Here is a 72,089-nt window from a genome sequence, read left to right on the forward strand (position 1 = left end):
ACGATGGTAGTGTGCTTGACATTCATTCCTATTTCTTGCATGGGACGTAAGCGTGCAACCAAGGAAACATATTTGAATTTTCAACCAATTTATATGCAATAGATCATGTGCATGTAGTTCAAATTTGAATTATGCACATAAATGCATTGAAAACTAAATTAATGCATAAGAACGTGCTAACGAACCCCGAACAATTCCAAAATTTAAAAGAACACTCATGTTGTCCTATGTTGACACTAAAGAAAAAAATTGAAATCAAGACGAGGCAACGGCTATCATTTTGTCCAGAAAGGCGAAACATTCCCTACCGAAACCATCAGGCTTGTTGTGAGCAGCTTTAGTTTGTGAGAGGCTTATACCAAAACCTGCCCCAAATGGGACAAAAAATTGACGACAGCATGTTGATGCCGCTCCATGATAGCATGCCATGTTTCATGAATTATAGACAAGTTTTGGATTTACTAGAATCTAAAAATCAGGTATCTCAATGTTTGTGGCCGAGTGACGGTGGCAAGGTGGTTGACATTCATTCCGATTTCTTGCATGGGACCTAAGCATGCAACCAATTAGACAACTTTGAATTTTCAACCAATTTATATGCATTAGAGCAGGTGCATGTAGTTCAAATTTGAATTATGCACATAAATGCATTGAAAGGTTAATTAATGCATAAAAATGTCCAAACGTACCCCGAAAAATTCCAAAATTTAACACAACACTCCTGTTGTTCTATGTTGACACTAGAGCTAAAATTGACATCAAGAAGAGGCCATAGATATCATTTCGTCGAGAAAGGTGAAATGTTCCCTACTGTAACCATGAGGCTTGTTGCGAGAAGCTCTGATTTACCCCGCAAAAAAAGAAGCTCTGGTTTATGAGAAGCTTATACCCCAACCTGCCCAAATGGGACAATATTTTTACCATTGCATGTTGCTGCAGTTCCATGATAGCATGTCAAGTTTCATGAATTTCAACGAGTTTTCGATTTACTAGAATTTTAAAACCATGTATCTCAATGTTAGCGGCCGAGCTGCGGTGGCAAAGGTGTTTGACATTCATTCCCATTTCTTGCATGGGACCAATGGTTGCAACCAAGGACACAAATTTGAGTTTTCAACCAGTTTATATGGACTGGAGAATGTGCATGTAGTTCAAATTTGAATTATGCACATGAATGCATAGAAATCTTAGTTAATGTATAAAACTGTCCATGCAAATCCCAAGATATCCCAAAAAATTGCACAATACTCCTGTTGTTCTATGTTGACACGAGAAAAATTTTGAAAGGAAGAAAACGCAACAAATATCATTTCGTCCCCCAAGGTGGCACGTTCCCTACTGAAACCATCATGCTTGTTGTGAGAGAAGCTCTGGTTTGTGAGAAGCTTATACCATAACATGGCCCAAATGGGACAATGTTTTTCACCCCAACATCTTGATGGCGTTCCATGATAGCATGCCAAGGTTCATGAATTTCAGACGAGTTTTGTATTTACTAGAATTACAAAAGCAAGCAACTCAACGTTTGAACTTCATGCCCATTTCTTGAATGGGACATAAGCATCAACCCATGGACACATATATCATTTTACCACCCATTTTGGTGCACCAAAGCATGTGCATGTGGTTTAATTTTGAATTGTGCACGTGAAATGCCTAGAAAACCAAGTTGCCATATAAAAATGTCCAAACGAACCCTGAATAATTCCAAATTTTTTGACGACACACCTATAGTTGCATGTTCACTACAGATAGAAGTTCCAGCAATTCAAACACCATCCTTTGCAGCTGTGACCCCATTATGTAATTCAAATCAAGATGAAAAATCAAGTAGATCCCACATAGTTTATTATCACCAACCGTGTGAGATGCAGTACAAAATATCTTGTAGCACCGTCGGTGTATAGTACGCCTATGGCTTACGCGAGAAGGTGCATCGGCTACAGTCCATAGCCGGCATGTCAAGCACACTAGCTCGCTCCCCAAATATCATTTCACTCTTCAATCCTCGCCGGTGAAAGATGGGGATGTGGACCCGCGTCCTGAGGGCAACTTCGGCGGCCCACACCGGCGAGAGTGCAGCCACAGCCACCAGGCGCATGCTAACAAGCTTCGTGAGGGCGATTACAATCCGCCATCGGGCGGCCAAGGCACCCCAAACGGCCGTTGTTGCTTCTCAGGTGGCGGCAGCAACACCTGCCTCGGGGATAGCAACTGGCGAGAGCGGCACAACATCTATCCGTTCCGCAGCGGCGACCATAGCCTTGATGGAGGCTGCCCACAACCATGTCGAGGCCGCCCACGCCCAGCTCGTGGCGGTCACTGCAGAAATCGACGAAGCTTCTCCGACAACGGTCAGAAACCCACGGCCGAAGAGTTGGCAATCGCTGAGAGTGTTCGAGCAGCCCTCCGTTCCTCCGCCGCATACCTTGCAACGATGGAGCCCGTCCAAGCCTAGATCGCGGCCACCCACGCCCAGCTCGTGGCGGGCTTTTCCAAAGAGATGGCGGACACGGATGGCGAGATGCTTGCCGAATATGGTGCGATGGATGCCATGGAGATCCTTTTCAGGAGACCGTCGGGCGCGAGCTGGACATGGAGGAGGTGGCGGAGATTGAAGAGCACTAGCCGTAGTAGTACTGTTTGTTTTGTTTAATTAAGAGCGCCGGTCTTTAATTTTTTAGAGTAATGTTTACGCCAGCTAGCTCTGTTTAATTGCTGAACTTGCCCGATTAAGAAGTGTGGGTGTGTTGTAGTCTCCTTTGTGTACCCAAATTACGCAATGACGTGGATGAGCACTGTAACCATGGAAATTGGAACCAAATTTTTTGACATTCAAACCCATCACACACGAGTTAAGTTATCTGAATTGTTTGTGATGTTCACATATCATACATAGTTTTGAATAAGGGACGTGTCTGATGACACTTTGCGCGCCAGTTTTTTCGCTGAAGCGATTCCAAATTTTCGGCTTCGATAGAAATATCTACCTCCCCGCCCCCTCCCCCTTACCAAACGCCACATTTCCCCTATTTTTGCCTTCATTTTCAATTTGAAACCTTCAGTACTTGCTTGCAGCAACGCCTCCTCGCCGGCGACCCTCCTTCACGTTACTCGGCCTCGCCTATCCAGGCAGGTAATCCAAACCCGACCCCCCACCTCCTCCTCCTTCCACATCCCACATGCCCCGATCGCCGGCGCGAGCGCGACATCATCCACCCAAATCACCGACCCCTCCACCAAATAATCGCCACCCTAAGCCATGGTGCATGCAGTATAGGCAGGATCTCAAAGAGCATTTGGCAGCGAAGAAGCAAATTGTGGCCGCATGCGCGCATGAAGTCGCGATGGCTGCCATTCGTGCCGACCCCAGATCTTGGATGAGCACCTTGCCATTTCCTAGCTATGCTGGTTAACCATGCTCGGTTTACCCGTCGCGTGTGCTTCTCCTGCCTTTCCTTAACAAATTCTAGTGAATTGTGCTATCTAGATTTTGGACACTTATCGGGCCTGGCATCTTCAGCATGTTGTATGCATAGTGAGAGGCTGCCATGAATTTGGCGAGTGCTGGACGGCCGAGTATCCCATTGTAAGGCAATGGAAAGTCAGCTACGTCAAAAGTGACCCTCTCAGTCCTGAAGTTCAACTCGCTGCCAAATGTCACCGGCAACGTGATCTTTCCCTTCGGCTTGCTCCTTCCCGGATTGATTCCTTGGAATGTGCCGGTCTCTTCGAGCTCGCTGTCAGGGATCTGGAGCTTCTGGAGTACCGCGGAGGAGATCAGGTTCAAGCCGGCCCTGCCGTCAACTAGCATCTTAGTAACCTTGAGGTTGCGGATAGTTGGTGAAACCAACATCGGCAAGCACCCGACCGCAGTTATGCGATCAGGGTGGTCCTCAATATCAAAGATGATAGGCGTGCTGGACCATTTCAGAGGCTTGCGTGACTCGATGGGTGGTTCTGCCGCATTAACTTCCCGCACCCACTGCTTGAGCTGGCGGTGTGAAGTATGCAGAGAAGCACCGCCGTCAACGCACAGGACCTCTGTGGCTTTCTGGAACTCCTGCTCATCGGTCTCGTCATCATCCATATCTTCGTCGTCGTCGTCATCTTCATCCTTGTCGTGGCCGCGGGGAGGTCTGTCTCCTTGCCGCTGCTTGGCCTTGCCGCGGCGTCCTCCTCGGCCGGGGCGTTTCTTGCTAGCTCCTCCAGCACCTTCCTGAGCCTTCTCCTTGTCGTGTCGCTCGTACTCAGCCTTTTGCTGCTCGACAAGCTGCTCGACCTTCTTGCAGCTCTGGAGGTCATGGCCCTTGGTGCGGTGGATCTTGCAGTACTGCTTGTTGGTGTCGTCCTGCTTGTTGGCGACCGCTGCAGCCTGCTCGCCGGAGGTACCAGCTTTGGCTTTCTTGGTGCCACCTCCGTTGCCGGACTGCTCGATGACTAGCACCTCTTTGCCTTTCTTCTTCCTGTGATTCCGCCACCGGTTTTTCTTTGCCGGGGCAGCATCCTCACTATCAGATCCTCCTGCTACTGTATTCTCTCCGGGGAGTTTCCTCCCTTCCTCAGCACGTGCACACTTGTCGGCCAGGGCATATAGCTCACTGACGTCTCTGATTTTGCACATCGCCATCTCCTCCCGCATCCTGCGGTTTCGCATGTTCTGATGGAACGCGCTGATTACCGCGGCAGGGTGGACATCTGGGATGTTGTGCTGTACACGGCTGAATCTCTGAATGTACTTGCGCAGGGGCTCTCCTTCCTTCTGGGCGAGCAGATGAAGGTCGCACTCTTGTCCATGAGGCTTGTGGCCGCCTGTAAAGGCGCCGACAAACTGATGGCATAGGTCTGCCCAGGAAGATATGGAGTTGTCCGGCAAGTGCATGAGCCAGGATCTGACATTAGGCTTGAGCACCAGCGGGAAGTAGTTGGCAAGGATCTTGTCGTCCCGCCCCCCGGCAGCTTGCACCGCAATGGTGTAGATGCTGAGGAACTCCGACGGATGCGACTTGCCGTCGTACTTCTCTGGTACATCTGGCTTGAAATTCTTCTTGCTGGGCCACTGGACTTGCCGCAGCTCACGAGTGAATTGAGGGCAACCTACCGCATACGGCAAGTCGCCTGGTTCCCCTGGCGCATGCATGTCGACAGAGGGCCCAGCGCGCTGGTCGGATTGACGCCGCGCTTCTCTTCGGCGCTCGATGCGAGTACGAGCGTCTTCTTGCTGTCGTTCATGGAGAACTTGGCGCTGATCGCGACGAGCTCATGGATCCGATGACGCGGTGGAGTCGATGTCGAGGTGGATCCGGCGAGTCGGCGATCTTGGCCTTCGGGGTGGAGAGTGCATGGAGGTTGCACCCCCACCGGTTTTGTCGCCATCGGCTCGCGCCTGGCAGTCCTGCCGCGATAGCGATGTACTCGGCTACCGGGGAGTGTTGCCGTTGGCGAAGCCGATGAGGCTCTGAATGGTGGCCCTCCATTCGTCGATCTTGTCTGTTGTTGGAGGGTAATCCAGGAGCAGTTGAGATCGCGCCAAAGCTTCTGCTGGAGTGGTGGGCGGCAGTGGCGAACGGTGCGAGGAGCGGGATATGCTCGGACTTCTAACTATGTTAGAAGGAGCAGTATCTCGTCCAGGCGACCGTGCCTCGCTCGCGCCAGCATGTTGGCGTGCATGCTGGTCTTGAGCACCGCGAGATCCACCAGCTTGATCTTGATCCAACGAACGTATGGTACTATGAATACCATGACGATGTGGGTCCTGCGCCTCCTGAGATGGGCGCGGTGCGTGTACGGATGCCGAGGTTTGCGCAGCCTTGTCCTTGGACCTGGCAGCACCGTGAGTTCCCTTGTCGATGCCCGTTCTTCCGCCGGCGTCTACCCCACCACCCGTTTGCTCCGGTGGTGGTGGGATCGACGTGGCCGAAACAGCTGCCTCCAAAGCCTTCTACTTCGGTGGCATGTCGATGAAGAAAATGAAGATCTAGCTCGTGTGAACGCCGGATTAGGTTCACACAATCTCGACGCCCCCTACCTGGCGCGCCAAAGATGTCGGGGAAGCTGATCCACGAACACCTATGGGGCTGGCGGACCGAGCCCCTTTCGGTTCGGCGGGGGGCGGAGATCGCACGAAGAGCAGATCGAGGCGAAGCACACGAGCAGTTTACCCAGCTTCGGAGCTCTCCGGAGAGATAATACTCCTACTGCTACTTGTCTGATTGTATTGTGTTCTTGCCCGGGAGCGCTGAGTGCTACAGTACACTCGAGCCGCTAACGAGACCGAGCGTGAGTGTTTTCTGGTTTCCAACCCCCCTCTACGTTGCGCATGGGCCTCCTTTTATATGCTCAAGGGGTCACCGACAGGTGGCAATGCATGCAAGGGTAAAAATGGAAAAGTGTTGCGGTTGGTACAACTACCTGCACAGTGTATCCTACCTAACCCTGACGGCAGGGGACAAAGGCATTAAAGGCCCGTCTGCGTCGCCCAAACAGTGTAGAAAGGGACCATCAGGGACGCCACCGCTTGCCACGATGGCTATCTTGTCAGCGCTGCTTGCCACTGCGCACCGCTGGCTGCACAGCCTCTCGCCACGCGCGCCTGGACAGGCCCCAGGGCAACACGTTGGTGGATGTGTTGGAGCGCGGGTGCAGAGTGTTGGCTTGCCACGGCAAGCGCCTTGCCGCGGTCGTTGTCTTGTCGAGTCCGGAAGCTTATCGCTCACCGGGCCTTGCCGGGACGCGTGGCGCGTCGCCGCAAGTTCCTTGAGATGCCTTTGTCGGCCTTCCCGGCAAGCTCCTCTTGCCGGGGCCTTGTCTCCTTGGCTTGAATACTTTGTTCTTGAATGGCTCCAAAGGAACCACGGGGGACCTTGGCGGTCACCCGGCAAGCCTTGCCGCGGGGTGCTGCGACTGCCCGTGCACAAGTTCGGGATACTAGGGTACCCCTATTCTAGTACACCGACAGGTTTGGAAGAGTGTCAACCTTATTTAGTGATTCCACTGTCTTGGGAGAGGTTTCAATCGACTATGATGAGGACGAAGTTGCTACTTATGATGATTATTGTGATGAAACTTATGCTATAAAAAGTAGTGATGATTATAGTTGTCATGATTATGACTACCCTTTTTCTGAACATTACTCTTTTAATGTGGAAACAATTTTTAGTGTTCAAGTCTCTTATGATACGCTCACTATTCCGAATGAGAAGAATTTTGCTTATGTGGAGAGTAGTAAATTTTCTATGCTTATAGATCATGAAAAGAATGCTTTAGGTGCTGGTTATATTGTTGAATTTATTCATGATGCTACTGAAAATTATTATGAGGTAGGAACATATGCTTGTAAGAATTGTAATAATATCAAGTTTCCTCTCTATGTGCTTAAATTCTTGAAGCTATGCTTGTGTTACCTTCCTATGCTTGTTGATTATTGTTCCCATAAGTTGTTTGCTCACAAAATCCCTATGCATAGGAAGTGGGTTAGACTTAAAAGTGCTAGTCATATGCTTCATGATGCTCCCGTTATGTTTCAATTCTTATCTTTTTTGTGAGCATCCTTGTCACCATCATGCCTAGCTTGAAAAGGCATTAAAGAAAAGCACTAGTTGGGAGACAACCCAATACTTATCCTTACTGTTTTTGTGTGTCCACATGATGATGTTACTGTAATAATCATTTTTATAGCTTTTGTTTCAATAAAGTGCCAAGTAAGACCTTTAGGATGGCTTACGGTGATAGTTGTGTTGATCCTGCTGAAAATCAGAAACTTTTGCACCAGTAAATTAGTTTTTTTAATTCACAGAAACGTGCTTCTGATCTGATTCTTTTTGCTCTGGATTGGTAAACAAATTTCTTAGTAATTCCTAATTTGGTAGAATTTTTGGAGTTCCATAAGTATACGTTTGATACACATTACTACAGACTGTTCTGTTTTTGACAGATTCTGTTTTCATTGTGTTGTTTGCTTATTTTGATGAATCTATGAGTAGTATCGGAGGGTATGAACCATAGATAAGTTGAAGTACAGTAGATATTAAACCAATATGAATTTAGAATGATTTCATTACAGTACCTAAGTGGTGGTTTGATTTTCTTATACTAACGGAGCTTACGAGTTTTCTGTTGAGTTTTGTGTTGTGGAGTTTTCAAGTTTGGGGTAAGGATTCGATGGACTATGGAATAAGGAGTGGCAAGAGCCTAAGCTTGGGTATGCCAAAGGCACCCCAAGGTAATATTCAAGGACAACCAAGAGCCTAAGCTTGGGGATGCCCCGGATGGCATCCCCTCTTTCGTCTTCGTTCATCGGTAACTTTACTTGGAGCTATATTTTTATTCACCACATGATATGTGTTTTGCTTGGAGCGTCATTTTCTTTTGTTAGTTTTTTCTTGATGTTAGTTAGATTAATGTTTTGCATCTTTAGTTTCAATAAATAAGTCAAGGATAGCCTTTGCCATGCTTATTTTACTAGTATACATGTTGCTGTTTGAAAAACAGAAAGTTTACCGCTGTTGCAAAAATTCCCTAGAAAAGTCAGAGAGTGGTATAATGTTGAATATTTTTCCATATTGATCTCTGATAAATTTATTACAGTGGGAATTTTAATTAATAATTTTTGGAGTTAGGGAAGTATTGATACTCTTGCATTCTTTACAGACTATACTGTTTTGGCAGATTGCTGTTATGGTTGCATTGTTTGCATATGTTTGCTTGATTAATGATTCTATTTGAGGATAGGAGTATTAAATATGCAGAGGCATTTAGTATTCAATGTTGAATAATAATTTTAGTGATTTGTTAAAGTAGAAAATGATAAGGTTTTGCATTGGTTTATACTAACCTATCTCACGAGTTCTTGTTGAGTTTGTTGTGAATGAAGCTTTTGATAAAAAGAGAAACCATGATATGAGAGGAATTAAGGAGACACAAAAGCTCAATATTGGGGATGCCCAAGGCACCCCAAGATAATATTTCAAGAAGTCTCAAGCATCTAAGCTTGGGGATGCCCCGGTAGGCATCCCACCTTTCTTCTTCAACAACTATCGGTTAGTATCGGTTGAGCCTAAGTTTTTGCTTCTTCACATGAGTTGTGCTATCCTTGCAATGTAGTTTTCTTTAGCTTTGCTTGCTGTTTGAATAAAGTATCATGATCTGAAATTATTAAATGAGAGAGAGCCATAGATGAATCGGAATTTGCTAGAATACTCTATGTGCTTCCCTTATATCTTTTGAGCATGATAATTTTTGCTCTAGTACTTCACTTAGATCTTTTAGAGCATGGTGATGGATTTGTTTTAAAGAAACTATTTGATCTCTCATGCTTCACTTAGATTATTTTGAGAGTCCTTAATAGCATGGTAATTTTCTTAATGTTAATATACTTGGTATTCAAGATATGTGAAACGTTCTTTTGAGTGAATTGGATACTAAGATAAGTTTGATGCTTGATAATTGTTTTGAGATATGGAGGTGATAATATCAAAGTCATGCTAGTTGGGTGATTATGAATTTGAGAAATACTTGTGTTGAAGTATGCAAGTCCCGTAGCATGCACGTATGGTTAAAGTTGTGTAACAAATTTGAAACATGAAGTGTACCTGGCTTGTGCATCCTTATGAGTGGCGGTCGGGGACGAGCGATGGTATTTTCCTATCAATCTACCCCCCTAGGAGCATGCGCGTAGTACTTGATTTTTGATGACTTCTAAATTTTTGCAATAAGTATATGAGTTCTTTTGACTAATGTTGAGTCCATGGATTATATGCACTCTCACCTTTCCGCCTTTGCTAGCCTCTTCGGTACCATGCATTGCCCTTTCTCACCTTGAGAGTTGGTGCAAACTTCGCCGGTGCATCCAAACCCCATGATACGATACGCTCTATCACACATAAACCACCTTATATCTTCCTCAAAACAGCCACCATACCTACCTATCATGGCATTTCCATAGCCATTCCGAGATATATTGCCATGCAACTTCCATCATCATCATCATGACATACATTACTTTTGTCATATTGTGTAACGCCCCGGATACAACTTTCCATATTCGTAACTCCAACTCTTGCCTTTTCCAGAGATCCGATATGTTATTTCCTCCGTGGTTGGGTTTTTGTCGTTTGTTTTGCATTTTGTTCATGTCTTGGATTTCATCTCATAGCATCATGCGCATTGCATCTGCATGTTTTCATAAACCGTGCATCCCTTGTTAGATGTCGGTTCTTCCTCGTCTCTGTTGACCTTTCTCAGACCAACCATTCTGTTGTTGCCCGACCGTTTGACCCTCTTTGCACAATACTCAAACCCCTCGCGCGCGTCCGAAAGTTGCCCCGAACCAGACCTGCTCAGTCATCATCGTTGGATTCAGTTCATCCCCAAACATCTATAAAACATCTTCATTTTCGTATTTGGACTCCCTACCTTTTATTTTCTCCACCGCCCGATTACGATCGGAGGGACGAGGTAGACCCTAACCTATCCCACCGCTATATATATTAGGACCAAACCCTAAAATCTAGGAGATGTCCCATCCATTCCATCGCTGCGCCGCCACTCCACCGGGTCTCTCCTTCCACCTCGGGATCTTCCCAGATCCATCTCGCAGACACCCACAGGCCAGCCGTCTCCCCTCGATCCCCATCCCACCAGTCTCCTCCTGATCCAAAACCCACCAACATGCACCTCCCTTCTTCCTCATTGTCCCCAGCCGGCCAATCCCCGAGCTCCTCTGCTCGAGCACCAGCGCCTGGATCCCAGCCTCCTCGCGCCCGACCGTCCAGGAAGCAGCACCGCCGCTCGACATCGTCACCAGGCCACGGTTGCGCATCTCCTCCCATTCCTCGGAGCCCGAGGCCTCCCCGTACTCCTCCACCTCGCCTCGTCATCCCGTGACCGGCCTCGCTGCCGGCGACCACGGCAAGGACCGGCCTCGTCCCGCTCCTCTCCTCCCCTGTCTCTCCCCTCCTCCCCGTGCTTCCCTCTGTTCCTCACATCTCTCTCTCTCTCTGTGCGTTGCAGCAGCATCCCCGTGTCATGGAGCTCCAAGTCTGCTGGCCCGCCTCTGCTTCGATCCGGCAAGGAACGGGACACCGGCGACCTCCCGCGACCGGATCCAGCCTCGTAGACGCCCTGCTTCCCCTGCTTTGAGCGCGTTGACCACGCCCTCCCCATCGTGCACCTGGTCTACCTCCGCGCCAAGCCGCCGCCTGCCTCCACATCGACCGAGCGGCCTCCCCTGCTCGCTCGCGTTGTCCACGCCGTAGCTCACCGGACCACATCCCTGACGCCACCGGCCACCTCTGCCCTCTCCTTGAGCCGGCCGCAAGCAGCGCCGCAGCAGGACCTTGCGCCCCTGCTATCTCCCCTTCTTCTTTCTTCCTTCTCCCTCTACTGCTATCTCACTCTAATTTTTCCCTTTCTCTCTCTCCTGTACCTCGAGCAGGAGACCGATCGGCCGCTGGATCGACACCGCGCCCGTTCTTGACCATCTTCACTCCGGATCCGCCATCTCCGCCTCGTCATCGCTGGAGTCCAAGCCGCATTGTTGCATCCTCTGCTTCCCCTGCTCGCTGCGACCTCAGTCGCGCGCCTGCATCGATGCGGGTCACCGCTCCCGAGCGCGTTGACCGCGCCTCTGGTTCAATTGCTCCAAGGCCCAGCGCCCCAAGCTGGCAGCTCCTCCACCGAAGCGGGCCGAAGCCCATGGGTGAGGCCACACCCTAGTGCCCCTTCCTCTGTTTTTCCTCCTGATGGGCCGGCCAGTTTAAGCCCGTGGACCTTTTTTTTTCTGGACGATTTTGCTAAATAACCTGTGCATGCATAATTACAGAAAAATGCCATCATATTAAAGTGTTAATAAGTAATTATCCATGCATCCAAATTAAACATGTCATATATGTCAAATGATTAGAATTGCATCTAGTTTCACAATCTGCTATTTTCATCCATGTAAAAAATGTTTAAATTGCTATTTGATTAAATTTGCCCAAATGCCATGTTAAAATGATTTATTTCATAACTAAATTACCGTAGCTCCATTTTAAATAAACTTTATATGTAAATGGGGTGGAAAAATGCATAGATTAACATGGTGAACTTTATTTTCCTGTTTAACAACTTTCAAATATGTTTTAGGGCAGAATAGTAGCTAATTCAAAATATGCATATGGGGATTTTCCGGAATTGTTGTTTGTTGTTCCGGCCTCATTTAAACTTGTCTAAATAGTTAGTTTACTTTTGCTTCACCCCTTGCCATGTTTAACAACATTTAATATTGATGAGTAGCATAACCGAGAGAGAACTAAATAATTGATGTGGTGTTTTGTGAATATGCAACTCGTTGCATATTGAGCTCCACTTAATTTGCAGGGTTGTTTGTTGCACTTTGCCATGCCATGCCTCATTAAACCGGACATGCATCATACTTTTTGTGCATCATGCCATGATTATGCTTGTGTGTTTACCATGTTGTTTGTTTCTCTCCGGTGTTGCTTCTTAGTTCTGGTAATGTTGCGATTGTGAGGATTCGTTCGACTACTCCCGTCCGTCTTCTTCATGGACTCGTTCTTCTTCCTTGCGGGATTTCAGGCAAGATGACCGCTACCCTGGATCTCACTACTATCATTGCTATGCTAGTTGCTTCGCTCTATCGCTTTGCTGCGCTACCTATCATTTTGTTCCAAGCCTCCCAAATTGCCATGAACCTCTAACCTTTGACACCCTTCCTAGCAAACCGTTGTTTGGCTACGTTACCGCTTTGCTCAGCCCCTCTTATTGCATTGTTAGTTGCAGGTGAAGTTGAAGATTGCTCCAAGGTGGCCAGGATTATGTTGGGATATCACAATATCTCTTATATTATTAGTGCATCTATATATTCGGTAAAGGGTGGAAGGCTCAGCCTTATGCCTGGTGTTTTGTTCCACTCTTTCCGCCCTAGTTTCCGTCATACCGGTGTTATGCTCCCGGATTTTGCGTTCCTTACGCGGTCGGGTGATTTATGGGACCCCCTTGACAGTTCGCTTTGAATAAAACTCCTCCAGCAAGGCCCAACCTTGGTTTTACCATTTGCCTCACCTAGCCCTTTTTCCCTTGGGTTTCCGGAGCCCGAGGGTCATCTTTATTTTAGCCCCCCCGGGCCAGTGCTCCTTCGAGTGTTGGTCCGAACTGAGCTGCCTGCGGGGCCACCTCGGGGAAACTCGAAGTATGGTTTTACTCATAGCTAGTCTTATCCACCTCGGAGAACGAGATATGTGCAGCTCCTATCGGGATTTGTCGGCACATCGGGCGGCTTTGCTGGTCTTGTTTTACCATTGTTGAAATGTCTTGTAAACCGGGATTCCGAGACTGATCGGGTCTTCCTGGGAGAAGGTATATCCTTCGTTGATCACGAGAGCTTATCATGGGCTAAGTTGGGACACCCCTGCAGGGTATAAACTTTCGAGAGCCGTGCCCGCGGTTATGTGGCAGATGGGAATTTGTTAATGTCCGGTTGTAGATAACTTTACACCAGATCCGAATTAAAACACATCAACCATGTGTGTAGCCGTGATGGTCTCTTTTCGGTGGAGTCCGGGAAGTGAACACGGTTTCTGTGTTATGTTTGACGTAAGTAGGAGTTCAGGATCACCTCTTGATCATTGCTAGTTGACGACCATTCCTTTTCTTCTCTTCTCACTCTTATTTGCGTATGTTAGCCACCATATATGCTTAGTCTCTACTGCAACCTCACCACTTTACCCCTTCCTTTCCCATTAAGCTTTGCTAGTCTTGATACCCATGGTAATGGGATTGCTGAGTCCTCGTGGCTCACAGATTACTACGACAACAGTTGCAGGTACAGGTTTTGCGATGATCATGACGCGAGAGTGATGTTTACTTGTTTTGGAGTTCTTCTTCTACTTCTACTTCGATCAGGGGATAGGTTCCAGGTCGGCAGCCTGGGCTAGCAGGGTGGATGTCGTTTGAGTTTCTGTTTGTGTTTCATCCATAGTCGGATGGTGATCTTATGTAAGATGATGTTGTATTCATGTGGCATTGTATGCCTTTTGTATGTATCCCCATCTATTATGTAATGTTGATGTAATGATATCCAACTTGCAAAAGCGTCTTCAAGATGCGCTTCTATCCTTGGTGGGACCTTCGAGTTCCTTTAGGATAGGGTCGCATCTTGGGCATGGCAAGTTGGTATCAGAGCCTCGATCGACCATAGGAGCCCCCTTGATTGTTGGCCGTTGTTGAGTCTAGAAGAAAACTATTTTGAGTCTTAGGATTATATATATCGGAGAGTAGGATTCTTTTTACTCCTCAGCCCCCTTCCTCGCTCTGGTGAGGACTCCTGACGTAGATGTTTTGTCTTTCCTGTCCTCAAATTTCACTAAATTTTTTTAGGATCACGCGGGTATCTTGGAATCGTTCCGATATTCTTGTGACGAGAACATTGTTCTTGGTGCCTCCTGACATTTAGGGGTTGTGGCAGTGTCCCGGGGAGTTGAGCTCCGAGGTGTTGTCGTCACAATTTATCGTTGCAGTTCTGGAATACCTGAGTTTTGCCAACATCGAAAATCTCTTTTATGCAGTTGTTGGTGAGATAACTTCGACGCCACCTAGTACTGGGGAGTTCGGCAGTATTGCCATAACTCGTATAACAGATGCTTTTCTAAGGTTGAGGTACACGATTTCCGGAGTTTTCTTGGTTATGTGTTGACGGATGGATACAGTTGGATGTAGGGATTGTAAGTTTGGGTGAGATATATTGCTTCCCCTATATCCCCAACACCAGATTGCATAACCAGAAAGTTTCGGGAGTTTATAGGTGGGAATTCAAGTAGCTCCTAGAATATCTTTCCGACAGATGCATGATATGGGATTGGGTAAATCTCTGTCATATGTTTGTTCCGGCTTATTCTGCAAGCCAAATCCTTTGTTTTGTTTTATTTGTGGTATTCGAGTTGCTTCGAAGTCAAATGTTGAATCCATACCTTTCCTAAACGGTGTTCTCATATTGCTATGTGAATACTAATCCTTTTGATCATCGAGATTGCATTGTCAAGTCTTTCCCACTGGTGTGCTTCTCTTCAAGTGGATCCGATCATTTCAACATGTGTGAGATCAATTCTAAGTTTTCTCAACGGTATCCGTTTCATCCATCCCCAAGTCGCCTTTTTTTCCCGCCCTCCCACCCTTTTCTTTAAGGACTCAGATATCTTAATCAAGTATCCATCTTATGGATGTGAAGTTTCTCCATTTTTTCCCGTCAATGTTCTTATCTGGTGATTCTCAGGAAGATACTAATGGAGCTTCAAGTTCATCATTCTTCATTCTCGTATTCTTTTCCGGTGGATTTAACTCAAGCTTTCAGTGTTGATCATATTCCTTTCCTCGTGTCAAATGCTTTCTCATGCCGGTGCACCTCTCATTCACTCACCTCTTTGTCGGGGAAGCTGATCCACGGACACCTATGGGGACTGAGCCCCTTTCGGTTCGGCAGAGGGCGGAGGCCGCACGAAGAGCGCATCGAGGCAGTGCACGCAAGCAGTTTACCCAGCTTCGGAGCTCTCCGGAGAGATAAAACTCCTACTGCTGCTTGGTTGTCTATTATGTGTTCTTGTTGGGGAGCGAGATGAGCTACAAGACCGAGTGTGGGAGTGTGCTAGCTTCGAATGAGTCGAACCCTTTCTACGTTGCGCATGGGCCTCCTTTTATATGCTCAAGGGGTCACCAACAGGTGGCAACGCAGACTGGAGGGGGTAAAAATGGAAAAAGAGATAGGTAGGTACATCTACCTCTACTGTAGCTACAGCGTATCCTACCTAACCCTGACGGCAGGGGACAAGGGCATTCAATGCCCGTCTGAGTCGCCTAAACAGTGCAAAAAGCGACCGTTAGGAGCGCCACCGTTCGCCACGATGGCTTCTTCGTGTCAGTGCCGCTTGCCACCACGCTCCGCTGGCTGCACAGCCTCCCGCCACGCGTGCCTGGAAGGGTCCTAGAGCGACACGTTGGTGGGTGTGCTGGAGCCTGGGCGCGCAGCGACCGCTTACCGCAGCAAGTATCTTGCCGCGGGCGCTACCTTGTCGGGCCCGGTAGCTTGTCGCTCGCCGAGCCTTTCCAGGACGCGTGGTGCGTCGCGGCAAGTGTTTCTTGAGGTGCCATGGTTGGCCTTCCCGGCAAGCTCCTCTTGCCGGGGTCTTGCCTCTTCCCGGCAAGCTCCTCTTGCCGGGGCCTTGTCTTCTCATCTTGAATACTTTGTTCTTGAATGGCTTCCCGGCAAGCTCCTCTTGCCGGGGTCTTGTTTTCTGAAGAGCCACAGAGGGTCTTGGCGGTGACCAGACGGGCCCTGCCGCGGGGTGCTGCAACTGCCCGTGCACAAGTTTGGGATACTAGGGTACCCCTATTCTAGTACACTGACAGGAGCCCCCGGGCCTGGGCCACACACGGTGCCGAGCGCTGTTGGGCCAGGCCCAAAACAGGGCACAGGCACACGCGGCCTGGTCGTGCCGTTTCCTACTCCGCATCCACCACACCTCCCCCCGAACGGCACGCGTTGATTGCGGCGTCGTGGGAGAGATCGTGGGGTATTCTTTATTCTGACAATGCGTAACGTCCGTCCCCTCCCTCTTTATAAGCAGAGGGGACAGAGGCAGTTACCCACCTTGGCTTGCCGTTACCTTCTCAGAAATCTCCGCCGCTCCCCTCCGCTTCCAAAGCCGAAAGAGAGCAGTGCTCCGCCCCCGTCGCCGCTGCCACCACCTGCGCCGTCGATCTCCCCCACCGCCTCCGCCATGGCTCTGAAAGCCGCGAAGGGGAAGGCCGTGAAGACCGCGGCTGCGAAGGCCGTGAAGTCGACCGAAGCGCAGCGGCTCGAAGCGCTGCGGAAGGAGCGAGCTACCTTCTCCCCCGAGCTCTCCGCAAAGGATCTGAGGGACTGGTACTACCTCTTTTGGGCAACGGCGACGCGTGCGCATCCGCGCACGAAGGTACTTTCCGCCATTACCTCGCAAGAAGCTCCGGCTGGCGGGTACCCCTTCTTTGCCGTTTTCTTCTACTGCGGGCTCTGCCCGCCCTTCTCTGATTTCTTCTGCGATGTCATGAACACTTATGGCCTCCACCTCCTTGACTTCACCCCCAATGCTGTCTTGACCATGGCAGTTTTCGCCCACCTATGCGAAAACTTTGTCGGAATCCACCCCAACGTAGCTCTCTTCCGCTATTTTTTTATGCCTCGGGTCGAGAGAGGAGAGACTCTTGCCGGAGGGATCGCCTGGATCTCGCGGGCCGGCAAGAAGGAGACCTATCTGGAGGGGGAACTCCGCAACAAATGGGACGAGTGGAGAGCCGATTGGTGCTCGGTTGTAGAGGAGAACCCGCAGCCATTCACCGCCCTGCGCCAAGCCCCAGCAGTGCGCGGCAATGACTGGAGCGCTCTGTCCGCGGACGACGACAAGCTGAAGATCGCCACCACCCGGATCCTGCGTCTTAGACTTGCCGGGCTGACCGTAGGAGCTGTAGACGCAGATTACCTTCGCCGCCGTATCGCCCCCCTGCAGGTGAGGGGGAGACCGGCCTGGGAATTCGGAGGCCCGGCAGATATCATGAGGTTGCGCCCGGGCCTCAACTACAACTTCACCATGCTTGAGCTTGACGGGATTCTCAAGGAGACATTCAAGCACGACCCTCAGCACCCCGAGTGGTTTAGGTTGCCGGCAGGCGTCATTCCTCTGTGCAACAACTCCTCGTGCGACCACATCTGCGCGATGATGCCACCGTGCGATTCGCACGGGATCATCCCCACTTGGCAAGAACCTGCCGACGAGGTCGTGCAGCAGTTCTTCGACGGCCTAGTGGAAGTGGCAGTCAACGCCGACGAGAAGATGCTCCTCACCCGTGACACCACCGACCAGGAAATGGAGCGCATAGCCACCAAGGCGGAGGAGGCGGCGGCAGCCACAGCCGCGGGTGAATTTGGGTTCACAGTGGAGGAAGCAGCCGCAGTGCTGGCGACGAGTCTTGCCGAACGGGAGTGGCCCGAAGACGAAGAAGAGCTCGCTACGCCCTACGCCGAATCGAGCGAGCCCGCCGAGGGTGCGAGCGGCCCGCCCTCTCCGAGAAGCTTGCTACGAGCGCAGCCCCCAGCGCAGCCGACAAGGCGCCTCCGCAGGACCGGGGACGCAGCAGGGCGGCAAGCGGGCCAACAGCCGCAGCGCCGTGCGACGCGCTCCGCCGAGGCAGCAACTGGATCAGGGTCGTCTCAGGCCGCCGCCGCAGTCCCCGCCAAGCGGCCAAGGGATCCCACTCCTCCACCTCGTCGCGCCGGGGGTGGGCCGAACTTCGACCTCTCCGCGCTCAGCTTCGACGAGGAGGAAGAAGAAGAGTAAGATTCCCTTGTTATCCTTGCAGTTCTTCAATTAGCTATTCTTGTCTTGCATCTGATCTGATCCACTCTGGATTCTCCCTTTTCAGGACTCTGGCCCAGAGGGTGGTGAAGAGGGCCAAGGCTCCGGTGGTCACCATCAAGGATGAGCCTACTCCGGCAGCAGGAGGCGCACCCGAGGTTACCTTGCCGGATCCGGCCACTACTTTGCAGAGCAGCCCCCAGCGTAAGTACTTGGTCTACTTTCTGGTTCTGGATGCGCGTGGTCACTCTTTTCCTTTGTTGATGTCTGATTGCTGGTTTGTTTGTGCAGGAGCAGAACAGCTTCATCAGGAGGGCGTGGTGATCACCTCCGATTCGTCGTCTGCTTCGACTACGCCGCCAAGGGCGGATTCTCCGGCAAGGAAGCGTTCCCCGGCAAGGGAACAATCTCCGGCAAGAGAGGAATCTCCGGCGAGGGGCAGCACCAACGAGCCTCCGGTAGTGGAGCCCATGGTCACTGAACCCAGTGCAGGTAACTCCTTGCTTGAAATATCTCTTATGTTCTTCTGCTGATTTTTCTTCTTGAGTGCTTATTTGATTTCTCCTTCTTCTCCGGTCATCAGATCCACCCTCCGCGGACCCGATGGAGACCGAGCCCATCGGCGAGGAGGACGCGCGTGGTGACGCCACCGCCACTGAAGAAGAGGCCGGCGCTGAAGATCCCGCCGACGACGAGGCCGCCAAGGCTGCTGGCGCGGGAGCTGGCGGGGGTTCCCGCGATCGCACTGACGGCCCTGAGGCCGCAGGAGCGCCAGGCGCTGCACCGACCGCCGATCCCTCTGCCACCGCCGCAGCGCCAGACTCCGAGGAGTCCCAGCCCGGCGCCTATCTGAAGGCCGGCGAGGGCATCTTCATCAAGCTCCCCTGGGCGCCGGTGGAAGGAGAAGCTCTAGATGGGGAAGTGCTCACCTCTGCAGGGTTGTCGGTCGTCGACGTGCCGGGAAGCAGTGACGAGCCTGAGGAGGAATGGTTGCTGCGGAGGCTGCTGGCGCTCTACCGCGCCCGCCAAGCCAAGTTGGAGTCCCGGGAGGCGCTCGTTGCGAAGGCGAGCGCGGACATAGAGAAGCGCGCGGAGGAGCTCCGGGGTCTTCGCCAGGAAACTATCCGGGCTTCGGCGGAGGAGCGGGAGCAGCTTGCAGAGGAGAGGAAGGCCGAAGCCGAAGAGCAGCAGCGGCTCACCGGAGAGACGCTGTACGTGCGAGAAGGCGAGCTGGCTCAACAGAAGGTGAACCTCGACAGCCACGAGGAGGAGCTGGCCGCGCGCGAACAGGCACTTGGCGGGACACTCCAAGAAGCAAGGGATGCGGCTGCGGCTGCCGAGACTGCCAAGAAGGATTTGGAGGTAAGGGTAGCGCAGCTGGAGGCAGATCTGAAGGCGGGCGGCGAAGAGCTTGCCGTGCTCAAGCAGGAGCGCGAGAAGGATGCGCTTGCCCACGGTGATCTGCAGGTCCAACTTGCCGAGAAGGGCAAGGAGCTGAGCGCCGCCAAGGACTCCAACACCGACTTGGAGTTGAAGCTGTCCACCTTGACGGAGACACTGGACGCCGCCAAGAAACGGGAGGTAGACTTGAATAAGGACATCAAGGCCAACGAGGCGTTGTTGACGAAGGCCGCCGAAACCCAGAATCTGCTTAGAGATACTGTGGCGCTTTGGACGGAGGGCCTCGTGAACATTGCTGCAGTTATCGAGGAGGAGCTGGCGCAGCTGGGAGTGGAAGGCTTCGGTTATCCCCCCGAAGAGAACCTCCAGCCTAGCGTCAAGCTCACTCTGTTCTTCAAGGGTGTGGCGACGGCTCTCCAGCAACTCCGGGAAAGGATCCCAAAGCAGCTGGCCGACGAGTCACGCTCGATTTGCGCCGGAGTTTTGGAGAAGGTGCTGGTGAAGGTGGCCTTCCGCAATCCGGGCCTCAACCTCACCAACGTCCTCAAGAGGCTGCCGGCGGACGCTGATCTTGACGCCCTCAAGGCCCTCGTAGCACCCATTGTAAACAGGGTGAACGAGGTCAAGAGAGTTGAAGGCGGCCGCGTAGATTAGGCCATCTATTTTCTGCTTTGCTTGTCGCTGCCAGTCATGTCATAGGAACACTTTGTTAGGGGCGCGACAAGCCACTTTTGTAATATAACTCTATCTTAGGTAATATTTGCTGCGTTACTTCCTTTACTCGACTGTTGGCTTTGTATGTTTCTACCCTACGCTTTTTAGGGAAACTTGCCGGTGCAGGCACCCTTGCCGCGAGCGCCGAGTGCGGAACTTCAGTAGCCTGCTGGCGGGGTTGCTACCGACAAGCAACCTTGTCGCAACTAGCCGCAGCTCACTTAAGTTGTTGAGCGGACTCGAAACAAAGTAAGGGCGCGACCAGCTGTGAGTTGGTTCCTTTGCGCACAGGTTTTTCATACAAAGCGCGGTCGTTCAAGGAAAATAACTTAAATTTTTTTAAAAACTGATCGCTCAAACTTTGGCAACTTAGCTTTTCTGTCGTTCGCTTCCCGGCAAGGCGAAACTTCCTTGAACAGCCCGGTCCACACCATTATCTTCTCCTCAACGCTTTGCCGGCAAGTGCTCTTGCGCCAATGTGGTGACCACATATGCCTTCGTGTGTCTCTGCCAATAGCCGTTGTCCATCTTCCCGGCAAATGCACTTCAATTTCACACCGTTGAGTCTTATTCTGTACAGTGTGCTGTCGACAAACTTGTACATACTTGACTGCCGGGCTACTCTTTCCGCTTCTTCTTGCTCTTTGGGAAGCTCTCCTGTCTGAAGGAAACGGACAATCTGTTGCGCCCATGCTGGAGCTTGCAGCTCGACAACAAGGACTAAAGGCGTATCTGTTGCTGCAGGAACATCCGCTTCCATGGCAAGAACCTGTGGCTCTGCCGGAGCGTGATGCTCCCCGGCAAGCTTGCTGGAGCAAAACTTGTCGGGAGCGTCTGCTTCAATGGAACAAACCATAAGGCTCGCCGGAGCAGACTGCTCCTCAGCATTCTTGGCGTCGATCTTGGGGACCTTCTTGGTGGCGGCTTCGGGAAGCTCTGCCGGAAAGTAGTCGCCGGAAATCAACTTCCTCTTCTTGCTCTGTCCAGTTGATTGTGTTACGGATGGCTGAGTCAGCTTGAGCACAAAGATCCCTGGTTCCACAGGTAACTTTAGTGCAGCACACTTTGACAGGCCATCAGCAATGTCATTCTGAGCTCGCGGAACATGTTCCATTTGCAGGCCGTCAAAGTGTTCTTCTAGCTTCCTCACTTCATCAACATAAGCTTCCATCAATGGACTCTAGTAGTTCTTATTTACTTGGCGGATGACAAGCTGCGAGTCACCCCTTACAATGAGCTTCTTGATCCCAAGGTCGGCTGCGATTCTGAGGCCGGCAAGCAAACCCTCATACTCTGCAGTATTTTTTGTTGCTTGCTCCTTGGGAAAGTGCATCTGGACTACGTACTTGAGGTGCTCTCCGGTGGGTGCGATAAGCAGCACGCCGGCACCGGCGCCTTGCAGCGAGAAGGCACCATCAAAGTACAGGAGCCACTCTTTGCTTGTCTCCTTGACGGGGATGCTCGTTTCTGGAATTTCTTCATCTGGGGTCGGCGTCCACTCTACTATGAACTCTGCCAATGCTCTGCTTTGGATCGTTGCAGTGCTCTCAAACTTGAGGCCAAAGCTTGACAGTTCCAGTGCCCACTCAACAATCCTGCCTGTTGCTTCTGGATTCTGCAGTATCCTCTTCAGCGGAAAGCGAGTGACAACTGTGATCTCGTGTGCTTGGAAGTAATGGCGCAGCTTTCTCGAGGCCATGAGAAGGCCGAAAAGCAATTTCTGCACACCAGAGTACCTTGATCTAGCCCCCTGGAGAAGGGAGCTGACAAAGTAAACTGGGCGCTGCACCATTTTCTTCTGCACCTCCTTGCATGCCTGCGCAGATTCATCTTTGTCGGGACCAGAGCTTGTCGGAGAAGCCCCCTGCTTGTCGCTGGATTCACTTGCCACGGTTGCTGGCTCATCGTCCGCCTCCCTCTCTGCTACTAACGCAGCACTAACCACTTGATTGGTTGCCGCTAGATACAGCAGCAACTTCTCTTGTGGCTTAGGTGCGACAAGTATTGGAGTGGAGGACATGTACCTCTTCAAGTCCTGCAGCGTAGCCTCCGCTTCCGGAGTCCATTTCATAGGACCTGCCTTTTTCAATATTTTGAAAAATGGCAGGGCGCGCTCAGCAGACTTTGAGATAAACCTGCTGAGAGCAGCCACGCAACCGGCAAGCCTTCGCACATCCTTGACGCGCTTCGGTGCTTCGATCTGCTCAATGGCCTTGATCTTGTCGGGGTTGGCTTCAATTCCCCGCTGAGACACAAAGAACCCGAGAAGCTTGCCGAAAGGGACTCCGAATACGCACTTCTCGGGGTTGAGCTTGAGGTTGATCTTGCGCAGATTTGCGAAAGTTTCTTCTAAATCTTGGATCAGGGTAGCCTTCTCCTTGCTCTTGACCACTATATCATCCATATAGGCTTCCACATTTCTGTGTATCTGGGGTTCAAAAGCGACATGGACTACCTTGCAGAAGTTGAACCAGCATTCTTCAATCCGAAGGGCATTCGCACAAAGCAGTATGTGCCACAAGGGGTGATGAATGCGGTTTTCTCCTCATCTTCTTCTGCCATGAATATCTGGTGGTATCCTGAATATGCATCAAGAAATGAAAGCAAATCACATCCAGCTGTGGAGTCAACAATCTGGTCAATGCGCGGGAAGGGAAATGGGTCTTTGGGACAAGCTTTATTGACATCAGTGAAGTCTATACAAAGCCTCCATTTCCCGTTGGCCTTGCGCACAACTACAGGATTGGCCAACCACATGGGATGGAGCACTCCTCTGACAAGGCCTGCTGCTTCCAATTTCCTGATCTCTTCTGCAATGAACTCTTGGCGCTCCACTGCTTGCTTCCTAACTTTCTGCTTGACGGGCCGCGCATGAGGACAAACGGCTAGGTGGTGCTCAATTACTTTCGTGGGAACACCGGGGATATCAGACGGTTGCCATGCAAACACGTCGACATTCACCCGCAGGAAAGCAATGAGCGCGCTTTCCTATTTGGGGTCAAGCGTGGCACAGATGGTGAAGGTACCACCAGTGCCGTCCTCCTTGGCGGACACCTTCTTGGTCTCTGGTGGAGCTGCCATCGTCTTCTTGTACTTGCCGGTGGAGCTCGATGGTGCGTCCTCGACGGTAGCGCAGCACTCCGAAGAGGTGCGCTTGCGGTAGTGGGCATCAGAGCTCTTGCCGGACTTTGTCTTCTTCTTCCCCCCGGGAGCTTCAGCGGCAAGTGTGTTGCGATCAGCTGCGGCTGCTGCTTCCCGGTAGATCTTGTCGGTACAGATAAGGGCATCCTTCTTGTCGCCAGGGACAGAGATGACACTTATCGGGCCTGGCATCTTGAGCATGTTGCAGGCATAGTGAGAGGCTGCCATAAACTTGGCGAGCGCTGGACGGCCAAGGATCCCATTGTAGGGCAATGGAAAGTCGGCAACGTCAAATGTGACCCTCTCAGTACTGAAGTTCAGCTCGCTGCCAAACGTGACCGGCAGCATGATCTTCCCCTTCGGCTTGCTCCTTCCCGGGTTGATTCCTTGGAATGTACCGGTCTCTTCGAGCTCGCTGTCGGGGATCTGGAGTTTCTGGAGGACTGCGGAGGATATCAGGTTCAAGCCGGCCCCGCCGTCAACTAGCATCTTCGTGACCTTGAGGTTGCAGATAGTTGGTGAAACCAACATCGGCAAGCACCCGACCGCAGTTATGCGATCAGGGTGATCCTCAATATCGAAGATGATAGGCGTGCTGGACCATTTAAGAGGCTTGCATGACTCTACGGATGGCTCTGCTGCATTAACCTCCCGCATCCACTGCTTGAGTTGGCGGTGCGAAGTATGCAGAGAAGCACCACCGTCAATGCACAGGACCTCTGTGGCTTTCTGAAATTCCTGCTCATCGGCCTCATCCTCATCCATGTCTTCGTCATCGTCGTCGTCTTCATCCTTGTCGTGGCCATGGGGAGGCCTATCTCCTTGCCGCTGCTTAGCCTTGCCGCGGCGTCCTCCCCGGTCGGGGCGTTTCTTGCCAGCTCCTCCAGCACCTTCCTGGGCCTTCTCCTTGTCGCGTCGCTCGTATTCAGCTTTTTGCAGCTCGACAAGCTGCTCAACCTTCTTGCAACTCTGGAGATCGTGGCCCTTGGTGCGGTGGATCTTGCAATACTGCTTGCCGGAGCTGTCCTGCTTGTCGGCGGCCGCCATAGGCTGGGTCTCCTTGCCGGAGCCACCATCCTTGGCTTCCTTGGCGCCACCTCCGTTGCCGGACTGCTCGATAGCTAGCACTTCCTTGCCCTTCCTCCTTCTGTTGTTCCACCGCCGGCCTTTCTTTGCCGGGGCGGCATCCTCACTGTCAGATCCTCCTGCTCCTGTATCTTCTTCGGGGAGCTTCCTCCCATCTTCAGCGCGTGCGCACTTGTCGGCCAGGGCATAAAGCTCGGCGACGTCTCTGATCTTGCACATCGCCAACTCCTCCCTCATCCTGCGGTTTCGCACGTTCTGATGAAACACGCTGATGACCGCGGCAGGGTGGACGTCTGGGATGTTGTGCTGCACACGGCTGAATCTTTGAATGAACTTGCGCAGGGATTCTCCTTCCTTCTGGGCGAGCAAATGAAGATCGCTCTCTTGGCCATGTGGCTTGTGGCCGCCTGTAAAGGCGCCGACAAACTGATGGCACAGATCTGCCCGAGAAGAAATGGAGTTGTCCGGCAAGTGCATGAGCCAGGACCTGACGTTGGGCTTGAGCACCAGCGGGAAGTAGTTGGAAAGGATCTTGTCGTCCCGTCCTTCGGCAGCCTGCACCGCGATGGTGTAGATGCTGAGGAACTCCGACGGATGCGACTTGCCGTCGTACTTCTCTGGTACATCTGGTTTGAAGTTTTTCTTGCTGGGCCACTGGACTTGCCGCAGCTCATGGGTGAACGCAGGGCAACCTACCGCGTACGGCAAGTCGCCTGGTTCCCCCGGCTCGCGCATGTCGACAGAGGGCCCAGCGCGCTGGTCAGATTGATGCCGCGCTTCTCTTCGGCGCTCGATGCGAGTACGAGCGTCCTCTTGTTGCCGTTTGTGGAGAACTTGGCGCTGGTCGCGACGAGCTCGTGGATCCGACGACGCGGTGGAGCCGCTGTCGGGGTGGATCCGGCGAGTCGGCGATCTTGGCCTTCTTGGCGGAGAGTGCATGGAAGTTTCACCCCCATCGTTCTTGTCGCCAGCGGCCCGTGTCCGGCAGTCTTGCCGCGGCAGCGAATTGCTTGGTTGCCGCGCAGTGTCGCCGTTGGCGAAGCCGATGAGGCTCTGGATAGTGGCCCTCCATTCGTCGGTCTTGTCCGCCGTTGGAGGGTAATCTAGGAGTAGCTGGGCCCGCACCAAGGCTTCCGCCGGCGTGGTGGGCGGCAGAGGTGAACGGTGCGAGGAGCGGGACATGCTCGGACTCCTAACCAAGTTAGAAGATCCCGTCCAGGCGACTGCACCTCGCTGGGGCCAGCATGCTGGCGCGCATGCTGGTCTTGAACGCCACGCGAACAACCAGCTTGATCTTGGGCCAGCGGACGTATGGCACTGCGAACGCCATGACGTTGCTGGTCCTGCACTTCCTGGGATGGGCGTGGTGCGCGTATGGACGCCGAGGTCTGTGCGGCCTTGTCCTTGGACTTGGCAGCGCTGTGAGCACCCTCGTCGATGTCCGTTCTTCCGCCGGCGTCCATTCCACCGTCCGCTTGCTCCAGAGGCGGTGGAAGCGACGCAGACGGGGCTGTTTCCCCTGAAGCCTTCTTCTTCGGTGGCATGTTGATGAAGATGATGAAGACGATGAAGATCTGGCCCGTGCGCACGCCGGATCGGGTTCACACGAACTCGACGCCCCCTACCTGGCGCGCCAAAGATGTCGGGGAAGCTGATCCACAGACACCTATGGGGACCGAGCCCCTTTCGGTTCGGCAGAGGGCGGAGGCCGCACGAAGAGCGGATCGAGGCAGTGCACACGAGCAGTTTACCCAGCTTCGGAGCTCTCCGGAGAGATAAAACTCCTACTGCTGCTTGGTTGTCTATTATGTGTTCTTGCTCGGGAGCGAGATGAGCTACAAGACCGAGTGTGGGAGTGTGCTAGCTTCGAATGAGTCGAACCCTTTCTACGTTGCGCATGGGCCTCCTTTTATATGCTCAAGGGGTCACCAACAGGTGGCAATGCAGACTGGAGGGGGTAAAAATGGAAAAAGAGATAGGTAGGTACATCTACCTCTACTGTAGCTACAGCGTATCCTACCTAACCCTGACGGCAGGGGACAAGGGCATTCAATGCTCGTCTGAGTCGCCTAAATAGTGCAAAAAGCGACCGTTAGGAGCGCCACCGTTCTCCACGATGGCTTCTTCATGTCAGTGCCGCTTTCCACCATGCTCCGCTGGCTGCACAGCCTCCCGCCACGCGTGCCTGGAAGGGTCCCAGAGCGACACGTTGGTGGGTGTGCTGGAGCCTGGGCGCGCAGCGACCGCTTACCGCGGCAAGTATCTTGCCGCGGGCGCTACCTTGTCGGGCCCGGGAGCTTGTCGCTCGCCGAGCCTTGCCAGGACGCGTGGTGCGTCGCGGCAAGTGTTTCTTGAGGTGCCATGGTTGGCCTTCCCGGCAAGCTCCTCTTGCCAGGGTCTTGCCTCTTCCTGGCAAGCTCCTCTTGCCGGGGCCTTGTCTTCTCATCTTGAATACTTTGTTCTTGAATGGCTTCCCGGCAAGCTCCTCTTGCCGGGGTCTTGTTTTCTGAAGAGCCACAGAGGGTCTTGGCGGTGACCTGGCGGGCCCTGCCGCGGGGTGCTGCAAATGCCCGTGCACAAGTTCGGGATACTAGGGTACCCCTATTCTAGTACACCAACACTCTTGCTATTCATTTCTTCCAGAGTGTTCAAGATATCTCGAGGTTGATATCTCTTTTGAGCCATTTAATTCAACCGGTGCAATCTCTCTTTAAAATCATTTTCAATGGTGTTTTCTCTTTAGTGGGCCCTAACCCACAGGTCTTTTCCTAGGATCTTACCTGACTCTTCTAATTTTCCCGGAGTTATTCTCAAATTATTTTCAAATGTGACGTAAGAATGAATTTCATCAGTCACATGCCTTCTCAAAGATCTCTTTCAAATTTTTTTCATCTTTGGCTCAACCTTTCCTCTTTTAATTCTCCCGGAGTATCTCAACAATTCATGGTGGTTCTCATCATCATTCTCAACATTTGAAGACCGAAGAAGGATTTCTCTTAAATCTTGGTCCATTCTCTTGAATATTCATGGTTCTAGCTTCATGCTATCCTCATAATTGTTTTGATTGTGACAATTCTTTTCTTACCATCTGGTGCATTTCATGAGTTGTTTCCATTTCTTTCCTCTGAAGGCCATCATATCATAATTCTTAATTCTCAGTGTGTAGCTATCGTTCTCCAAATCTTACCGGTGCATCATTCAAATATCCTCTAATCAATTCATGATCTCTTGTTTTCATGTATCTAAATTCTGTCAAGTATCTTTATTCGTTTTCTAATTCTTCCCGATGAATTGTGCCTTTACTACTTTCATTTTCAATTCTTACGGTGGTTCGTTCAATATTTCACTTCCTTCGTTATCATATTAATTCATTCGTTGTTTCCAAATCCTATCGGTGGTTCCACCAATACCTTCTCAAGTTTTGCGCTATATCTCTCTTAATCCTTTCTACGAGAATAAGTAGTATGCCAAATCCATTGCTTGTCATCAATTTAAATTGGTGGAAGATACGCATAACATAATTCTTATTCTTGTTTCATCCAAGTGATTAATCCCTTCCTTCAGAGTTTGTTCAGGCGGAATAAATTCTTGGTTTCTTGTTGTTCATCTTTCTTCCGGAGTTCCAAGTTTTCCGCTTTATCTCGTCGCAAAGCTCCATCTAAATCTTCGCAAGACTTCACCTTGTGTTTTCAACTTTCCTTTCATTTGATCATTCTTTTATTACCGGTGTTCTTCATGGAGGCTCTACATGATGGTTCGTCAAGGATTCTTTTCATTCTTCAATTGTTCTTCAAGATTTCTCTTGAAGCTATGATCCGCCAAGCTATACTCAAAATTAAACATGGTGCCTAACACATGTTTTGTTTTGAGGCGTTCAAGTATTCCTCTTCTTGCATTTCGAAGTGCGATATTTATACCTTATCTTTTGAGATGGTGATATGTCATTCTTGATAATTTCCATTCATGTTTCGTGATTCACATGTTGTCAAGAATGAGGTATTTTAAATCCATCAATCTCTTCGTTGGAGTTATCTTGGTAAAGATTTCAAATAAAGCCTTCCCTAAGGAATGTTGCTATTATGGTGTTTATCAATGATCCAAGTTATCTCTCTATCATCTTGGTGGAAGTTTTTTTTCATCTTTTGGTGCTCTCAATCAAATCAATGGTTTCCATTAGTGGCCGGTCGTCACCTCAAGTGTTGAGATGTTTCCATAAGCCCACTACAAACTTATTCTTTTCGTTGCTGGTCTTCCAACAACTTTGTTCTAACCTTCTTGCAAGGATGCTTTCCAAATTCACTTGTGGCAAAAGTTGTCATTTTCTTCTCCGTCCCTTTATCCCAACGATCTAACTTCTATTCTTTCGTTATGAAGGCATTGTGATGTTGTGCTCTTCACCCATCACCTTTTTTTGTGAGGATCGTGTTCCTTTCTTGCTTATCCATTTAACCGGAGTGTTGTATCATCTCTTCAATATCTTTTCATCTCATCAAGTTTTCTTCTCGTTTCTACCGGAGTGCTGTCCAAATTCTGAAATTCTTGTTCCTTGGCTATCTCATTATACTGAGGTGGTCATATTCTTTTCGTTCGTGAAGCTCTTATTTCCATGTCTTTCAACCTTCAAGTTCTCGTAATACTGCTTGTTCCTCTTTTCTAACGGACTGTTTGCAATCTCATTCATTTCTGTTGTACTCTTTCTTTTAAATTGCTCAGCCGCTCATGGTTCGTGGTTTCACTCGTTCGTCAAAGAAGCAACTTAATTTTACATCTTCTCTTCCTCTTCTGTTTCTCTCCCATGCCATCCTAGATCTCGGGACGAGATCCTCTCGTAGTGGTGGAGTGTTGTAACACCCCGGATACAACTTTCCATATTCGTAACTCCAACTCTTGCCTTTTCCGGAGATGCGATATGTTATTTCCTCCGTGGTTGGCTTTTTGTCGTTTGTTTTGCATTTTGTTCATGTCTTGCATTTCATCTCATAGCATCATGCGCATTGCATCTGCATGTTTTCATAAAATGTGCATCCGTTGTTAGTTGCCACTTCTTCCTCGTCTCTGTTGACCTTTCTCAGACCGACCATTGTGTTGTTGCCCGATCGTTTGACCCTCTTTGCACAATACTCAAACCCCTCGCGCGCATCCGAAAGTTGTCCTGAACCCGACCTGCTCAGTCATCATCGTTGGATTCAGTTCATCCCCAAACATCTATAAAACATCTCCGTTTTCGTATTTGGACTCCCTACCTTTTATTTTCTCAACCGTCAGATTACGATCGGAGGGACGAGGTAGACTCTAACCTATCCCACCGCTATATATATTAGGACCAAACCTTAAAATCTAGGAGATGTCCCATCCATTCCATCGCTGCGCTGCCACTCCACCGGGTCTCTCCTTCCACCTCGGGATCTTCCCAGATCCATCTCACAGACACCCACAGGCCAGCCATCTCCCCTCGATCCCCATCCCACCAGTGTCCTCCTGATCCAAAACCCACCAACATGCACCTCCCTTCTTCCTCGTTTTCCCCAGCCGGCCAATCCCCGAGCTCCTCTGCTCGAGCACCAGCGCCTGGATCCCCGCCTCCTCACGCCCGACCGTCGAGGAAGCAGCAGCGCCGCTCGACATCGTCACCAGGCCGCGGTTGCGCATCTCCTCCCATTCCTCGGAGCCCCAAGCCTCCCCGTACTCCTCCACCTTGCCTCGTCGTCCCGTGACCGGCCTCGCTGCCGGCGACCACGGCAAGGACCGACCTCGTCCCGCTCCTCTCCTCCCATGTCTCTCCCTTCCTCCCCGTGCTTCCCTCTGTTCCTCACATCTCTCTCTCCCTGTGTGTTGCAGCAGCATCCCCGTGCCATGGAGCTCCAAGTCCGCTGGCCCGCCTCTGCTTCGATCCGGCAGGGAACGGGACACCGGCGACCTCCCGTGACCGGATCTAGCCTCGCAGACGCCCTGCTTCCCCTGCTTCGAGCGCGTTGGCCACGCCCTCCCCGTCGTGCACCTGGTCTGCCTCCGCGGCAAGCCGCCGCCTGCCTCCACATCGACCGAGCGGCCTCCCCTGCTCGCTCGCGTTGTCCACGTCGTAGCTCACCGGACCACATCCCTGACGCCACCGGCCACCTCTGCCCTCTCCTCGAGCCGGCCGCAAGCAGCGCCGCAGCAGGACCTCACGCCCCTGCTATCTCCCCTTCTTCTTTCTTCCGTCTCCCTCTACTGCTATCTCACTCTAATTTTTCCTTGTCTCTCTCTCCTGTACCTCGAGCAGGAGACCGATCGGCCGCTGGATCGACACCGCGCCCGTTCTCGACCATCTTTGCTCCGGATCCGTCATCTCCGCCTCGTCGTCGCTGGAGTCCAAGCCGCGCCGTTGCATCCTCTACTTCCCCTGCTCGCTGCGACCTCAGTCGCGCGCCTGCATCGATGCGGGTCACCGCTCCCGAGCGCATTGACCGCGCCTCTGGTTCAATCGCTCCGAGGCCCAGCGCCCCAAGCTGGCAGCTCCTCCACCAAAGCGGCCTGAAGCCCATGGGTGAGGCCACACCCCAGTGCCCCTTCCTCTGTTTTTCCTCCTGATGGGCCAGCCAGTTTCAGCCTGTGGACCTTTTTTTTTCCTGGACGATTTTGCTAAATAACCTGTGCATGCATAATTACAGAAAAATGCCATCATATTAAAGTGTTAATAAGTAATTATCCATGCATCCAAATTAAACATGTCATATATGTAAAATGATTAGAATTGCATCTAGTTTCACAATCTGCTATTTTCATCCATGTTAAAAATGTTTAAATTGCTATTTGATTAAATTTGCCCAAATGCCATGTTAAAATGATTTATTTCATAACTAAATTACCGTAGCTCCATTTTAAATAAACTTTATATGTAAATGGGGTGGAAAAATGCATAGATTAACATGGTGAACTTTATTTTCCTGTTTAACAACTTTCAAATATGTTTTAGGGAAGAACAGTAGCTAATTCAAAATATGCATATGGGGATTTTCCGAAATTGTTGTTTGTTGTTCCGGCCTCATTTAAACTTGTCTAAATAGTTAGTTTACTTTTGCTTCACCCCTTGCCATGTTTAACAACATTTAATATTGATGCGTAGCATAACCGAGAGAGAACTAAATAATTGATGTGGTGTTTTGTCAATATGCAACTCGTTGCATATTGGGCTCCACTTAATTTGTAGGGTTGTTTGTTGCACTTTGCCATGCCATGCCTCATTAAACCGGACAAGCATCATACTTGTTGTGCATCATGCCATGATTATGCTTGTGTGTTTACCATGTTGTTTGTTTCTCTCCGGTGTTGCTTCTTAGTTCCGGTAATGTTGCGATTGTGAGGATTCGTTTGACTACTCCCGTACGTCTTCTTCATGGACTCGTTCTTCTTCCTTGTGGGATTTCAGGCAAGATGACCGCTACCCTGGATCTCACTACTATCATTGCTATGCTAGTTGCTTCGCTCTATCGCTTTGCTACGCTACCTATCATTTTGTTCTTCAAGCCTCCCAAATTGCCATGAACCTCTAACCTTAGACACCCTTCCTAGCAAACCGTTATTTGGCTACGTTACCGCTTTGCTCAGCCCCTCTTATAGCGTTGTTAGTTGCAGGTGAAGTTGAAGATTGCTCCAAGGTGGACAGGATTATGTTGGGATATCACAATATCTCTTATATTATTAATGCATCTATATATTTGGTAAAGGGTGGAAGGCTCGGCCTTATGCCTGGTGTTTTGTTCCACTCTTGCCGCCCTAGTTTCCGTCATACCGGTGTTATGTTCCCGGATTTTGCGTTCCTTACGCGGTCGGGTGATTTATGGGACCCCCTTGACAGTTCGCTTTGAATAAAACTCCTCCAGCAAGGCCCGACCTTGGTTTCACCATTTGCCTCACCTAGCCCTTTTTCCTTGGGTTTCCGGAGCCCGAGGGTCATCTTTATTTTAGCCCCCCGGGCCAGTGCTCCTTCGAGTGTTGGTCCGAACTGAGCTATCTGCGGGGCCACCTCGGGGAAACTCGAAGTCTGGTTTTACTCGTAGCTAGTCTCATCCGACGTTGCCCTGAGAACGAGATATGTGCAGCTCCTATCGGGATTTGTCGGCACATCGGGCAGCTTTGCTGGTCTTGTTTTACCATTGTCGAAATGTCTTGTAAACCGGGATTCCGAGACTGAACGGGTCTTCCTGGGAGAAGGTTTGATCGCGAGAGCTTATCATGGGCTAAGTTGGGACACCCCTGCAGGGTATAAACTTTCGAGAGCCGTGCCCGCGGTTATGTGGCAGATGGGAATTTGTTAATGTCCGGTTGTAGATAACTTGACACTAGATCCGAATTAAAACGCATCAACCGTGTGTGTAGCCGTGATGGTCTCTTTTCGGTGGAGTCCGGGAAGTGAACACAGTTTCATTGTTATGTTTGATGTAAGTAGGAGTTCAGGATCACCTCTTGATCATTGCTAGTTGACGACCGTTCCTTTGCTTCTCTTCTCGCTCTTATTTGCATATGTTAGCCACCATATATGCTTAGTCGCTGCTGCAACCACACCACTTTACCCCTTCCTTTCCCATTAAGCTTTGCTAGTCTTGATACCCATGGTAATGGGATTGCTGAGTCCTCGTGGCTCACAGATTACTACAACAACAGTTGCAGGTACAGGTTTTGCGATGATCATGACGCGAGAGCGATGTTTACTTGTTTTGGAGTTCTTCTTCTGCTTCTACTTCGATCAGGGGATAGGTTCCAGGTCGGTAGCCTGGGCTAGCAGGGTGGATGTCGTTTGAGTTTCTGTTTGTGTTTCATCCGTAGTCGGATGGTGATCTTATGTAAGATGATGTTGTATTCGTGTGGCATTGTATGCCTTTTGTATGTATCCCCATCTATTATGTAATGTTGATGTAATGATATCCACCTTGCAAAAGCGTCTTCAAGATGCGCTTCTATCCTTGGTGGGACCTTCGAGTTCCTTTAGGATAGGGTCGCATCTTGGGCGTGGAATATTGCCATTGCATGATCATGTAGTTGACATCGTATTTGTGGCAAAGCCACCATGCATTATTTTTCATACATGTCACTCTTGATTCATTGCACCATCCCGGTACACCGCCGGAGGCATTCATATAGAGTCATATCTTGTTCTAGTTTCGAGTTGTAATCCTTATGTTGTAATCAATAGAAGTGTGATGATCATCCTTATTAGAGCATTGCCCCCCCAAAAAAGGAGAAAGGCCAAAAAAAAGAAAGGCCCCCAAAAAATAAAAAAATAAAAAAAAATAAAAAGGGCAATGCTACTATCTCTTTTTCCACACTTGTGCTTCAAAGTAGCACCTTGTTCCACATGTAGTGAGTCTCGTATATTGTGCTTCAAAGTAGCACCTTGTTCTTCATGTAGTGAGTCTCATAAGTTGTCTTTTTACACTAGTGGGAATTTTTCATTATAGAACTTGGCTTGTTGGATGCACACCTACGATGGGCTTCCTCAAATGCCCTAGGTCTTCATGAGCAAGCAAGTTGGATGCACACCCACTAGTTTTCTTTTGTTGAGCATTCATAGCTCTGGTGCATCTGTTGCATGGCAATCCCTACTCCTCATGTTGACATCAATCGATGGGCATCTCCATAGCCCGTTGATTAGCCTTGTCAATGTGAGACTTCCTCTATTTTTATCTTCTCAACACAATCCCCATCATCATATTCTATTCCACCATAGTGCTATATCCATGGCTCACGCTCATGTATTGCGTGAAGGTTGAAAAAGTTTGAGATTATTTAAGTATGAAACAATTGCTTGGCTTGTCATCGGGGGTATAGAAGTTGGGAACATCTTTGTGTGACGAAAATGAAGCATAGCCTAACTATACGATTTTGTAGGGATGAACTTTCTTTTGCCATGTTATTTTGAGAAGACATGATTGCTTTAATTAAGTATGCTTGAAGTATTATTATTTTTATGTCAATATGAACTTTTGTCTTGAATCTTTCGGATCTGAATATTCATATCACAATTAAGAAGATTTACATTGAAATTGTGCCAAGTAGCACTCCGCATCAAAAATTCTTTTTTATCATTTACCGACTCGAGGACGAGCAGGAATTAAGCTTGGGGATGCTTGATACGTCTCCAACGTATCTATAATTTTTGATTGCTCCATGCTACTTTATCTACTGTTTTAGGCAATATTGGGCTTTATTATTCACTTTTCTATTATTTTTGGGAGTAACCTATTAACCGGAGGCCCAACCCAGATTTGCTGTTTTATGCCTATTTCAGTGTTTCGAGGAAAAGGAATATCAGACGGAGTCAAAACGGAACGAAATCAACTGGACAAGTTATATTTGGAAGGAAAGCAACCCGGGAGACTTGGAGTCCATGTCAAGAAAGAAACAAGGAATGCACGAGGTAGGGGGGCGCGCCCACCCCCCTGGACGCGCCCTCCGCCCTCGTGGGGCCCTCGTGGCTCCCCTGACGTATTTCTTCCTCCTATATATACCAATATACCCTAAAACTTCCAGAACAGAAGATAGATCAGGAGTTCCACCGCCGCAAGCCTCTGTAGCCACCAAACACGTCTCGGGAGCCCGTTCCGGCAACCTGCTGGAGGGGGATCCCATCACCGGTGGCCATCTTCATCATCCCGGTGCTATCCATGACAAGGAGGGAGTAGTTCACCCTCGGAGCTAAGGGTATGTACCAGTAGCTATGTGTTTGATCTCTCTCTTGTGTTCTCTCTCGTGTTCCCTCTATGGCATGATCTTTATGTATCCCGAGCTTTGCTATTGTAGTTGGATCTTATGATGTTTCTCCCCCTCTACTCTCTTGTGATGAATTGAGTTTCCCCTTTAAATTATCTTATCGGACTGAGTCTTTTATGAGAACACTTGATGTATGTCTTGCCGTGATTATCTATGGTGACAATGGGATATCATGTGCCACTTGATGTATGTTTTGGTGATCAACTTGCGGGTTTCGTGACAGTGGGAACCAATGCATAGGGGTTGGCACACGTTCTTGACTCTCCGATAGAAACTTTGGGGCACTCTTTGAAGTACTTTTATGTTGGTTGGATGAATCTGAGATTGTGTGATGCATATCGTATAATCATGGCCACGGATACTTGAGGTGACAATGGAGTATCTAGGTGACATTAGGGTTTTGGTTGATCTGTATCTTAAGGTGTTATTCTAGTATGAACTCTATGATAGATTGAGCGGAAAGAATAGCTTCATGTTATTTTACTACGAACTCTTGAATAGATAGAACAGAAAGGATTACTTTGAGGTTGTTTCATACCCTACCGTAATCTCTACGTTTGTTCTCTACTATTAGTGGCTTTGGAGTGACTCTTTGTTGCACGTTGAGGGCTTGTCATATTATCTATCTATGTTATTATTGTTGAGAGAACTTGCACTAGTGAAAGTATGAACCCTAGGCCTTGTTTCCCATCATTGCAATACCATTTATGCTCACATTTATCATTAGTTACCTTTCTGTTTTTATTATTTCAGATTACAAAAACCTATATCTACTATCTATTTTGCACTTGTATCAACATCTCTTCGCCGAACTAGTGCACCTATACAATTTACCATTGTATTGGGTGTGTTGGGGACACAAGAGACTCTTTGTTATTTGGTTGCAGGGTTGTTTGAGAGAGACCATCTTCGTCCTACGCCTCCTATGGATTGATAAAACTTAGGTCATCCACTGGAGGGAAATTTGCTACTGTCCTACAAACCTGTGCACTTGTAGGCCCAACAACGTCTACAAGAAGAAGGTTGTGTAGTAGACATCAGTTGTCAAGCATGCTTGGTTTGGTTAACTGTTTGATCTTATAGTATGTTATACATTGTGCAATGTGGTGCTCAATTAACGTTTGGTTCATTTGTTGTGGTGTTTAGTTAACTGTTTGGTTCCATTCTGCAATGCGATGTTCAATTGTTGTGGGTGAATTCTGTTATTGTATACCATGTGAGAAATAAATCGAATTTGGCTATACTAAATACATGAGAAACAAATATAATTGTTATATTTCCGAGTTATTAAGCATGCTTGGTTTTGTTAACTGTCTGATCTTCTATTAGAGTATGCTATATTGTGCAATGTGGTGCTCAGTTAATGTTTGGTTTGTTTGTTTTGGTGTTTAGTTAACTGTTGATTCAATTCTGCAATGCAATCTCCAATTGTCGTGGGTAGAATTTTGTATTGTTGTGCATGTGAGGAATAATCAAATTTGGCTGCACTTAATACATGGGAAACATATACAATTGCTATATTTCCTTGTTCTTAATGATGCTTGGTTTGGATAAATGGGTTTTCCATGTGGCTTGAATTAATTTGATGAATCTGCAATGTGCTTATTGTTGATCAACATATTTTACTAATAGCATGCGAACCCTCACTTAACCTGATCACTAACTATCTTATGTGTGTTGCAGGGAAGCATGCGGAAGCACTGAGGTTTACAATCGAGGTTTGCGCATGCATGGTACTTTGTCTAATAGCACATTATTGTGAAATTGCAGGAACCATTCTAATACTTAGGTTTTAAACAATTTGGTCTTGCACATGTAGTTCCTGCTGTCAGAGGTTTTGATCCACTGTTCGACCCTTTTTGCATATGGTGAAATGAGTTGTCCATGAATATCAGTCAAGTCAAGAAACTCCAAAAGATTGTTAGGATAAAGAAATTAGCGACAAAAAACAACAAGATCTTTGTCTGCATAATGAAGAAGACACCCGTTCACTACAGGATGGTACTAACTATTATACCTTGTCTTTTTTATTGCTTTGCCCCATTTCCAATATAGAGAAGATATTTATGCACATCCTTGTTTTCAGGCCTTTCCAAAATAGTTCACTGATGATTACCTCTCAAACCACATGTATGTTCAGGAGGCAAGGAAGGTATTCATACAACACCCTCAGTTCAATATTGAAGTGTTCCTGAAGAGGACGAAGGATGGACGGTCAATCATCCACAGGCACTGGCATAAAGTTGCAAAGACCTTCAACATCAATGAAGGCTCAATATTCGCCTTCCACTTCAGCAGTTTTCCCAATGAGATGCATCTGTCTATATACCGTCTATGATGCTAATTTCGAAAGGTTCTAGATGTTGCATGTGAAACTTGGTGCTGGTGCAGTTGTGTAATGGGATAGCTGAGTGCTGAAGCTATATCATGTTGTACTCTGATGTATTTCAATTATGAAATCTTGCTACCTTAATATGGGAATGAAATATATTATGTGTTTAATATGAATTTCAATTAGATTAATAAATGGATTATTAATAATAGGGCAATTAGACTACTAATGGAGAATTAGTCTGGTAATTGGTTTTTGCTATTGCAAACGGTTATTGAGATTATATCATGGGCGATGACCTAAGGCAATGCACACAGTTTCTAGGAATAAACCGTGTTGGATCGATGAACAATCACACACGACATTTGAGGGAGTCCTGGATTAGGGGGTCCTCGGACAGCCGGACTATGTACTTGTGCCGGACTGTTGGACTATGAAGATACAAGAAGGAAGACCTCATCCCGTGTCTGGGTGGGACTCTCCTTTGCGTGGAAGGCAAGCTTGGCAATTCAGATATGTAGATTTCCTTCTCTGTAACCGACTCTGTGTAACCCTAGCCCCTCCGGTGTCTATATAAACCGAAGGGTTTAGTCCGTAGGACAACAACAATGATAATCATAGGCTAGCTTTTAGGATTTAGCCTCTGCGGTCTCGTGGTAGATCAACTCTTGTAATACTCATATCATCAAGATCAATCAAGCAGGAAGTAGGGTGTTACCTCCATAGAGAGGGCCCAAACCTGGGTAAACATTGTGTCTCCCGCCTCCTGTTACGATTAGCCTTAGACGCACAGTTTGGGACCCCCTACCCAAGATCCGCCGGTTTTGACACCGACATTGGTGCTTTCATTGAGAGTTCCACTGTGTCATTACGGTAAGGCTTGATAGCTCCTTCAACCATCTACAACGATGCGATCCAGGGTGAGGTTTTCCTCCCCGGACAGATCTTCATGTTCGGCGGCTTCGCACTGCGGGCCAACTCGCTTGGCCATCTGGAGCAGATCGATAGCTACACCCCTAGCCATCAGGTCAGGTTTGGAAGCCTGAACTACACCACCGACATCCTTGGAGACTTGATCTTCGACGGATTCGAGCCCATGACAGGTGCGTCGAATAGTCGCGATGAGCATGACTTAGATCTACCGTCGGACGGTGTTCAGTAGAACGCACCTGCAGCTGCCCTGGCCTAAGGTCCGCAGCAGATCGCGCCATCCGAGGACGGGTGGATAGACCCCTCACGGAATCCGCACACTCATTGGAAATAGATCCGAACACACACCTCGCCTCCAATAAAGTCTCTGTCATCGGACCCTTGGACTCGTCTCTGGCCATAGGCTCCAAACTGCGCGCATCTGTGCCTGTCGAATCTGATTGGGCACCGATCATGGAGTTTATCTTCGCAGATATCTTTCAGCACTCACTCTTGGGCGACCTGCTAAAATCACTGAAATCTCTCTCCCTGTCAGGAGACTCTTGGCCGAACTATGTCCGGCTTGAGTGGGAAGAGGACGACAAAGAAATTCATTCCCCACCCACCACTCACTTAATAGCCACTGTCGATGACTCAACTGACATGCTTGATTTCGACTCCGAAGACATCGACAGTATGGACGACGATGCCGGAGAAGAACAGGAACAACCACCCAAAGGGCGCTGGACAGCCACCTCATCATATGATATATACATGGTGGACACACCCAAATTAAACAATGGCGAAGAACGGAATGATGCAACGGAGGATAATCCTCTTGAGAAGCAACCAAAGCAACGACGTCGGCACCACTCTAAATCCCGCCACAGCAAAAATAGCGACTACGGTGCAAAGAAAGAATAATACCTGGGTCGACTCCAAAGGCAACAACGACCACATGGACCCAGCAATGGAGCAGGACGAGCCAGAGGACGGCGAACATAGTCCGGGGCCGCTGTCCGATCATAGCGATGGCGGCAATAAAACTCACAAACCTGTCTCCGGAGAGGAGAACAGTCCGGACGACGATGCACTCATCATCCCAAAAAAGCACTTGGAACAACAAAACCTCCATAGAAGGCTTATCGGCACCGCGAGGAGCTTGAAGAAGCAGAAGCAAAGGCTTAGGGCCGTGCAGGATACGCTCAACCGCAGATGGAACAAAGTGCTAGACACTGACGAAATATACAGTGGCGACCGCCACACAAAGATCTACCCAAAGCGCAAGCTGCCGCCCGAATTCGACGACGGGGCTATAGAGCCCATTCTGCCGGAAAATAATACGGCCGATCTGCCAGACCGACCACCCCGTGGCCGCGACAGGGCAGCTAATGACGCCGTGCACACAAGTCAGCACACGATTTGCGTGAGCATCTGGACAAAAAAGCCGGTATGGCCAGGTCCATCTATGGATCTAGGAAGCGTGCTCCAACGCAGGATCACGGCCACAAAAACAACCATGCTGATCGAATACCAGCTCGGAATCAACACCGAACACTACAACCGTCGGAAGCAAGCCATGACACATCCAAATACAGGGGCCCCGCGAACCCCCTGTGCTTCACCGATGAGGTGCTGGATCATGAATTTCCAGAGGGATTTAAACCCGTAAACATAGAAGCATACGACGGAACGACAGACCCTGCAGTCTGGTTTGAGGACTTTATTCTTCACATCCATATGGCTCGCAGAGACGATCTCCACGCCATCAAATACCTGCCCCTCAAGTTGAAAGGACCAGCTCAGCACTGGTTCAAAAACCTCCTCAAAAACTCAATTGGAAGTTGGGAGGAACTTGAGGATGCTTTCAGGGCTAATTTTCAAGGGACCTATGTCCGACCTCCGGATGCAGACGATTTAAGTCACATAATTCAACAACCCGAAGAGTCAGCCAGTAAGCTTTGGAACAGATTTCTCACCAAGAAGAATCAAATCGTCGACTGCCCGGATGCCGAAGCCTTAGCGGCTTTCAAGCACAGTATCCGGGACAAATGGCTCGCCAGACACCTTGGCCAGGAAAAGCCAAGGACAATGCCAGCCCTAACAAGCCTTATGACCCGGTTTTGCGCGAGCGAGGACAGTTGGTTGGCCCGCAGCGGCACCAGCGACCCAGGCACATCCGAAATCAGGGATGGCAATGGGAAGCCGCAACGCAATAAAAACAAGCGTCGAAACAAGGAGGACAGCCAGACAATACGACGGTGACGCCGGATTCAGGGGCTCTCAACTCGGTCAACGAAAAAAGGCATTTAAAGGCAGCAGAGATGGACCGTCCAGCCTAAACAAAATTCTGGGAAGATCATGTCAGATCCATGGAACCCCCGAGAAACCTGCGAATCACACCAACAGAGAATGTTCGGTCTTCAAGCAGGTCGGCAAGCTAAACGTTGAACATAAGGGGAGGGAGCAGCCAAGTGAAGACGAGGACGAACCGCGCCAGCCGAACACTGGTGGACAGAAAAAAAATTCCACCAGAGGTCAAAACAGTGAACATGATTTACGCAACTCGCATACCAAAGAGGAGGAGCAAACGCGCACTCTGAGACGTATACGCTGTAGAGCCTGTCGCCCCCAAATTCAACCCATGGTCTACCTGCCCGATCACTTTCGATCGCAGGGATCATCCGACTAGTATCCGACCTGGAGGTTTGGCTGCCCTGGTGCTCGACCCAATAATTGACGGATACCATCTCACCCGAGTCCTTATGGACGGCGGTAGTAGTCTTAATCTGATATATCGAGACACTGTCCACAAAATGGGGATACACCCTCAAGAATCAGCCAAAGCGGTACTACCTTTAAAGGAGTAATACCAGGCGTAGAGGCCCGCTGTACGGGCTCTCTAACATTAGAGGTTGTATACGTTTCTCCCAACAACTTTCGGAGCGAAGAACTAATCTTCGACATCGCTCCATTCCGAAGCGGCTATCACGCACTACTCGGAAGAACGGCCTTTGCTTGTTTCAATGCAGTACTGCATTACGATTATCTTAAACTTAAGATGCCCAGTCCACGTGGCGCCATCACAATCAACGGAAATACAGAGTGTTCCTTGCGTGCGGAAGAATATGTGGCAGCTCTAGCAGCCGAACCACAGAACGACCTCTCTAGCCCGAATAAATGATCGGTCATCAAGACCACGGACAGGGCTAGACATGTCCGGTGCACCACTAGTTGTAACAGCCCAGGTAAACCTGAGCTTGGTCAACGGATATGCCCCCATATGTGGTGCTAGGGGTTGACCGCATGTAAAAGGGGTCCATAGTTCGACTCGACCCAATTTATACACAATAGATTGAATTCTCATGGTTCATTAAGAATAACTAACTTTCTGCACGATTACACCACATTCTTTCACCTTTGTTTTTCTTTTTTTTACAGATGATCATCGTGCTACACCCTTCCAGGATATGGTACAACAGAGACAAATGCGCAGACGTGCAGCAGGGCCCTGTTCAAAGGTTTCTTTTTAGATTAACACCCTGTGTAAACCTTTTTTGTTGTCTCTTGTTGCTTCACACCCTCCAGGTACTCAAAAGAACTGAGAGGGATACTGGCGTTATTGGCAAGCTTTTTCACCACGCCAGATTAATGCATGTACCTGGAAATTCAGGGCTCATTATCGAGGGCGGCACTCAGCCCAGTATATGTTGTAAAGTCCGAACACCTTCGGGAGTGTTCGGCGTCGCGGGTTTTGCGTTATATGCATCAGCTCCGACTCATATCTTTGGTCAATAGTTGGGTTTGCCCGGCTCCCGTGTTTTGCTACCTTACGTTCCGCTCTATCGGCTAAGGTGGCACCGGGAGAACTACTGTGATTGTGCCCTGGTTCATCTGGATGAGCACCTCAGTAGAGAAAGCCGAAAACTGACTGTCATGATAAAGCGAGAGACTGGTCAACCACTAGATGACTCAGCGGAATCTTCACTACTAGGAAAAGGCTAATTCGTGGCGCACCTGTTTTGGCCATTAATCGCGCACTACAGGTGCGCCACTATCACCACGCCACTAGTAATTAATACTAATGGCGCACCCCTGGTGCGCCATTAGTATACCAGACAATAGTGGCGCACCAGGGAGTGCGCCATTAGTATGTCAAATGGTGCGCCATTACTATGGCTCCCAGGGGGCCATATTTACCTTGTGCTCTGGGTTACTAATGGCGCACTTCTAGGTAATGCGCCACTAGTGTATTTATTGCAGTGCGCCACTAAAGTGCAGTTTGGTGCGCCACTAGTATGAATATTAAGTTTTTTTTTCTTTTCTGATATTTGCACAGGTTACAAAATATATTACTGCACAAAATATAGACAGCACAACATATAAACAGCAGATTTATGGAATACAATAGAAGATTAGTGTCTGAATACAATTCATAAATAGGTCTCCGAATTCAAAATAACGAACAAAGTTGAAACATTACAATTCTCGAGACCGTGATTAGCGAGTTTGTCTTCACATTACAAATCGATATCGATCATCTAAACTACCATCACATAGAAGAGAGTTGCGGTCATCACGATGAGCATCATGGCGATGAAACTGGTCTTCATCCGGTTCCTTCAACGCTCCCTCCTATCTCCCGCTAGATAGCGCGCGTATCTAGCTTCCGCCTCCGCCCTAGTGGTGTACCCTTTGTAACTATTACCACTGAAACAGTGAAACTGTCTCCGACACTCCTCCCAGTCGTCGTAGACTCTGGGAACCTTACCCTTGTACACAACATACGACGGCATCTCTATGCACTAGCCAAACAAAACATTAGTAGCAATTCACAGACAATACATAAGCAATATATAAGTATGCAACAAAAGGATCGGAAGAGAAAAGCAACACATTAATAGCACGATTCATGGTCCTACTAATAAATAGCGTCGATTACATATAAGTTGAACGACTGTCCAAACCAAAGAGACATACAAGTTCATTAAAGTTTAATTACAACATGAGCTAATCGATATTTCAGAACTACATAGCATCACTACTTTCGACTCGACTCAGGGACCGGAGCATGGATGAAGCCGCTGTCTTTCATGATGGTCATGAAATCGCGGGCGTTGTCAGCCTGCATTTGTAGCGTTGTTTCTATCTCACTATTGGACGGTTGATATCTGAGGTAGAACTGCCCCGAGGTACGAAGGACATCTTGATGGATGATTTCTGCAAACTCCGACTGGATGCGAAAGAATTCTTGTCTGATGTCCGCGTCTTGGATTGCCGACAAGCGTGTGGCCCAATCTTTGAGATTATTTGGTAGTAGAAGGTGATTATGGTCCCGTACGATCACCCGCATGTGATGGAGGGCGTAGTAGGCATCCTTCTAACTGCTTGGCGGCTGCTTGACGCAGGGGAACGTCGTATTGTGGGTGAACATGTGCTTGCCGTAGCTCTGAATTGGCCTACTGAAGGTGGCTCCAGATCTGGCATAGCCGGGGAGAACATCATCAAGAACTTTCTTGATATTTGTGTAGTCTTTCTTTGACTGACTGTCCGAGTCGAAATACGTGGCCATGAAATATTTCGGGCTTAAGAGGATGAGTGTGCAATGTGTGTTACTACACAAAACACGGAATGTTAGAAAAAAAGAACGATCGAAATCTAAGAAATCATATGTTATGGGACGGTGAGGGGATGACTTACTCGGCAAAGTAAGGCACAAGGAAGTTATCCTTATCTGGGTTTGCCGGAATGACGCCTTCGAGGTGTGAACTCGTGACTTGCCGGTCCACAGCGCTGCCCATGATCTTGGCACCCATGTAGAAGGGGTCGACTATCACGATGTCCGAGGTCTTGTCTCTAATGATCCCCATCTCCATACTCAGTGAAAATAGCCGAACAAAGGTGTAGTGCAGCGAATGAAGGTTAAACATAGCGAAGATGTCATCGAACCGCAGGACGATCATACCCCTAATGGCGCTATCCACAAAGCCCTTGCCCTCTGGCACCTTGGCCACGAAAACCGGGTATGACACATCATTCTCGGAGAGACGCCGCTTCTCCAAAGAAAGAACACTGTCATGCAGACTCCGCATAGCACCATTTGCAGCATTGAGCAGATTAGTCAGTAGCATCGGCCTACCCACCACATGCACCCTCCTCGAGATATCCTTAGGCGAAGGTGGCCCGTCCTTGAGCACGGATCGTACTCGGTGCCTGCTGGCTCGCACCCTTGTTAATCTTTCTTTTCCGTCCCTTATTCTTCTGCGTAAAATGGGATCGAGTTCTGCTAAGAGACCGCCTTCTTGAGTGTGTTGGGGCTGATAATATTTCGCACCTCGGCTATCTGAGGCTCGGTGAAGGCGGCAGCTAGAGGCGTCTCCTGAGAACTGAACGCCAGACGATGTCTGTTGCAATTGGGTTTCTCCGCGGTACTAGCTAGATCGCGGTCATCTTTTGCAGGGTTGGGTTCTTGAGAAGGAGGCCCCAAGAATTCGTCACCGTACCCAGGTTCGGCAAAGTACTTATCAACGTTGGTAAATGTACCGTCATCGTCGTTGTTGCCGTCCGGATCCTCTGCCATATGCCTGTCCAGATCCTGTGCCATATGCATGTCCGGCATGTCCGGTAGCGTTGCGGCGGTCTTGCCATGGCTTGGCGCCGGCACGACTGGCGGTGTTGTCTGTGGGGTGGTGTCCCTCGCCCCCAAACAAATTTGGCTCTTCGGCCAAAGCAGGGGCAAGCTTAAGCAAGCGCTGAGGGTCATCACATCATCTTTGTTGGCCCCAGCGGGTCGAAACGGAGGTAACAAGTCATCGCAGCCCGGAAGCACCCGAACCAGTTGAACCCTGTACATGGTGGGTGGCATCGGATTACTGTGGAACACGGGGTTGCCCATTTGAACGATTCTGCCCTTGGCAACATCGATCAACTCGCCGCCCACAAAGTGCAGGAGAGTACATGGAATGTTGGTGGTGCCCTGCGAAAACATGTAGGGCGTCAGGGATGCCCAGTCAAAGGCAATGAGATGAAGTCATTGACCGAGAGGCTTAGTTACCGTGATGGCATTGAGCTCGGCTAATGTCGAGGCACCACCAACATCGGGCGTGCAAGTGACGGAGGGGCCGCTTGCTGCCGAGGTGCCGGCTGGGGTATTCTTCGCACACCGGGTTCATTAAGCTCCAATGCCCGCGCCAGTGCCAGAGACACCAATACCGCCTCCGCCGGAGACACCAATGGTGCCGCTTGCGCATTGTGCGAGTTGCTGGCCATGAAGCTATGAATTGGGGGTGGCCCCTGTTGGCCTGCAGCCCCTCAATCAAGGTAGGCACAATGGCGATGAGCGTCGTTCCCAGTTGGTGTTGCACTTGCTCCTGGGCCATCTCCTGAATCTGCGCCACTTGTGCCTTGAGTTCTTGAACCTCGCGCGACTTGCTTTCCTAGATGGTCTTTCTCTCCTTTTGCCCACAAGCGTTATTGTATGAAGAACATTTCGTGGACAAGCCTTTGCCGTCCACACGACCAGCTGACGACGGCTTACTGAACTTATCCTTGTTTTTCGTTATGTTCAATGCCCTATTTAAAGTGCTGTCCCAAGGGGAGCTCTGAGACGACCCCGTGCTACTGCTTCCAGTGTCCTGCAGAAGGAATGCGAACCATTTAGAAATTTGGCTTCATTAATTAGAATGCAACCATATGGAGCTAATTACGCGGGGGTGTATTTCTTACTAGAACAAGCTCAAGCGCCTTGGTCTTCGGATTCGTGGTAAGGTCCTTTGTTACTGGGTCCACCTTGTACCGGGCCCTGACATAGTTCCTGGTCTGCTTGTCACGGTATTTCTCAAAGCGGGGCGGTAGGCCTTGCTCGGCATGCTCCATGTCCTCCTTGTCCCATATAGGTTCCGCCACTCTGTAACCGCCGGGACCGAGTTGGTGGACCCCTAAGTTCAAGTCCCGCATATCTTTCCCCCACTGAGTTGATTCCACGGTTGCATTGCTCTCGCACTTGATCTTGAACTCCTTGTAGTCATCTTCGCTGATCGAAGGATTTTTCTCCTTGATCTTCTCATAACTATCACCTTTTTCAATCATTCCCTTCACCGCGCCTCTCCAAGTAGCCAGGGTCGTGCTCATCTTCGTGAGGGCGGCACTGTTCACTTTATTCCCTGAGAGGCGTGTGTTTGAGACGTCTCCGGGGAACTTGTATCGTTCGTGCAGCTTCGTGAAGAGGAGGTTGCGCAAATTCCCTCGGTCATGATGCCTTAGTTTCTCGGTGTTGATCGAGACGGTGCTCCGGAGAATGTACCCAAGCTGTCCCGCGTACCCCTTGAATAATTCTTTGGGCGCTGTTGGATGCCCCTCGGAGGACACTTCAGTAAATTTCTCCTTGACGGTGCCGAGCACGTTCGGGCGCGGGTCCTTCCGTTGCCTCTTTGGTTGGATGCCATATGTCCGTGCGCTACCATCATCAGTGGTGGCATCCTCGGCGGCCCCATCAGTGGTGTCATCCCCGACGCCACTAGGGGTTGTGTAGTCAGGATCGGTGTCTTCCGCGTCGTCCTCATAGCGGTGAGGTTCTTCCTCCATCTCCTGGGACAGCTCCCAGAATTGCTTGTCCGAACCGCCGGCCTCATCGTTGTGGGCCATGTTCGCTCTAAATAGGAAAAAAGTTTGGTCAAAAAGTTGGGTATTATGAAGGAACAAGATCTCTAAGTTGACCAAATAACCTAATTCTCGAGGAATTCGCTGTTAGTGTGTTGTTGCTAAGGTACAAGTCCGTTCCTAAACCCCTTCTTCTTGTGCTGTGGGACTAGCAGTATGGCTGGCTGGAGATGATCCTGACCTCTTAATGTGCTGAAATGATGGTTTGGGTTGGTGGCTTGGTGCATGTCTGGTTGTTAATGATTAATACTTTGGGCGGTTCTATTCCCCTTTGGTGGTCTGGACCTGCATTTGCTGTTGGTTGCTTTCCATACTACATACAGCCCTTGTACTGATTATTAGTTACTACTACAACAGTGCTAATCATTGTGCTAATACTCCTGCCAGTGGGTGTGTGTGCTTGTGATTACAAACTGTTGCTGCCACATGGTGTGCCTATGTATGTATTTCTGTGTTGTCTAGATGCCAGCCACAGGTCAATGGCCATGCCACCATACTGGTCCATGTCACTTGTGCTATTGCCAAGCATGGCATGGCCATCTTTTATTCTGACAGAAAAGGGAAGGAGAATTCTAAGTTGGGCCTAATCACTTGGCTCTATTGCCACCTATGGCAGTTGCATATTAGTTGTGCAAAAAAATTTAAGAGCGGGCAGTAATGAATAATATTTAATGGGATACCTCAAAAAGCTAATCTAGTATCTCCATTTAACAATTTTCAACTAGAAAGTGCACAAAGTGCAGCAAATAGATTATTTCAACCCCCCAAACAATAATGATAACATTCTTTTCCTAAACTATAAACGACTCATGGTTTCGTCTGTCCACACATGAATTCAGAATATGTGTTTAATGCAGCAAGAATAAAGGGGTAGTTGATCCTACTTAATTAAGTACTAAGATACCCCGGCCCACGCATTAGTTTCAAGTACCCCATATGTCCTATTTTTAGCAAAGTCATTCTAAAATTCACGGAAACTTTCAGCATCACCTTTGCTGAAAATAGGACATATGGAGTACCCGAATTTGCCGGAACGGAAGTTAATCGACATTCCGACAAACTCAAGGGCCTCTCTGGGTACCTGCAAAATCATCACGACACGATGGTCGGAGACAAAACCCAGCAAACTAGCAAAGTTACTGACGTGTTTACAGAAATTGTTTTCTATAAAAGATGATCATCATCTTTACAAGTCTTTCTCAATGTCTACAACTATCAGACCATCACAAGTATGAACAGAGCATGTCTACAACTATCAGACCATCACAAGTACCATCATTCTGGCCATCACAAGCATAACAGAGCAATGGTGTTTTCTTCAGTTACCTTTGATCTGGCTGCTCGGAATCCACTGACCTTCAGATCCGCTGACCAATCGACTAACCTGCTGTAAACTCTACATCATTGTAAAAACACAGTTCATTTCATTTTATTTGTAAATAAATGCAATTCATCAAAAAATTGTTGTACAACAATATATCTTCTAGCCATGAAACCTACCCTGATTCTCCTTTCTTCCTCTTGCCGAAGAGAAGTTGGCTACAAAGAATGGTCCAACTCAGATCAGCCTGCAGAAGTTCATTGTATAATTCTGTTTAATTCCAAGCATATACGATTACTCTTCAGAGTGGGCACAAAAATGGAAGCAAACTAATTTATTCATTGACATGATTAATTGACACAAGTAATTGACAGAATCTGGAGTAATTTATTGTTTCCAAAATCTGGAGTAATCTTCTCAAGTTACATGTTCAGTTGTGCTTGACAGAAAATTTAGACAGGAAAATTTTGAATGATTTAATACTGACAACTCTACATCTCTGTAATTGTATGACACTCGATGTGGTGTTGTTATGTGTGTTGGAGTAACATCTCTGTAATTGTATGACACTGAATGTGTATTCATCAATAAACTAACAATACTCATTGTAAACTAAGGTTCATTTTGTCAGGAATGCATGCTTATTTAGAGTTTTAGGCCAAAGGATGTCAAGCACTGATCCATTAAGGAGTTAAAGGAACCACCAGTGTGGTTAGATTGCTAACTAGCATCAGAGAAGACACACACAGGTGGGTACAAGGTAATAAGAATGCTGGATCACTACTAGTCTATAGCTGCTAGGACTATCAGGAAAAGCAAACCATACTAGCAGAGGAATAAGGTAGATGCCCCTAAGCTACTAGTATTAATGTCCATAGAAGAATGCTCTACTTGGACAGAAAAAGCACAGATTAAAGTTGAAGCAAATTAACGCAGAAAACTGAAAAAAGAAAACTTCTCTTAGTACAAGAAAGTTGTGCCACAGAAAACCTTTTTTTGCGGGTGCCGGTATACGTTTTATTACAAGAGAAAGTTGTGGGTGGCGACACCAGCTTTACACAGTACAAGAAAGAAGCAACCACATGCATAGTACTACATCACAAGGATCGACCGACAAACTTAAAGCCGCTGCAGGCATCACAAGCAGGATCCTTCATCACTGCTGGACGTACTCAGCATCGGCAAGGTACGTGTGGGCAGCGCATGCCACCACTTCACTACCAACACATTTTGCTTCATAGTTGTATTATTTGATCCGGGTACTCGTGGTTCGCATGAGGAATCTGATCCAAGGTCTAGGCCTGCCCTGTCCCTTTGCTCTATTCAAAGAAAAAGGAAAAGCAGAAAGTTCCACCTTTGTTCTTTACTTTGCTGCAGCCCCAAGCAAAGAATTAACCAACAGCTATGGACGGATGGATGCATGCTTTTGGCAAAAGAAAAGCCAAACGAACACAAGCCCTCTAGTATCCACTTTCATTCCTTCATTGCTCCTCCTTCATATCACCTACCTCACATCAACATCTTTCTTCTGCAAATTCAGGTACTACATATACCACAAATGCTACTATATTCATGATCCATTCTTCTCCTATCTATATATCATGTTAATTGCCTGCTCACATTATATTATGCATCGACCGACTGACAATGTTTGTTCATGCATGCACAAACATAACTAATTCCTGATGTGGTCAGTGACTGAAGCGCATCGGCTGTGAAGTGATTCTCATCATAAAGAACATGGTAGTGTGTTCGCCTGCTAGTTCCCAGATGAGGAGCATTTTGTAAACACAGTCAGTATGCAAACATAGTCAGTGCAACCTAATGGCGTTCTGCACCCAAGCATGCATGTTTTGTAGATAGTTTTTCAATATCCCAAGAAAAGATGGCACCGAACCTCCTCTCCTGGTGGACTTGAGGCAGAGCACGGGCGCAGGGCTACCGGCCAGGTGAGGCGGGGCTCGCGGCCAGGGACTTCAGAGGCGCGGCCGGGCGCGGCGTGCGTGCAGCAGAAGGAAGCCCGGCGCGCGGCGAGGCCGTGTGCCGCGCAGCAGCAGTAAGCAGGGTTCGGGCATGATGGAGTCAGCGTCCTACGACATCTAAATCGAAAGGGGAAAGGGGGCGAGGGAGGAGCTCACCACGGGGCTTGTGGACCCCTCGGTTGCCGCGGGGATGGACCGGAGCAGCGGTGGCGACGGTGAGATGGGGTCGGTCGAAGGAAGAAGAAGTGCTCGGGCCAACTCTCCTGGTGGACGCGGGCCTTGTCCTCCTAGTGCTCCGGCGGCGACTCCGGCGGCGGAGCGGGCGCGGGGGTCGTCAGGTGTAGGGGAGGCGGCGGGGGCGTGGGGGCGGCGGCGGCGTAGTGGGTCGGGGCAGCGGCGGCGGTGCAGTGGGTTGGGTCGGCGTAGTGGTGGGGCTGAGAGAGATGTGATATTGCGCGTAGGGGATTGGGGATTTTAGTGGGGGAGGGTTAATAATGGCACACCTCCTAGTGGTGCACCATTAGTAAAAAAAATTTGGATAGCAATGGCACACCACCTAGGGGTGCGCCATTAGAAACTTTTTTTGGATAGCAATGGCGCACCTCCTACCGGTGCGCCATTAGTATTTTTTTGAATTTTTAGTTGCATTCACTTGTGAATTGGTAAAACATTTAGGAAGTATTACACTTATGATTGCTTCTTTAGTATTTGGTTCAGTTGGACTCCCAAATAAAAGAAGGATTAATATTAACTATATAAAATATTACATTTAAGTACTTATAATTTAAGTAAACAACAAGGAAATAATTTTTATTTTTTCATATGTATCATTCATTTAATAGTTCACATACAAAAAATTTATATTTTTGCCGGATGCAAAGAAACAAGCTAGTGGTCATGAAAAGTATTGTAACCATGAACCTTTTAGCAATGGCGCACCCTTCCTTGGAGCGCCATAAATACCTTCATAGCAATGGCACACCCTCCCCTGGTGCGCGATTACTAACTATTTTTTTTTGGATTTTTAGTTGCATAATAATTTTTGAAAACATTTATGAATGTGGAAAAATATTTATGAAAAATATCATCAGATTTCAGAACATTTATCAAAAAATATGAATATGAAAACATTTATGAATATGAAAAAATATCATCAAATTTATTTTTTGAATTTTTCTTTGGATTTTTAGTTGTATCTAATAATTTTTGACAAAACATTTATGAACATGAAAAAATATCATCAGATTTCAAAATATTCATGAATTCAAAAAGTGCCGCCAATTTCCATATGTCGAAATACAATCGAGAAATGAAGGCTACAATTTAAATACAATCGATCTTATCTAGCTATCTGTTCACAATCTTCTTGCCCTTATTTTTCGCAAATGGAGTTCTTCTCTTGAACAGACGTCCTTTAGGTAGGGTTGTCCTGCTTCTTCTTGTGGTGTATGCTGGTACTTCATCGTCGTCGTCATGTTCCATCTTTGGGTCGCCGTACTTGTCGAAGTCTTGCTCATTGGTGACTCCATCCATTTCGATGATCTTCCTTTTGCCTCTCCTCACGACAACACGACTGAGCTTTGACAGGTCGGTAATGAAGAAGCATTGGTCCACTTGGGAAGCTAGTACCCATGGCTCGTTTTCGCGGTGACGTTTGCTCCCGCGGTCTTGGATTTGTCTTCGGGTATAACCATGGTGGTGAAATACCGGTCTTCTTTTAGTACGCTCTTGGCCCATCTGACACGGAACATCGGGACCTTCTCTCCAGTGTAGCTCAGCTCCCAGATCTCCTTGATCCTTCTGTAGTATCTGTCCTTGTCGTTACCGGTGTAGGATTCCATCGTTACCCCGGAGTTTTGATAACCATCGCTCTTCATGTCCTTTCCCTCGGTGTAGAATGTGTAGCTGTTGATATCGTACGCCTCATACGTCATCAGGTTGTGCTCGGCGCCCTGTGACAAGGCGAATATGAGTTGTTCTTCCGCGGAAGAATCCTCATGTAAAGGGTATGACAGAAGTTTATCCTTGAACCAGCGCATGAAACATGAGTTTTGCTCTTTGATTATATCTCCGTCCGTCCTCTGTTGGCCTGGGTCATTGTATGTCTTCTCAATAAAGGTTTTGTACTCTACCACCCAAGGATCGACCACATCTATGTGTTGTAGCGTGACTAGGTTTGCTCTTTCAAAGTCGGCAAGTCGACCCTCGAAGTCGACATGCATTTCGCAGCGACCATCGCGGTGACCCCATCCAGCGAGCCTCCCGAGGTGCCTGTTGACGGGCAGACCAATGGGGTTCTCGATGCATAGATAATTTGTGGAGTAGGAGATGCACTCTTCGGTCAGAAAGCCCCTGGCTATGCTTCCCTATGGACATGACATGTTGCGAACGTATCCTTTGATGACACCATTCATCCGTTCGAATGGCATCATACTGTGCAGGAACGTCAGCCTGAGTTGGATGATATCCTCCACGATATGGACCAGCAGATGCACCATAACATCGAAGAATGCGGGCGGGAAGTACATCTCAAGCTCGCATAGTATCACCACGATCTCTTCCTGTAGCCTTCTGAGTTGCCTCACGCCAACCGACTTCCGAGAGATGATGTCGAAAAAGTTTCATAGGCCAAATAGCATTTCACTGATGCGCGCGTCCATGATCCCACGGATTGCAACTGGAAATATCTGCGTCATCAGCACGTGACAGTCGTGAGACTTCATCCTGCTGAACTTCTGCTTCGCTGAGTCTAGGTATCTGCTTATCTTCCCCGCGTAACCGTAAGGAAGTTTTACTCCTACGAGGTAGGTGAAAAACTGCTCGATCTCCTCCAGAGTTAGAGTGAAGCATGCGGGAGGGTTTTCATTTCCGGTCTTCTTGGCCTTTTTGCCTTTGGGACGACTTTCCATGTCCTGCTTCGCCTCATCATCATCATCATTAGCGTGAAGCTCCTCCCTGACGCCCATTGATTGCAAGTCTGCCCTTGCTTTCGGCCCATCTTTGGTCCTCTCTGGCATGCTGAGCAGGGTACCAAGCAGACTCTCACACACGTTCTTCGTGATATGCATGAAATCAAGGCTATGAGGCACACGGTGGATCTTCCAGTACGGCAAGTCCTTGAAAACATACCTCTTTTTCCATACCTTCAGCAGCAGCTCTGGCGCCTTTTGCTTCTTTCCCGGCTCTGGCGCCTTTTGCTTCTTTCCCGATAGTGGGCAATCTTTCCAATTTTTCAACAGCTCGTCTAATTCCTCACCGCTCCTCGTACGTGGGCGTCTTCGGGGTTCGGTTTCACCATCAAACAGATCCTTGTGTTTTCTCCATGAGTCATCGTCGTGAAGCCACCTTCGATATCCCATGAACACGGTTTTCGAAGACCCGGGATCTCTATCTAGCTGGCGATACGTTGTGTCATCCATGCACCCGACGCATCCAGAAAATCCGTGGACCACCTGCCCCGCGACATATCTGTAACAGAGATAGTCGTGCACCATCGTGAGCGGTGCGACTCTCATAGGGAAATATTCTTTCTCTGCGGCATCCCACGTATTGGCTAGCGTTTTCCACAGTGTGTCTAGCTCCTCTTTCAGCAGCCCCAGATATAGATTGATGTTGTTCCCTGGTTGTTTCGGCCCTTCAATTAGCATACTCATGTGAATGTACTTCCTCTTCATGCACAACCAGGGGGGAAGGTTGTACATCCACACAAACACAGGCCAGGTGCTATGTGTGCTTCTCTGGCTGCCAAATGGACTGACTCCATCAGTGCTCGCACCCAGCATGATGTTCCTTGGATCGCCCCCAAATTCTGGGTATTCGAAGTTCAACACTTTCCACTGGCTCGCATCCTTAGGGTGACTCAGCATCTTGTCTTTTTTATTTATCTCTGAATCATTTGCGTCATCTTCTCGCTTCTTCTCCTCCATATCCGCGTGCCAACGCAGGAGCTTTGCTAGCTTAGGGTCCGTGAAATACCGCTGTAGACGAGGAGTGATTGGAAAGTACCACACCACTTTTCGAGGAGCTTTCTTCCTCTTCTTGTATCGAGTGACGCCGCACACTGGACATATGGTAGACTCCGCATGCTCGTCCCGATAAAGGATGCAATTGTTCATGCACACATGGTATTTCACGTGCGGTAAATCCAGAGGACACACAACTTTCCTCGCCTCCTCGAAACTGGTCGGGCACTTGTTCCCCTTGGGAAGACGTTCGTGCCAGAATGACATGTTCTCGTCGAAGCATGCGTCGGTCATTTTGTGTTTTACCTTCATCTTCAGAGCCATGAGCGTTACTTTCAGGTAGGTATCCTCGGGCCTGCATCCTTAATACAATGAAGTAACCACATCTATCTCCAGTTGATCCAGCTTGGCTTTCTCTCGGGCGGCAGCTCTTGCGTTATCTGTCTGCTTGAGAAGCAGCTCTTGAATATGAGGGTCCTACACCCAGCCCATCGATGGTCCATCGTCGTCTGCTCCGCCATCTTCATCTTCATGATCATACCCTTCGTCTGCTCCGACATCTTTCTCATCATCATGTCCGGCATCTTCTATATCATGACTGTGTACCGCATCTACTTCATGATCATGTCCTGGAGATTCTTCGTCTTCTAGCCCGCCCTCGCCGCGGTTGTCTTGCTGCCCTTCCTCATTTCTGGTTTGGCCCCCATGGACGACTTAATAATCATCTTCATCACCTAAAGCCATCCATGAAACCACGTAAGAGCAGGTGGTCCCGCACCTGTATGGAATTTGGGTCCATTAGGCTCCTCAACTTGCATCTTCGACACAGACATCTTATCTCCGTCTCGTTCTTTTGAAGCATCTCGGCCTTTGTGGAGCTCAAAAACCTATTCATGATGCCTTCGGTCATCGTGCGGACCATGGTCGCCTGCGGGGTAGAGCAAAAGGATATTTTAGAACCAAGAAAAAATTTGGCATGACTTTGCAAAAAATAGGACCAAAAAGAATGCATAGTGCCAAATTCTCACCGAAACGGAAATGAATCAACATTCCGGCAAAATATTGGCAACTATCGCATTTCAAATAACGGTACCTGCAAACATAAACATATATGCAACACCACAAACATACATAGATCTAGCTAGGCCATAAAAAGTGCATGTGCACGTTGTTGGAGGGAGAAAAAAGTAGATCTACAACATAAAGAAAGCTTTCCACTTACTTACCTATCAAAAAAAGGTAATTTAACCACTTAATTTGGGTGAATCTATGGTGCAAATGAGGTGAGGAGGAGGAGGCAGCCGAGACAAGCTTGGAGGAGGAGGTGGAGAGAATGAAGTGGGGAAAGCGAGTGTGGAAGGTGGCTGTCCAAAATATCTAGCTGGTCTCAGGTTACTAATGGCGCACCACCTATAAATGCGCCATTAGTAACCCTGGTTACTAATGGTGCACCTGTTAGGTGGTGCGCCCTTACTAGTTTTGCAAAAAAAAGTAAATGTTAGTACTGGCGCACCGTGGATGTGGTGTGCCATTACTAGTTTGAACTAGTAATGGCGCACTATACTCTACTGCGCCGTTACTAGTTTTGAAAAAAAAGTAAAAAAAATTCTTAGTAGTGGCGCACAAAGTGTGTGGTGCGCCATTACTAGTTAAAACTAGTAATGGCGCACTGTGCCCTGGTGCGCCATTACTAGTTTTGGAAAAAAAATTGTTAGTAGTGGCGCACCGCGTGTGTGGTGCGCCACTGCTATATAGCAGTGGCGCACCACATAAGAGGTGTGCCATTAATGTCCATATTACCTATAGCCCTTTTCCTAGTAGTGCTTCGGGATTCCTACACATTAACGAAGGACCGGTTTTCCGTTCACGTATGTTCACGCACCTTGTCCGGATGAGCGCGGACATACCAGGGGCTATATAGTAGCCCCACCATCAAACTCCTATGGCTAAGTGAAATTGTTAAAGCTATATAGTCCGATTGCCTTATTCGCCGCGCTATCACCTCCTTAACGGACCAACACGTTGGATCAAGTGTGATTATGCGTTTTACCGAGCACCCCCGTATTATGTGCGCGGGGGCTGAAGCTGACGACTGCAAACTTTCAGGTTATATACTTACATACATAAACGGCCGCACTGGGGGCACTACAATACTTTATAGGCAAAAGTATAAATATAGCCTTTACTATCAAAAGCATTGTCTTTACAATCAAGATACGTGTCACTGGAAGATGGTATTCTTTGAGCACTGAGCCTCTATTAAACAGGCACCTTCTAGGGCTTCTTCAAAATAGTGCTCGGGCGAGTTCTGACCCTCGGGCGGACCCCTGGTTGCAACAGCGGTGGCCTCCATCTTTGCCCAATATGTCTTAACACGGGCAAGAGCCATCCGCGCACCCTCTATGCACGTCGACCTCTTGACAGCGTCGATATGAGGCATAGCACGAAGAAATCATTGTACCAAACCAAAAAAACTACCCAGGCTTGGCTCCTTCGGCCACAGATGATCCACAACAGCCTTCATGGCAAGCCCGGACAACCTATGGAGCTCGGCCCACTCAGCCATTTGCTCATTCAACAGCAGTGGACGCTTTGGAGCACTGAACTGCGACCAGAACAATCTTTCCAGCTCATGATCTTTCTGATCTTTGAAATACTCAGTCGCATCAGCAGCACTCTTTGCTAAATCCAAGTATGCATCTGCAGCACACCACAATTGAACTAGAGGGACATACTTCGGATCGCCGAACTTCGTCCATAATAAAAAGGGCTTCCCAGCCGTGATATCTCCGGCTTGGTGAAGCTCCTCCCGCACCGCTCTGATTTTAGAGCGAGTTTGCTTGGCTGCTTCCAAGGCCTTCTTCAGGTCAGCCGTTTTCGCTTGGATTTCCCTCTCAAGGAGCTCATATCGGCTGGCGGCATTTTGCAGCTCAATAGCCATGTTGTCTATTTTATCTTCACTCTCGCGATGAGCAGCCTGTTCGGCCATTAACTCTTCGGCTGCATCGCTTCTTCTGGCTTGTTCCTTGGCTCGGGCAAGTTCCGCCCGAAGGGTCTCCATGGCGCCAGATGCATCTGCAGTCAAAGCATATTATAAATACTAGCATCACGCTACTCTTAATATTTGCTAACCACCCGAATATGAATACCCTGTGCCTCGTCAAGCCGCTTGTTCACAAGCGTGATGTCCGCATCCGCCACATCAAGCTGTCGCCTCAATTCGGCAAAATCTGCAGTTCGGTCAGCCGCCAGATCTGCAGCTGCCTACGCATGAAAGTAGCGCTATCAATACCTGAAACTATGTTCCTCTGCTCGCCGCGTCTTGACGGCAACCAGAGTCTCAGGAGCTACTATCTACACAGAGCACACCTAGCGTGTGCGGTAAAGTCAAATATATATATATATATATATATATATATATATATATATATATATATATATATGTTACCTTGCATACCTCAAAGCCTCTTAGTAGGCTCGTAAAAGCTTCATTCAATCCGCTTTTCGCGATGAATCCTCTCAACCACCATACCCATTGAGGTACGATGTGCCTCTGAGATAGCCACTTGCTCTAGAAGGCCTATAAATGTGTCGGGTTGTACACTAGACAAGCCCGGGCTTTTTCTATTGGTCTCCTTAGGAGCCAAGAAGTCTGGACTTCGGGCGGCCGAAGCGTTACCTTCTGGCCTTTGCGGAGCAGGAGGAATCTTCCGCGACGACACCTCGGGGTTGTCCATCTCACAAGGCGGGGAAGCAGGAGGAGGCGTTTCGCTCTCCATCATCACCGGAAGAAGATCCCCCGAAGACGAACTTTGTGGAGAAGGGCTATGAGCCGCACTGCAAAACATATGTCCTGGACATTATTCTCAGGAAAAGAGCAGGACAAATTTACCAATGTGCCTTTGTTCACTTACAGCTTGGTTGACAGCTGACCCCCTTGTGGGCGCTGTGCGGTAAGGATGCCCTCCGGGGCAGGGGCCCCCTAGTGAAGGTTTCTTCCCTCGTTTGGAAACCTCCCTTTCCAAGTCTTCAGGGGCGGCCCTTTTCTTCCCAAGGGGGGAGGGGATTTTAGATTCACCTCCCCGATCGTCCTCCTTCGCGGAGGCACTAATTCCCCCGGCTTGGATGTGTAACGTATGAAGCCCGCTTTCGGCTTCTCTATTCCTCTCCTCATCTTCTCCTGATGGCACTTGATATGGTGCGCGAGCCAGCATCCTGGCTAGTACAGGATCCGGCGAACCTTCAGGAAGAGGGGCCGAACACTTGATCCTCTCCTCCTTTCTTATCCAGTCCTGGCCGAGGGAAGTTTTTCAGAATAATATTGTGAAAAATATAATAACAGCATGTTCGGTCGCGGAGTTACTTACTTGGGTATCTGGACGGTTGCAGTTCAGACCCGCAACCTCGATGGTGTCCGCACACTTTATTCGGGATCCGAAGAATAATCGATACATTCCTTCGAGCATCACGCCGAAGAAGTGTTGAATAGTTCGCTGTCCTTCTGGGTTGAACTCCCACATACAGAGAGATCGACGTTGGCATGGTAGGACCCGACGAACTAGCATTACTTGAATTACTTTGACGTGACCGACCTCCCTCTTGAGGAGATCTCGGATGCGGGATTGCAATGTCAGCACGTCATTAATTGTCCCCCAGTCCAGCCCTTTGTTGACCCATGATTCCAGTTGGGGCGGAGGGCCCGAGCGAAAGGCTGGGGCAGCTTCAAAGGAAGTGATCAAGACTAAAGCCTAGCCCTCGGAGGAAGTGGGAAACAAATACAACACTCTAGTTGTGTTCGGGAGTGGGGATAACCTGCCCTTGAGCAGGTAGCCTGTGGGGGATTTCGGCGGTCAGATACCTAGCCTCCCTAAGCTTCTTGATGTCCTCCTCTATAACAAAAGAGGCCATCCACCGGCCTTGAAGGTTGGATCCGGACATGGTTGAAGGTCCGGTGCGCTTAGCCTGAACCTTGGGTGTTGGAACTCGAGGTAGGAGAAGGGAAGTATTGGGCGTGGAAAGAAAATGACGGGTCTGGACCTCTTTATAAAGAGGGTGGATATGAAGCGTCCTCCGCGTGGCCGTTTGGAACTTGCCTAAAATCGAGGAGTCATAATAACAGGCACGGTTGGGTTACCCACGCCCATATTGATGAGAATCCCGTGATAAGGGGAACATGATCTCTGCTTCGACAAGACGTACCAATAAAACCGCCTCGCAATACGTGCAGTAGCAGGTTGGCAAAAATGGTTCGTATAAAGACCGGGCCACGGCGTGATGTTACGCTACTAAAAGCTCTCAGCAGATTAGATTTGTGGAATATTGTGCTCTCTATGGCGGTACGTGGAATTTATTTTGCAGAGCCGGACACGATTCATGTGTTCAAAATCTACCTTGGAGTATTCCGAGAAGGAACCCGCCTTGCAATGCCGAAGACAATCTACGCGCCGAACTCATTGTCATTGAAGCCTGGTTCAGGGGCTACTGAGGGATTCCTAGATTAGGGTGTCCTCGAACAGCTGGACCATGTACTTGTGCCGGACTGTTGGACTATGAAGATACAAGATTGAAGACCTCGACCCGTGTCCAGGTGGGACTCTCCTTTGCATGGAAGGCAAGCTTGGCAATTCAGATATGTAGATTTCCTTCTCTGTAACCGACTCTGTGTAACCCTACCCCCTCCGGTGTCTATATAAACTGGAGGGTTTAGTCCGTAGGACAACAACAATGATAATCATAGGCTAGCTTCTAGGGTTTAGCCTCTGTGATCTCGTGGTAGACCAACTCTTGTAATACTCATATCATCAAGATCAGTCAAGCAGGAAGTAGAGTATTACCTCCATCGAGAGGGACCGAACCTGGGTAAACATTGTGTCTCCCGCCTACTGTTACTATTAGCCTTAGACGCACAGTTCGGGACCCCCTACCCGAGATCCGCCGGTTTTGACACCGACAACATTCTCTTCCAAAATGTTTGTGTTAGGCCACTTTCCGCAAAAGTTTACCGCATAGAAACTGTGTGTGATGGACAGCCTTTGCCAGACAGTTTCTTCTACGTACCATGTTTGATGCATTCAATAGTGAAAACGATAAATTGTTAATATTGTGTGCAATGTGAATGCTATCACAAATGACTTAATGTGGAAAATTGTGTGTGATGTACCTGCGAACGGAAACATTTTCGTTGCAGCGACTGTGTGGGATGTATATACAAACGGAAACGTTTAGCGGGGAGCGACTATGTGGGATGTACTTACGACCGGAAATGATTTCACTTGTATAATTGTATGTTTTGAGCATTACTGTATGTATAACCGTATTTGCTCGCTCGCTGGTCATACACGACCTCACTTTGCCGAGCGTGTGCGCCAGGAGGGCATATCCCCGACGGTTTCTGGGTCGTGTGGGAAGGACCCCCCTATCGCCAACACTCACTTCGTGACGGTTCCATATGCCGTCGCGGAAAGTGGTTAAAAATTGTTTGTATAGCACCGACACGTACCAGTTTATATCATGCCATCATGTTTCCATCGACGACATGTATGTCAATTATAGCACGCCAAACACTTTAATAGACACATCGTATAGTTATATCATGTCATCTTGTTTACATAGTCATCATATTTTGAATTATGTCATTCTATAATGTTTAGTTAGCCATCTGTAGGATCAAAATTAGGTCTGGAGGGGGGTGATTAGACTACTTGACAAAATAAAAATCTAGCCTTTTCCCAATTTTAACTCTTGGAAGATTTTAGCAACTTAGCACAAGTCAAGCAATCAACCTACACATGCAATTGTAAGAGTGTAGCAGCGTAAAGTAAAACATTGCATATGAGGGTAAAGGGAAGGGTTTGGAGAAGGTAAACGCAATGTGACATGGAGATTTTTGGCGTCGTTCCGATAGGTGGTGCTATCGTACATCCACGTTGATGGAGACTTCAAAGCACGAAGGGTAATGGTTGCCCGAGTCTACAGAGGGCTCCACCCAGGAAGGGTCCACAGAGAAGAAATCTTGTCTATCCCACCATGGCCATCGCCCATGAAGGACTTGCCTCACTTGGGTAGATATTCATGAAGTAGGCGATCTCCGTGCCATTACAAACTCGTTGGTTCAACTCCACAATCTTCTTAAAGGCTCCCAAGTGACACCTAACCAATCTAGGAGACACCACTCTCCAAAAGGTAATAGATGGCGTGGTGATGATGAACTCCTTGCTCTTGTGCTTCAAATGATAGTCTCCCCAACACTCAACTCTCTCTCAGAGATTTGGCTATGGTGGAAATAAGATTTGAGTGGAAAGCAACTTGGGGAAGGCAAGAGATCAAGATTCTAGTGGTTGGATTGGAATATCTTGATCTCAACACATGAGTAGGTGGTTCTCTCTCAGAAAATGAGTAGTGGAAGTGTAGGCACATTCTGATGGCTCTCTCTTGAATAGAGATGGGGGTGGAGGGGTATATATAGCCTCCACACAAAATCCAACCATTACACAGATTTGACCCAACTCGGTCAGACCGAATAGAAGAAGTCGGTGAGACCGATTCAGTGCAAAATGTGAAAGTTAGGAATCTCGGTGGGACCAACATGATCAACTCGTTGAGACCAATGTTCTAGGGTTGGGGCAAAACCTCATCTCAGTGAGACCGATTGCATGAACATAGTGAGACTGATTTCAGCAATGATCAAACAGAGAGTTGGTCAGGCAAACTCGGTGGGACCGATCGCTCATTTTGGTGAGACCGAAATGTTACGAAGGGAAACAGAGAGTTTCAATGCGAAATCAGTGCGACCGATCGCTCATTTTGGTGAGACCGAAACGTTACGAAGGGAAACAGAGAGTTTGCAATGCGAACTCGATGGGACCGATTGCTCATTTTGGAGAGACTAGAATGTTACAAAGGAAAACAAATCCGTATCGATGGGACTGAATTGTCTAGGGTTTCTGGCAGTGGCTAGGTCAAATAAACTCGGTGGCACCGGATAGATCAAATCTATGGGGCTGAGTTTAACTTTGTGTTTTGGACATATGTGGAGATGAGAAAGTGGTTGAGGGTTTTTGAACCAATATCACTAAGCACTTAGAGCAAGTAGACCATAAAGCAACACCTCATTTTCGGTGTCAAAACCGGCGGATCTCGGGTAGGGGCTCCTGAACTGTGCGTCTAAGGCTAATGGTAACAGGAGGCGGGGGACACAATGTTTAGCCAGGTTCGGGCCCTCTCTATGGAGGTAATACCCTACTTCATGCTTGATTGCTCTTGATGATATGAGTATTACAAGAGTTGATCTACCACGAGATCGTAGAGGCTAAACCCTAGAAGCTAGCCTATGATTATGATTGTTCTTGTCCTACGGACTAAACCCTCCGGTTTATATAGACACGAGAGGGGGCTAGGGTTACATAGAGTCGGTTACAGAGAAGGAAATCTACATATCCGAATCGCAATGCTAGCCTTCCACGCAAAGGAGAGTCCCACCCGGCCACGGGACGAAGTCTTCAATCTTGTATCTTCATAGTCCAACAGTCCGACACTAGTACATAGTCCGGCTATCCGAGGACCCCCTAATCCAGGACTCCCTCAGTAGCCCCTGAACCAGGCATCAATGACGATGAGTCCGGCGCACAGATTGTCTTCGGCATTGCAAGGCGGGTTCCTTTTCCGAATACTCCAAAGAAAATTTTAAACACAAGGATCGTGTTCGGCTCTACAAAACCAATTCCACATACCACCATAGAGAGCACAATATTCCACAAATCTAATCTAATGACAACTTTTCCTAGCATGACATCACGCCGCAGCCCCCATCATTATTCGAACTATTTTCCTCAACCTACTACTGCACATATTTCGAGGCGGTTTTATTGGCATGTCTTGTCGAGGCAGAGATCGTGTCCCCTTGTCATGGGATTCTCATCAATACGGGTGTGGGTAACCCAACTGCGCCATCAAAACGGCGCTTGGGGAATAAGCGAGTTTATAGGGCAAGTGGGGAGGCACATAGTTTCTATCGCCTTTATAAAGAGATAAGGATTCCCCTTTCTCAACCGCGCCTTCTTCTTCCTCTGCTCATCCATTCCCTCTCGCTCGAGCTCCAGCGCCCAAGCTTTCACCTTCTCCACAAAGTCATTCCGAACATGTCCGGAGCGGGAGGCAAGTGGATGGTCTTGTCCGTTACGGAGGAGGACATCATGAAGCTTCGAGAGGACGGATACCTGGCCACAAACATCGCGCACCGGCTTCTGGCCGAAGGGCAGATCATCCCTACCCCGAAACCCAGGAAAGGGTAGTGTTTCTCTCTCACTTTGTCCGCGGACTAGGATTCCCCCTCTACCCGTTTGTCCGCGGGCTTATGTTCTACTACGGGCTGCACTTCCATGATCTGGCCCCCAATTTCATCCTCAACATCTCGGCATTTATCATCGTGTGCGAGGCCTTCCTCCACATTACGCCCCACTTCGGCCTATGGCTGAAGACCTTCAACGTGAAGCCAAAGGTGGTGGGAGGCCAGCAAGTAGAGTGCGGGGGCGCCATGGTGGGCAAGATGCCCAATCTCACCTGGCCCGAAGGCTCCTTCGTGGAGACCGTGAAGGGGTGGCAATCGGGGTGGTTCTACATCACCGAGCCACGCGACACCAACTGGGCAGCAACCCCCGAATTTCGATCCGGCATCCCCATGTGGCTCACCTCCTGGAAAGAGAAGGGCTTAGCCTGGGGCTTAGCGGTGGAGCTGACCGGACTCCAGACATGCGTTCAGAATATGATAGGCAAGAAACTCAAGCTTGTCAATGTCGTCCAGGTAATGATCATCCGCCGGATCCTTCCGTGTTAGAGACGGGCTTACAATCTGTGGGAGCTCGACCCGGTCAAACACCAAATGCTGTGAGAGCTCTTTGACACGACGCACGAAGACGTCTGGAAGGTGCTCTTCAAGTCCACCGAGGTCCCCCCACCCATAACCGAAGATTGCGGACTCGGCGCGAAACACCAAACCCATTCGGTGAGTTTTTATATTTTGCAAGATGTACCTTTTACCAGCATATGCGCGGGAGGTATCTAAGCCTCCATGCTGATTCAACAGGACTGGGTAGTGATAGCAGAGCAGATCGACTATCCAGCTCCGCTACCTGAAGATCCAGATATCGTATCTTCTAACTAAGATGCTGTTTCCGGCGCCCTATGAGGTGCAGGAGAAGAAGGCAAAGAAGAAGGCCGCGGGGACCAGGAAAGGTCTCCGGCGCAAGGTTGTATCGGACATGACATGCAAAGACACCGAGGCGCACTCCTCCAACGAAGATGAGGAGGGGGAAGAGGAAATCCCTCCCCCCCCCCAACTGAGGCGGAAAATAAGAGAAAGGACGCCCCGCAGGGGGAGGCCGAGGCGTCCAAGAAGGGAAAGACCCTCCCTCCGGACCACTCCACCACAGCCACCTACAGCGGCGAGGAGTGGCTGCCCAGGGACAAGCCCCTGGCGAAATCGTAAGTATCCGGATACTATAATACTTCCGGTATGTTTTGCTTTATAGCTTCTTATCATGCCAAACATGCATATGCAGTCCTGCCAAATCCCACATCGGGGTATCTGTAACAGCCCTAGCTTAGACGTTGTCTATCTTTGCATAAGCATCCATGCATCATGTTTAAATTTTATGAAACTTGAAATGGGGATTGCCTAAACCCTAGCATCAAAGGAATTCACTAGGTTCAACTAAATATTTTTAGTGAATCCAAATGGCTTTAAAAAATGTTCCTCATTTCTGGAAAATGCTAGAACCATAACCAGAGGTGTTGCACATTTTTCCATGACATATTTGGTCACTGAATTAAATCATAAAGTATTTGCATTTGGGCATTTAAATGCTAATAAATAGTTTAAATGCTCAAATAATCATAAACTAAAATGTTTGCTGTTGGTTATATTTCAAACAGTTGCATTGCTCAGTTTCATGATTTTTGGGTTTGCCTAGTACTTTTAATAAAGTCACAAAGTTGCATGAAAATAGAAAACAGAAACAGAAAGCAGAGAGAGGGAGTTTTACCTGGCGCTCACCTGGCATGGCCCAGCACGGCCCAACCCATTGGCCTATGCCAGTCGTCGTTGTCCTCTCGCCAGTCGGACAGGGTGCGTGCCAGACGCGCGTGTGCGCTCCGCGCACCACGCGAGCTCCCTGCCTGTCTGCGTCCCCGCCGCCCTGGATGCCTCTGCGCACGCCATGCAGCCTCCCCGACCGCCCCTCACTCTCTCTCGAGCTCCCCCCCCCCCCTCTGCTCCCTCTCCCTCTCATGCCCGAGCGCAGCCGTTGCCACCGCCCGTCGTTGCCACGACCACCGGTCACCCCACGCCTCACTGACGCGCCCACGAGCTCCGCCTCGTCCCTCTCTTCCTCCTCACCGAGCCACCCGACGCCGGAAGCCCCTGGACGCCGCAAGCACCGCCGTTCCCCTCATCGGCCACCGGAGATCGTCGCCGGTGATTTGCTGCCTCCGGTGCCTCCCCGCTGACCCTCACGTTTGACTCACTGTGAGCTCCTCTGCCGCTCCCCTCTCTCCCCGTTCTCTGTTGCGCCGTGTACCCGCCGTTTCCACCGGAGCCGAGAGCCGGCCGCCGACGTTCCTGTTGCCGCTGTAACAAGAGCTAGCAAAGCTCATTCCCGAGCACGGCTACGTGCTCAGCAGCTCTGCAGCAAGCTAATGCCGCCACCAGCTTGTCTTCCCGTGCACCATAGCGCTGCGCCGCTCGATCCCGAGCTCCGGCAACCGCCGCGGGCTCCACTCCGGCGAGCTCCGGCCTCCACACGACCCAGCACCTGCACCGTTCGACGCGCGGGAGCAAGAGCTTTCCAACGCACCAAGACACACTTCTAACAGTGGCCCGTAGAGCAAACCCGACGCGGGCATAGCCGCGGTCTATCATCGCCGGTGGTTAAACGCCGGTGGCTGACGTGGCACCATTAGTTTAGGTGCTAATCGTGTTTAGTTATTGCCTGTGTCAATGACATGTGGGTCCCAGAGCATAATTAGGTTAGTCTAATTTTCTGATAAGATTAGTACTAATACGTGTGGACCCCACGTGTCAGCTATGACTTTTGTCAAGTCAACGTTGACCGGTCCCACCTGTCATCCACCCAAACCAGCCTGAGACACTGACGTATGGGTCCCACAGGTCAGGTTTGACCCGGCCGACCCAGTTGACCTGCTGACGTCACACATACGTCATACTGACACAGTAAATCCTTTTCTGAATTTATTCTTATATAGGAAATTCCAGAAAATCTTGCAAACTTCAAAAATTCATAGAAATTAATCTGTAAGTCCAAATGCAAAGATTTATATATGAAAAATGATCAGAAAAATCCAATCTATCCATCTGTACTAGTTTCATGCATGTTAGAACACTTTAACCTTGCTGTTTAGATGAAATGAGTTAGTGCACTAATATAACCTCTTAAAATGGGTTTGCATTTAAATCTTTGGTTCAACTGGACTCATCTCAATCTGTTCTAGCTTGCATTAGCCCAAAACACATTCATATTGCCATGTCATAGCATGCATCATATTGTGCATTGCATTGATCGTGTTTCTTCTCTGTTTGCTGGTGTTGTTCCCCCTCGGTAGACGTTGTACCGACGTTGTGATCGTTGACATTGATGAAGACTCAATGCTATCTTCAGAACTGCCATGCAAGCAAAACCCCCTTGTTCATTCCGATACAATCCTACTCTCTCGCTCCTGCTCTCTTTTACTGCATTAGGACAACCATGATTCATCTGTTTCTTGCTGCGGTAGCTGATACCCTTTATTCTTTGCATGACCTGTCATTCCACAGTAAATAGATGAAACCCACTAGCATGAGTAGGAGTTGTTTGAGCCCTGTTGTGCCTACTCATTCATGCTTGTTTGTCATGCCTGCTACTGCTTAGAGTTGAGTCGGGTCTGATTCATCGAGGATGAATCAGAGGTGTGTGAACATGTCCTACTGTGTGTGTGAGCAAAGTGTGTGAACACGATTTGGTATAGGTATTGGTGAAAGGCCATGTAGGAGTACATGGTGGGTTGTCTCATTGAAGCTGTCCTTAGGAACTGAGTTCTGTGTTTGTGATCCATGAAACAGCTACTACCATGCATTGGGACCTGAAATATGACCCCACTCAACTTCTTAACCACCCTAGTCCTCTGTCCCGGAGTTGCAAGTAGTTTTTGGTGTTTGTAGTTGCTGCAGGCCGTGTGCAGCGCTGACCGGAGGGGTGGGCTGTGATGTGGTAGGCACGTGGCCGGGTATACCGGGCGTCCGTTTGGTGTCACGGAACCCTATTCACATCGCTCGGGGCCCTATGTGGAAACCTCGGCCGGACTCCCTGCAGATGGAACCTGAACAGGCGATAAACCTGGACTAGAGACTTGAGTGTTTAGGTAGGTCGTGGTCTACACCCACGTCGGCTTTCACTTGAAGTCTGCTGAGCACATGTCATGTGCAGACGCTAAGCGGTGGAAACATGTATGAAGAAGTACACCCCTGCAGGGTTAACATCATCTATTTGAATAGCCGTGTCCGCGGTAAAGGACTTCTGGGTTGCCTATAACAGTCCATAGACAAGTGAAAGTGGATACTCTAAAATGCGCAAGGTAAGCGTGATTGCTATGGATGGCGTTCTCATAGGGAGACGGGAGTGGATCCATAGTGGTGTGTTGATATGGTGAATATGTGGACTCGTGTGCACCACCTCAAAAGAGTTACTTGCAGTCCTAGATTAGGATAGCCACCGAGTCAAAGCTGGCTTGCTACAGTTAAACCCCACCATCCCCTTCGTTGATAATGATGCATATGTAGTTAGTTCTGATGTAAGTCTTGTTGGGTACATTTGTACTCACGTTTGCTTATTTTATGTTTTTGCAGAGAGACTTCGGTCTTGTTAGTAGTTCCGCGTGGACTTCGACGTTTAGCTTGTTACCTCAGCTACGATCTTGTGCCCTCGGCAGGATCTGGTAGATAGTCAGGCTTCTCAGCCTTTTTCATTTGTAGATGTCTGTACTCAGACATATTAAGCTTCCGTATGTGTTCTGGCTTGTATGCTCTGAATGTTGGGTCACGAGACCTATGTTTGTAATATCTCGCTCCTTGGAGCCTATTGAACAAAATATTTGAGTTGTAGAGCCATGTTGTGATGCCATGTTGTATTTGCACATATCGAGCATATTGTGTGTATGTTATTGAAATGCTTGGTATGTGTGGGATCTGACTATCTAGTCGTTTATCTTTAGTAGCCTTTCTTACCGGGAAATGTCTCCTAGTGCTTCCACTGAGCCATGGTAGCTTGCTACTGCTCCGGAACACTTAGGTTGGCCGGCATGTGTCCTTCTTCGTTCCTGTGTCTGTCCCTTCGGGGAAATGTCACGTGATGAATACCGGAGTCCTGTTAGACCGCTACAGTCCGGTTTACCGGAGTCCTGCTAGCCCAGTGCTACAGCCTGGATTCACTCGTTGATGACCGACACGTTCGATGCTGGGTCATGGATGCCTGTCCCTGTAAGTTTGTGCCACTTTGCATTTACGACTAGCCATGGCAGCCCGGGCTCCTTATCATATGGATGCTAGCGACACTATCATATACGTGTGCCAAAAGGCGCAAACGGTCCCAGGCAAAGGTAAAGTGACACCCATGGGAATACCGTGCATGAGGCTGCAAAGTGATATGAGGTGTTACATGCTAGATCGATGTGGCATTGAGTCGGGGTCCTGACCGCTTTGGTATCAGAGCCTGACTGCCTGTAGGATTACCAAGCCAAACTGGTCGAAGTTGAGTCTAGAAATGCTTTAGTTATGTAAGGGAATTGATTGTGGAAGGGAACGTAAGGCTCTTTTTACTCCTTATATCTCATGGCCTTCTAATCTGAGTCATCCTGTTCTCTTCTACGGGGTTTAGGAGCTAGGCTTCTCATCTATCTACTAGGATGACGAGTTGCTATGTTAGAGACATATAGGATTGATAGTTTCAAGCCTCAATATAGTTTCTACTACTTTTAGTATGTTCTCAGTTAAACCAGAACCTTGATATGATGTTGTTAAGTGACTATGCAAATCCTTGTGAATGTCTCAAATCTTTTCTGAGCATTTACAGTCGTTATGCTGTCCGAGTCATCCCAGGTTTCCAAATAGTCTGATGCATTTGCAAATCCTTTCCTTCCGTTCCTGATGTCCTTTATGGTCAGAATAAGCACACTAACCGGTGTGTTGAGCTAATTTATTGCCTTGACATATATGTTGGAGCTATTATTATGACCCTAGGTGTTTTAGGGAGTCACCTAGTAATCTAGCAATGTTTTGTGTTCCCAGTGTGAAGATTCTGGCCATCATTCTCGGAAGCATCCTGTGATGCTACTTAGGTGTAGGTATTCTATTCCTGGGTTTTGAACCCGAGATTCACCCTACTTACTTCATGTTGATAGTGCTTGCTCGTTCCTTTAGGTCATTAGTAAACTTTGCGTTAGTCCTCGAGGACCGTGGTATTTTCTTCTTCCAAATACTATGAACCGCTTATGGCAGAAGTTCCTCGCTGAACCGAAGGGTCACAATCCGAGTACTCTTGAGGATTTCTCCATTCATAATTGTGAATCTGCCAGTTCTACCTTTCCTCATGGGTTACCCGGAAGAAATGTTGAGCTTCTCCCGACAAACTAATCTATGCATCCACAACTCAGAAAGATATATGTCCTCTTGAGTTGTCCCTCTTCATTTGTATTCCGACCATCGCCTATCAATTGATAGACAGGAGTAATTGTGCAACCATGTGCATCGATGCCTATTACTCTTGTGGTCCGTCAAGCCATTCTATTAAGAATGACTAGGAGAAACAAACTCCAATACCTCATCTATTTCCAGGATTGGGTCAAAGCAGTTGTAATCCGCAAATCAAATGCCAATCCAGCTTTTGATTCTGTTCTACCCCGGAGTATTACCGCCTTTATGTCAGGATTGTCATGAGAATTGCACCAATTCTCATGAACTCTTGACGTAGTGATACTTCTCGCTATCATTACTCATTCCTCGGTTCTATGTTGTCGCAACCGGAATGCCGACAAGTGAATCGTGATGTGTGAAATCTATACTCCCAGTAACTCGTTGCTTGGTAGTAAATGGACAATATTCTCATTCTTAGCGTGTTGGTTATTAAATCATCATCCTAAGATTGATCGTGCTACCTAGTCCTTATTTCTGGTGCACTCCTCGATCAATAAGTTAGGATTGTGTCAATCCCTCACTCTTTTGATCATATCATCTTGCCCTGAAAAGCAAGGTTGTTCTCGAGCTTAGTAACATACCGATGGTTCGTGATTTTCCGAATATCTTCTCGGAAGTATTACCAGGTTGTTCTCTGACTGTTATGTTGAGCTCGTGATCAAGTTAGTTTTCCAATAAACCACTTTTCTCCAAGAATCTTTGTTGGATACCCCTGAGCTAGTTGGTTAAGACAAACAACAACTTGGAGAGTTGAGAGATAAAAGCTTGTCTAACTTAGTTCACTTCCAAATGGATATCTTTGTGTGTGAGTGTGTTGAAGAAATATAATATTTCCATCGATTGATCCTCGTGATCAATTGTTGGAACTATGGTCTTATCTAGTCTTTGATTTGAGCGTGGGCTATCATCAAATCATATCAGAACCAACAATATTCGTAATGTTGTCTTATTCATGGTAGATCCCTCGAGCATACACCATTATATTCTTTGGGCCTAACCAATGCTATCACTGTGTTCACTTAATTATGGAATTCCATTTATATGGAGACCTGGATGAATTGTTGTTGAGCCCATTGACAACATCCTTGCCTTCTCCATAATTTTTTTGAACATTAAGGTAGTGTTGGAAACTTTTGAAAGCATTTCTTCATGCTAGCTCATGAAGCATATGTTCGGATGTAAGAAGTGACTTCCTCTAGTTCATGTGCATTTGATGCAAGTTGCCGCCGTGGATTCGAGAAAGTAAATGTTGCTTCCTTTGGAATCATCCCAAATTAGTCATGCATACGTGTGAAGTATTCTATGGTTGGAAACTTGCAACCTTCATTCCACATGTATCCCTAGCACACTAAGCCACTGATTGATTTTTTCCAGATAAAGGAGTCTGTTTTAAAGTGAATACTTTAGATTACCGCGTGGAGACTTTGATATCATTAATGATGGTTCCCCCCTAGAACTCGGTCGTGTTTTATTATAAGACTAGTACGTGGCCATGCTTGTCTGGGACAACGTGTTCACATGTTTGTAGCAGAACCAGCTCATGTTTTGGAGCTTACTACCGTAGTTCATTTCCCGAGAATCTCGCAACGTCATCTCGTCGATTTGTGTTGCAAACTTTCATTTTCTCCATCTAGACTTGATGAGTCTGGAATATTCTGACACCAACCAGATCTGAATCTCAGGTAGATATGATGGTTGGAACATCTCCCAAGAAC

Source organism: Triticum aestivum, chromosome 5B, assembly GCF_018294505.1.
Source record: "Triticum aestivum cultivar Chinese Spring chromosome 5B, IWGSC CS RefSeq v2.1, whole genome shotgun sequence".
Classification (NCBI taxonomy): domain Eukaryota; kingdom Viridiplantae; phylum Streptophyta; class Magnoliopsida; order Poales; family Poaceae; genus Triticum; species Triticum aestivum.